This window comes from Stegostoma tigrinum, chromosome 6, assembly GCF_030684315.1.
Source record: "Stegostoma tigrinum isolate sSteTig4 chromosome 6, sSteTig4.hap1, whole genome shotgun sequence".
NCBI classification, from domain to species: domain Eukaryota; kingdom Metazoa; phylum Chordata; class Chondrichthyes; order Orectolobiformes; family Stegostomatidae; genus Stegostoma; species Stegostoma tigrinum.
In genome coordinates, this window is record NC_081359.1 from 106,837,109 (window position 1) to 106,909,197 (window position 72,089).

The following is a 72,089-nucleotide window of genomic DNA, read 5'->3' on the forward strand; positions in this document are numbered from 1 at the left end:
TTTGGACCAAAGAGTCTGCTTCTGTGCTGTATAACTTCATGACTGTATGGCTCTACCAGCCATGATCATACTGAATGATGGAGCATGCTCAAAGAGCCAAAAGGCAATCCCTGATCCTGTTTTGAATGTTTTTATGAATTCCTCTTGTGTTTAAGTCAATACACCTTTTGCCTTGGTAACCTCTTCCTACATTCACATTCACTTCTCGACAAGAGCATTTAGATCTCCTCACACATCAACGCTTTCCAAACTGTCACCTTTTAAGAAATACTCTGTACCTTGGTCCTTCTGCCAATGCCAATAACGTCACACTTACCCACAGCATATTGCATATTCTTGTCCACTCACTCAGCCTGTCCATAGACACCTCTTGGCATCATCCTCATAGCTCACATTCCTGCCAGGTTTGGTGCCATCCACATGTCGGAAGCCAGTTCTGCCCCATCTGCTCTGAACGTTACTCCAGCAGAAGAAATGATTCCTCTGTTTCAACCCTACTAACTCCTTTAATTATTTCAAAGATCTCAAGTAAATCAACCCTCAATATTCTAAATGCAAGGTTGGGGGGGATGCACACGTGGTTGGTTCTGCCAAGTTTAACCCTTTAAGCAAAGAAAACAATCAGAAATTGCTGGAAAAAAATTGGCAATTTCTGATTTTGTTAACCCTTTAAGCTCTGCTTCTAATTTGGTAAAGCAACACCACACTCCTGCTGTGAAATTTCCATCCTTTCTAGCCTCCTCTCTTTGAGGGGGCATCATTTGGTAGAGGCCTCACACTTGACTCCCTATAGCAATACACTTTGGCCATGTGAACCAGCCTATCCTATTTTCTTCAACATTGCAGAATGCACCATTTGATGCGCTATCCGTTGATGTGGACTTCTTTTCTTGTCCAAGAGATGTGGCAAGGCTGCCATTTGTTTTCCATCCCTAACTGCCCCTTGAATGGAACGGCTTGCTAGGTCACATTAGGTCCAGACACATTAGGATATAGTCATAGAAGAGTACAGCACAGGAACGGGCCCTTCAGCCCACAGTGTTGTACCAAACATGACACCAAGTTAAATTAATCCCTTCTGCCTGCCATTGGCCCATATCCCTCCATTCCTGACATATTCATGTGCTTATCTGAAAGGCCCTTAAACACCCCTATTGTATCTGCCTCCTCTTCCACCCCTGGCAGTGCGTAACAGACTCCTAGCACCCTCTGTGTAAAATAATTGCCCCTCATGTCTCCTTTGAGTATCCCCCTCTCGCCTTTAATGCATGTCCCCTTCTATTAGACATTTCAGCTCTGGGAAAAAGATTCTGACTGTCAACCCTTTCTATGCAATTCATAATTGTATAGAATTCTATCAAGTCTTCCCTCAGCCTCCACCGCTCCAGAAAAAAACAACCTGAGTTTTTCTAGACTCTTCTTATAGCTCATACCCTCTAATCCAGGCAGCACCCTGGTAAATCTCTTCTGCGCCCTGCTTTGGGTTTTCAGCCATGTGTAGACCAGGCTGGACAAGGACGGCAGCTTTCCTGCCCTTAAGGACATTACTGAGCCAGATGCAGTTTTATAACAAGCAACAACGTTTGTCATGATTACCAGTATTGAGATTAGCTTTATATTCCGCATTTTACTTGCATCTTCCTTGTGTTGCAATTAAATTCCTTCCATCATCACCCACTCAAACCCAAACTTTTCCAGGATCTGATGTATCCCGCACTACCCCTGCCGCCTCCCCAGTGTTCTAAAATCCAAGCTTGGGTGTTAACTAACCTCTGGTCTGTGACTAGTCCTTCTTACTGCATCATTCTTGGCCCCATTGGCACATTCATGCTTCTGAATAAAAAGGTCGTGACTTCAACCCCTGCTTTGGACACTAATGCCTGTGTGCAGCACTGAAGGAGTCCCACTGTGGCACAGATGCTATCTTTTAGATGAGACGTTAAAGCAAGACCGGATGGCCTCTGATAATAAAACTGGAGAAACTCAGCAAGTCTGGCAGCACCTGAGGAGAGAGAAAAACCGAGTCAATGTTTTGAGTCTGATATGACTCTTCTTCAGAACCCATCAGCTGTTGCAGTTCGATGCAACCATCTGTCTATCAAGCAGTATCAATAAAACAGATTACCTTGCCATTTATTGCTTAGCTGTTTGTGGAAGCTTCCTGCGCACAAATTGACAAACACTTCTTATTAAAATTCATTCACAGGATGAGGGTGTCACTGCTGGGAAGCATGTACTGCACATCTCTATTTTCTTATTTTTCCTACTTCGTAACAGTAACCACACTTCTAAAATGTTTGATTGGGTTGTCCTGAGATCAAGAAAGACATTAGATGAACACAACATAACTCTTTCTGCTCCTTTGCAATCTTAGAGCCTTTTATTCTCTGGATTCCATGGTCAGCCTGTTCGGCTAGACATTACAGCTGAAATAAAGATACACACAGTTCATAAAGATCTGAACTCCAGAGACTAATATAAATTCATTGTTGTGTCCAAGGCACTGATAAAACAACATTTCAATATTAACTAGGGTTCAGAGGTTACGCTTACTAAAGATTAAAGAATTTTTGTAGTTAATGCAATCCAGATGACTTCAACATCTTGACTTGCTCTGGTTTAATTTAATTTAATCTTTCAAGAGATGTGGGCACAGCTTGCATTCAAACACACATCTGAATATCTGTGCATTAAGAACATGAATAGGCCTTTTGGCCCATCACCCATGATTCACTATTCAATAAGATCACGGCTGATTTGTTTTTGTTTCAATTTTTATATCCACATTTGTCCTGTTTTACGCTTGGTTCCTTGTTAGACAAGAATCCATCTACTTCCATTTTAAAGATATTGAATTCTACTGCCTTCTGAGGAAGTAAGTTACTAAGTTTCACAATCCACTGAGTGACAGAAATTCCTCTCATCTCTGGCCTAAAGGGCAACCCCTAATTTTAAAATAGTGCCTCTCTTAGTTAAATATTTACTCACAAGAAGAAACGTTCTCTCTATCTCTGCCTTGTCGCGATCTTATAAACTTCAATCAAATCACTCCTTGCTCTTCTAAACTTCAGCAGAAACAAGCCCGGTCTGTCCAATTTTTCCCTAGAAGACATTCCACCCATTCCAGGTCTAAAGTTAGGAAACTTTGTCCGAATCATTTCCCATGCATTTTAGTCCACCTTTGGGAGACCAAATAGGGAGACCAAAACTGCGTGCAGTATTGATGTGTGGTCTCATCGATGTCTTGCATTTCATTAACCTTCTTAATCACTCACTGTACATGCAAAATGGTTTTATGTGATTAATGCACTAGAACACTTAGATCCCTCTGCACTTCAGAATTCTGCATTTGTTACCCATCCCTCCTTACCTCTGCCATGCCATTTCAGAGAGTAGTTAGGAGTCAACAAGATTGCTATAGGTCTACATATGTAGGCCAGACTAGTTGGGAACTACCATCCATTCTGAAGAAGGGTTACTAGACCTGAAATGTTAACTCTGACGACTCTCCACAGAAGCTGCCAAACCTGAGCTGTTCCAGCAATTTCCATTTTTATTTCTGATTTCCAGCATCCACAATTCAGTTCTTTCGGTTTTTATTAAGAACGGCACATTTCCTTCCCTAGCGAACCAGATGGGTTTTTACAACAATTTTATGATCATTATTCTAAAGAGAAGCTTGTAATTCCACATTTATTTTCATTGAATTTAAAACTCAACAGCTACTGGGATAAGATTTTAACCCATGTTCCCAAACATTAGCCTTTGGATTATTATTTACCAAGACTCCTTGGACTGCACCTTCCAAACCTACACCACTTCCATCTAAAAGAACAACGGCAGCAGATACATGGGAACACCAGCCCCTACACATTCCCCTCCAAGCCAGTCACCATTCTGGCTTGGAAACATTGCCATTCCTTCACTGTCACTGGGTCAGAATCCTAAAGCTCCCTCCCAAATGGAATTTTGGATGTACCCACATCGAATGGAAATGTAGCGGTTACAAAAGTGCTGGCCTTGCGGTATTATTGCTAGACCATTAATCTAGAGACACAGGAAATGTCCTGGGGGCCTGGGTTGGAATCCTACCATAACGTTGCAATTTAAATTCCGTAAAATCTTGAATTAAGGGTCTAAAAATGGCCATGAAATTATAATTAATTGTTGGAAAGAGCCATCTGGGTCCAGTAATTTTTTAAAATTTATTCATTAATGGGATGAGGGCATCACTGACCAAGCTGCATTTATTGCCCGTCCCTAATTGCCCAGAGGGCAGTTAAGAGTCAATCACATTGCTGTGGGTCTGGAGTCACATGTAGGCCAGGTAAGGATGGCAGTTTCCTTCCCTAAAGGACATTAGTGAATCAGATGGGTTTTTCCGACAATCAATAATGGATTCATGGTCACCATTAGATTCTTAATTCCAGATACTTATTGAATTCAGATTCCACCATGTGCCACAGTGGGATTTGAACCCACGTCTCCAGAATATTACCTGGGTCTCTGGATGAACAGTCCAACGATGATAAATGAAATCTATTGCATTTACAGGGTTTGGTCTACATGTGACTCTAGACCTACTGATCCACCACACTCTCTGGGCACAGAGAGATAGACAATAAATGCTCACCTAGCCAAATCAGGAACAAAAGCAGAAGTTGCCGGAAAAGCTCAACAGGTCTGGCAGCATCTGAACCCTTTCTGAGGAACCGAAAACATTAACTCTAGTTATTCTTCACAGACACTGCCAGCCCTGCTGTGTTTTTCCAGCAACTTCTGTTTCTTGTTTCTAGTTTACAGCATCTGCAGTTCTTTTGGTTTTTGTGAGAAAGGGGTTTGGCTAATAACATAAAAGATTTCACTTCCATTGATAGGAGGGCCAGCCATCAGAGATCACAGGTTAATGTTGATCGAAAAAATAAACCAGAGAAGTGAGAATAATTCTTTATACATGGCAATTGCTCAGATCTGATGAAGGGTCTAGGCCCGAAACGTCAGCTTTTGTGCTCCTAAGATGTTGCTTGGCCTGCTGTGTTCATCCAGCTCCACACTTTGTTATCTTACTCTGGAATGTATTGCCTGAAAGGACAGTGGAAGCAGATTCAATAGCAATGCTCAAGAGGAAATGAATAAACACTTGAAAAGGAAAAATTTCTAGGTTTATTTGGGAACAGAGAGACAAATTAAAGAGGAAAAAAATGTCTGCAGATGCTGAAATTTGGACCGAAAACAAGAAACACTAGAGATCACAGCTGGCCAGGCAGCATCCATGGAGAGAGAGCAAACTAATGTTTCAGGTTTTCATCAGAGTTACCATGCTTTGATGAAGAGTCACCTTGATTTGAAACATTACCTTCGAGCACCTTTTGTTTACAGACTAAGTAAAGAGCTGTTTCGGACAGCCAACACAAACATAATGGGCCAAATGGTCTCTTGCTACGCTCTGTGATTCTACATCAATGTAAAGGTGCATTAAATGTAGCAAACACTAAGAAAAGGTTGGGATTAATTGGTGAAGGTGGGGAGCTAGATGAAAGATTGAAGGTGGCCAAGCCGAAACTAAATGCAGTCAGAGAATAAGATGAAGGAAGAGGACGGAGCAGAGAAAAATAGAAGAACAGAAAGAGAGGTCAAGAAAGAGACGAAAAGGAGAAAGAGGCAGATGAAGAGAAAATGAGGAGTGGAAAGTAAAAGGACGAAACAGATATAGTTTGAAAGAAGCTTTGAAGCATATTTCAGCGAAAGGTAATTAGGGTTAGGCAGGAATACGGAGTAATGGATTAGCCAAGATTTTAATCGATGATGAGGAGGCTTGAGGGCTAACCCCTTAAACAATCTGCTCAGCAACGAATCATTTCCCTTTCCTGAAGGAGCATTTTATGTTGGTCCGTCTGAAATTTGACATTCTTGTGTGTGTCCTGATGAATGCAAGGCATAAGCTTGGATGGTATATCACCTTTTCTGAAATGGCAACTTGCTAACCATATAATTTAAGAAGATCCTACATTAATGTGATACAAATCACTTTATTCTGGCTAATATGGATGCAATTCTAATTTACATGTAATATATACAAAGCATATCTCTTCCATTTGAAGCAATTCCACAATATTTTATACCATATTTTCTGAGCTAGGAGATAAGGAGATGCCTGTGATGAGAGTAATTCAGCTGAACACGGAGTTGTCCAGCACAGGAATTGGGCCTTCGACCTTTGATGTTGTGCCAAACATGACACCAAATTAAATTAATCCCTTTTGCCTGCTGTTGGTCCATGTCCCTCCATTCCTTGAATGTTCATGTGCAAAGTCCCTGAAATGCCACTATCATATCTGCCTCTGCCACACTTGGCAGTGTGTTCCAGACACCTACCTCTATCTGGGTAAAAAACTTGCTCTGTCTATCTCCTTGGAGCTTTCTCCCTCTAAACTTAAATGCATGTCCCCGAGTATTAGACATTTCAACTCTGGGGAAAAGATTCTGACTGTCAACCCGATCTGTGCTTCCCATAATTTTATAGAATTCTTTCAAGTCTCCCACTAAGCCTGCGCTGCTTAAGGGAAAACAAACCAAGTTTTTCTAGCCTCTCCTTATAGCTGATAGAATATAAAACTTTTAAGCTGATACTCTGAGGTTTAAACACAGGAAAAAACAGTTAACGTTTTAGGTCTGGTGACCCTTCCTCAGAAAGGTCTGCTCTGAGGAAGGATCGCTGGACCCGAAACATGAACTCTATTTTTGCCTGCACAGATGCTGCCGGACCTGCTGAGCTTTTCCAGCAACTTTGTTTTTGTTCCTGGTTTACAGCATTCGCAGTTCTTTCGGTTTTTACTATAAGGTTTAAACCCTTGTTTCGGTGTTGCTTCCAACTCAGTTTTGAGGGAGGCCCTGTGGTGCAGTGGTAGTGTCTTTGGTTCTGGTCGCAGAAGGTCTGGGGCCAAGTCCTACTTCAGGATTCAATGGAAGGTGTGTTCATAATGCACTCAAGAATGTTGATCGTCAAACAATGAAAGCAGATTCAATAGCAATGCTCAAGAGGAAATGAATAAACACTTGAAAAGGAAAAATTTCTAGGTTTATTAGGAGGCAGTGTCCCTACCTCTGAGCCAGGAGACCCGTGTTCAAGTTCCACTCATTGCAGAGGTGTGTAATGGTATCTCTGAATAGGTTGATTAGGAAAATATCTGCCAATGACATATGAGAAGAGCAAGAAAAGATCTTGAAATTCAAAAAATAAACAGGAATTCAATCACACCCCAAGAGCTGGAATATCATTCAGCAATTCAGAGGTCGAGGAAGTTATTTGCCTGTTTGCTGAGGAAGGATCAAACTCAAATTTGCTGTCAGCCTCCCTTGGTCAAAGGGCATTACCTTCAGCCAGTTTGAATGGAAATCGAATCAACAGTCAGCCATTACCTCAAGTATCATTCTCATAGTTCCTTGAAAGTTCCTTGATACGCTTGTCTTTATTGGTCAGTTCATTGAATGTAGGAATTGGGAAGTCATACTGTGGTTGCACAAGACATTGGTGAGGCCACTTTTGGAATGCTGTGTTCTGTTCTGGTCTCACTGCTGTAGGACAAATGTTGTTAAGCTTGAAAAGTTCGGAAAAGATTTACAAGGATAATGCCAGGGTTGGAGGGTTTGAGTTAAAGGGGGAGGCTGGACAGGCAGGGGCTATTTTCCCCTGGAGCGTCGGAGGCTGAGGGGTTATAGAGGTTTATAAAATCATGAGGGGCAGGGATAGGCTGACTGGCCAAGGTCTTTTTCCCAGGGTAGGAGAATGCAAAACTAGAGGCGCGTAGGTTTAGGATGAGAGGGGGAAAAATTTAAAAGGGGCCTAAGGGGCAACTTTTTCACACAGAGAGTGGTGCGTGCATGGGATGAACTGCCAGAGGACATGGTGGGGGCTGATACAGTTACAACATATTAAAGGCATCTGGATTGGGTATATGAATAGGAGGGGTTCAGAGGGATATGGGCCAAATGCTGGCAAATGGTAATACGTTAATTTAGGACATTTGATTGGCATGGGCACGTTGGACTGAAGGGTCTGTTTCCACAACTCTGTGACTCATATTGACTCTAAGGAGAGAAATAAATAGAGAATGCAACAACCATTGGTGCCCAGTGATAAATATCCCCCGTTTGTGAGGTTTCTACTACCAAGTGGCTAAATCAAGCCTCCCTGTTATTGCTATGGGCTTACACTGAGACATGGAGTCAGTTCTGTCTCGAATAACAAGAAAGAAGCAATTGCATTTATATAGCACAGTTCATTATCTCAGGCTGTCCCAAAGCAGTTTACAGCTCAATAAACACCACTTTGAAATGCACTGACTGCTAGAATGTGGAAATGTAGTCACAGATTTACATACCTTCCTGCAGAGAATCAATGAAGTCTGCTTAAACTTCAGTGTTTGTTCATTCTGTTGATATTTAACAAGATGGAGATGGTTACAAATTCCTCTGACTATTGCCACATCAGAAGAGCATTTGAGATATTTTACTTGGTTCAATTTTATTTCCCCCCAGAGAGTTTACAAGTTAATGTACAGAATATTGAAATCACCAGAAACTCTTCTTCAAAACATGCCTAAGTGTGCTGTGGTTGAAGATATCAAGGCTAATGCTCACTCCCTTTTCCTAGTTACTGTGACAAGGCAGGACTGGGAAAACTCCTTGCGTTCTTGGTGTAGTCCATGACATTTCACAATACTGTTAGTAAGGATATCCAGGAACAAAACTCAAAGACAATGAGGAATGTGGTATGTTTGCCATAGATTAGATTAGATTCCCTACAGTGTGGAAATAGGCCCTTCGGCCCAAAAAGTCCACACCGCCCCTTGGAGCATCCCACCAAGACCTTATAACCTTATAACCCACAGACCCCTGAACACTACGGGATATTTGGAATAGCCAATCCATCTAGTCTGCCCATCCTTGGACTGTGGGAGGAAACCGGAGCACCCGGAGGAAATCCACTCTCTGGGCAGCATTTATTGCCTGTCCCTAGTTACCTTGGACAAGATGGTGGTGAACTGCTTTCTTGATTCACTGCTGTGTCGCAAGTAGACTCACTATGCCCTTAAGGAGAGAGTTCCAGGATTTGAACCAGTGACTGTGAAGGAACAGTGATATATTTCCAAGTCAGGATGGTGAGTGGCTCGGTGGGGTACTCGGAGGGGGTGGTGTTCCCAGTATTTGCTGCTTTTGTCTTTGTGGATCGAAGTATTTGTGGACTTGGAAGCTGCTTTCTGAGAATATTTAGTGTATTTTTGCACTGCATTTAATAGTTAGTACACTGCTGTTATTGAGCGTCAATGACAGAGGGAGTGGATGCTTGTGGATGTGATGCCAATCAAGTGGGCTGCTTTTCCCCAGATGCTGTCAATTTTTCTCATGTGTTCTTGGAGCTACACCCACGGAGTATTCCATCACACTCCTGACTTGTGCCTTGTAGAGGGTGGACAGGTTTTGGGGAGTCAGGAGGTGAATTACTGCCACAGTATTCCTAGCCTCTGTGGATGGGTTTTGGCAAGTGAGACGATGCTTCTCCTCATGGGCGAGTTTAGGGCCAGTGGGTATAGTCTCAAAATAAAGAGGTGTCAATCAGAGGGTTGTGAATCATTGGTACACTTCTTGCTACAGAGAGTTATGAGGGTACAGTCCTTGTGTATATTTAAGCTGGAGATTAGATAGATAGATATATTGGTAGATAGGCAATCAAGAGTTATGAGGAAATAGCAGTTAAGTGGACATGGGAAATGTTGGATCAGCCATGATCCTATTGAATTGTGGAGCAGGTTCGAGGGTCTGAATGGCCTACGGCTATTTCTGCTTCTTCTGGTGCTACAATCCAAATTATTGTTACTAGCATTGTTGGAGCGAAGTTATGAGCAGCGGTAGTAATCTTTCTAAATAAGATAGGAATCAGGTACTGTGTTAATAAGATTTGGGCAGCCATACCTTTAAATTCCTTGCTCCGTACAATCACCCAAAGATCTTCATGTCTTTGTATGGTATGAACTGCCTGTATTTCAGGTGAAACAAAACTTTTCACTGTACTTAGGTGCATGTAACAATAATAAACCAAATCAAATCAAATCATTCAAACCTAGTTCACTGGTGTCACCATCAAGCTCCAGGCCTGATCGAAGCTTGATCTCGGTGTATCTGACTGAGAGGCTATACTGAATGGGGAATACACTGAACAGACTAGAAAGTGAAGATTGTTGGTGATTTAATAAAACATCATTTAAAATATGACTTTGACAGGTTGGATGGAGGAAAAATGATTTGGTCCCATTTGCAAGGGATAGCAGTAGAAGTCAGTTCCTAATAAATTCCGGGGAATTCAGGAGAAACTCAGAGATTGATCGGAACGCGATACTCCCTATCACAGAGAATGGCTGAAGATGAATTTATTTAATGGGGAAAGCCATGAGAGGAACAGGAATAGAAGGCTACGCTGATAGGATGAGATGGAGAGGGTGGGAGGAGACTGGTCTGGGACATTTGCTCTGATCCAGATGTTTAAAACCTATCTCGGTGTCTTCCCCACTTGTCGTGGGAAGGGAGAGGCACCAGGACCCAGCGTCCGACCAATGACTCACCATGACTGAGCCTCCCAGATATTCCACGATTTTTTTTTCGCTGTCTTCCTAATATGGTTGCGAGCAGGAGGCATATTTTCTCAAGTCCCCCCTCTCCTTTCCCGTTCAGTCAATGGGGATGGGATGTGCGATCCCAGCAGGAGGGGAAAAAGCGCCCTCACTCGTATTAAATGGGTGCATAGCCAGCCAGCAAGACTTCAATAAAAATGTGAGACAAAGTGTAGGGGGAGAGAGATCTGAATGTTGTTTGCTCTCTCTCCATCGGATCTTCTTTCCAGACAGGTAACTGAAAACTTCGTGCTGAATGGGAGGGGGAGCATGCTTGTCTTTTTAGTTTGCATGTGTATTTCTGACCTCTCTTGATTATTATTGTCGTTTTCACGCCCCTTCTCTCTTGTTCAAACCTGCTAACCACCGATTGCAGCAGACTGCGCGTATACAGATGGATAACAAAACAAGATTTTACAGTAATCTCAGTCCCGAGACTTGATGCTCTTGTTTTTTTTTCCAGGGGCTTTAAAAAAAATATTTGTCACTTTCTGAGAAATTTCACGATTTATTTTGATGAAAAGTTATTAACTAGAGAACAATCACTTGTCAGATTTTTTTGTGCTCTGCTGTCCCTGGGTAAATGGGCCGCGGCTATCTTGTCTTGTTTAATGATTTGATTATTTTCACGGACTGAGATACAATGAAAAGTATTGTTTTGCGTGCTATCTAGGCAAATTATGTCTTACACAAGTACTTCAGGGTAATAGAACAGAATGATTAATATAGTGTTACAGCCACAAGGAAGGTGCAGAGAAAGATCAACTTTAGTGTATGAGAGGTCTGTTCAAAAGTCTGATAACAGAGGGGAAGAAGCTGTACTCCAATGCGAATATTAACCATTGTATAAAAGTTACCTTTTTCAGGTAGATTTTGCCTGTGTCTATTTTTATCTTGAGACCAAACTGTTTAACAAATATGATTTGATGGTATTCATATCAAATAGGGAACATGTCTAACACAGGGGGGCAGGTCCATTTCACAGCAGTGTTTGGACATTCAGAACACTGAGAGGAAAGCAGTTTATTTCATTTCACAACCAAGGAGGTGTTTGCTCCAAACGCTTCTCCTGACCTCCCTGCATTCCAAGGAGAGAGCTATTTGCTGATGAGAAATTAACCTGATAGCCGCAACTTTATTTAAACAGGTACTTAAAAGGGGCAGGGTCGTTTGTGCTTCTCTCCCTGTTTTGAAAGGTTCTTGCTGTAGAGTGCTGAGAGTGCAGCTGCTGGAAATAAAAATGAAACAAAAGTGCTCACAAGTCAAATATGACAGCACTTTCAGAACTGTACTGCTGGACGCGAACTCTGTATCTCTCCCCATTTGGCCACTGATGCTACCAGACCTGCTGAACATTCCCAGCATCTTTCTGCTCTTAAAGCTATCACCTGAAGACATTTGGCACTGATTTATGACAATGTGAACAGATTAATTGGGGTCCCAGAGTGAACAGGTTTGATAAAGCCACTCCATCACTGGCACTGCATTGCTGTGATAGTACAGAGCAAATACCCTTGAATATTATAAATGCTGCCACCAGGGCCCACCATCCTCCCCAGTCTGTTGGATGGAAAGTCTGGGTTCAGATTCCCATCTACTCTGGACAAAAAAAAGTCCAAACAACTTGATTGCAAAGTGTAGAGAGGAGATTCTTAAAGAAAGTTGTTTTATTTTTGCAATATTTTGTTTTTGGGAAGCAAAATAATGTTTTATTAAGAGTATGAATGAATTAGATGGACCTGTGCTGAAAATGGGACTTAATGCACTCATGAAGCACATACAGGGATTCTATTTGTGGGCATTCCTGGTATTTATTGCCTATCACTAGTTGCCCGTAAGAAGGTGGAAGTGAGCTGCCTTCTTGAACTTCTGCAGTCCGCGCACTGTGGGTTGACCCACAATGCCATTAGGGAGAGAATTCTGGGATTTTGACCCAGCAACAGTGAAGGAACAACAATCTATTTCCAAGTCAAGATGGTAAGTAGCTTGGAGGGGAAATTACAGGGGGTTGGTGCTTTCATGTATCTGCTACCCTGGTCCTTCAAGTTGGAAGTGGTTGAAGGTTTGGAAAGTGCTCCCCAAGGATCTTGAGTGAATTTCAGTAGTGCATCTTGTAGATGTCACCCACTGCTGCTGCTGAGCGTTGGTGCTCTTTCCAGAGACAGTACATACGGAGAAACTATTTGTACTTGTGAGTACTTCAAGAACCAGAGGATAAGGTTTTAAGGAATTTTGCAAAGGAAGCAACTGTGAGGTGAGAAGAAGCTTTTTTATTCACTCAGTTATGGGAATGTGAATTAGGGAGTGCACTCCCTGGAAGAGCAGTGGAGTCAGCTTTAGTTGAGGCATTCCATTACGTGGAAAAGGCAGGATATTGGCAACAAATATTCAGATACCCAGTGCTAACATGTTGTGCTAAAATGCCTACTTCTGTACCATATTGATTCTGCATTGTAGAGCATGGAGCACCACTGAGTTTCAAAACTCTGGGATCACCTGCATCCGGCTGACTGGGAGAGATAGTGGCATTGTGGCAATATCACTGTTTTTGTAATCCAAAGACCTAGCTCTGAGGATGTGGGTTGAAGCCTCCTCGAGCACTCAAATTCAATTACTAAAATTTAGAACTGAAAACCACTATGTGATATTCACAATCAAGCTAACATTGTTGTGAAAACCCTTTTGGTTCAGTAATGTCCTTCAGGAAAGGAAATCTATGATTCTTACCCAAGTCTCGCCTGCATGTGACTCCAGACTCTCAGCAATGTGGCTAATTTTTAAATACCTTCTGAAATGGTCTGGGAAGCCATTCAATTCAATGGCAATTCAGGATCAACCCCAATCCTGGGCTTTCCCATGATTAGATTAGATTCCCTACAGTGTGGTAACAGGCCCTTCAGCCCAACAAGTCCACACTGCCCCTTGGAGCATCCCACCCACACCCAACCCCATCCCCCTATAACTCACAGACCCCTGAACACTATGGGCAATTTAGCAAGGCCAATCCACCTAGCCTGCACATCTTTGGACTGTGGGAGGAAACCCGAGCACCCGGAGGAAACCCACGCAGACACGGGGAGACTGTGCAAACTCCACACAGACAGTTGCCTTAGGCTGGAATCGAACCCGGGTCCCTGGCACTATGAGACTGCAGTGCTAACCACTGAGCCACCGTGCCGCCCCAATCCCGGAAATCATTTTTATAAGTCCAAGACTTTTTTCAGACCAATATCTATCCCACAGTGGAAGCAGTTTGATTGGTCATCAATGTCATTTTCTTTGTGTGAAATTGGCAGATTACAATTGCATTTCAATTATGCCTCAACATCCTAAGCAACTATATGCAGATTGACTGTTGTGTTTGTCAAGAAAGTAATTAATTATTCACCAAAAAGGACCGTGACTTACTCTGAGGATGTGCAACTTGAGTATTGCTGAAAAAGGATACATTTTGTCAGCTTTTTGACTGACACTCATCAGGACAATTCACAAGAATACCAATTCAATTGGAAACCAGCATTGATACAGCATGAGAGGACAGTGTTGATTGGATCTGTAACTCCCCCTACACTCCGCTTTTTATACTATGCAGAGGGTATTAAAGTGTTCACTTCTCAGATGTGACTGATAGAACTTGCATTTATATAGCACCTTTTATGACCTTGCTATATCTCCCACATGCTACAATCATCTAACCACGTTTTTTGAAAAGTGTTGTTTTATTGTAGAAAACAATTTTCATGAAGGAAGTTCCCCAAAAAAATTGCCATTTGATATTAAGTTTTTTTTAGTGACTGACTGAGGGACAAATGTTGGCCAGGACACCAGGAAAAAGAGCCCTGCTCATTTTCAAAATGATACCGCCTTTCACCTAAAACGGGGGACAGGACCTGGTTTAACTTCTCATGAGATAGACAGTACCTCCAACCATACAGCTTGGCCAGAGCTTGTACTGAAATGTCAGATTGTTATGCTCAAGTCTGTGAGGACAAGATCAAAATCACAAACTACAAACTTAAAGTGATGTGCGAAAGCAACAATTTCACGAGTGTATTGTGGCCTGTAACGTTTGGCTGACATTCTGGCGCAGTTGCTAATTAGGTCTGCAACAGGTTTTGGTCTTTTATTTTCATGGGACGTGGGCCTTGTTGGCCGGACCAGCATTTATTACCTGTCCCTGGGTACCCTAGACAAGGTGCTGATGATCTGCCTTTCTGAGCTGCTGCAGTCTGCCTGTTTCAGCTGCTGATTAGAAGGAAGGCAGTTCCTGAATTTTAACCCAGTGACGGTGAAACAATGGCGACATTGTTCCAAGTTGGGCTTGGAGGGAAACTTGGGTTCTCCCATGCATGTCTGTGTTTCTACGATGTAGGGATCACGGGTTTGGAAGATGCTCTTGAAGGAGTCTCAGTGAGTTTTTGCAGTGCAACTTGTAGATGACACACACTGCTGCTACTGTTCAAACGGTAGAGGGAGTGAATACTGAATGTGGTGGGTGGAATGCTAATCAAACAGGTTGTTCTGTTGAGCTTCTTGTGTTGTTCAAGCAGACTCCATGACTTACTCCAATTGTGACTTGTGCCTTTTAGGTGGTGGATAGACCTCTGTGATGGTAATGCTGTTGAATGTCAAGGGGCGATGGCTAGATTCTTTCATGCTGGAAGTGCTCATTGTCTGGTATTTGCGTGGAGTGAATGTTACTGGCCACCTGTCAGCCTGAGCCTGGATATTGACCAGGGTCTTGGTGCATTTGAACAGGGACTGCTTCAGTATCTGTGGAGTCACAAGTCATCCAATCATTAGCGAGCACCCCCAACTCCGACCTCATGATGAGGGAAGGCCATTGAAGCAGCTGAAGATGGTTGGGCCTAGAACATTACCCTGAAGAACTCCTGCAGGGATGTCCTGGAGCTGAGATGACTGATATCCAACAACCATCTTCCTACATGCCAGGTCTAACTCCAGCCATTTGGAGAGTTTCCCCCCGATTCTCAATGATTCAATGTTTTCCCAGGCTCCTTGATGTCACATGTGGCCAAATGCTGCCTTGATGCCAGTGGGTAGTCACTCTGTGACTTGTGGGTGGTCACAATCTGTAAAAGCCATTTATTTGTTAGACAAGTGATAGCTCCATCTTTCCACCAAGTGATTCTGCCTTGGTCAGTTTTAGAAGCATTCAGACATTCCCTTCTTCCCTTGGTGAATGGTCATTCCAGTTACCCTACCAGTGGGGGAATGGGCATTGGGCCAGTCCATGTATCGATTCATATCCCCACCTAGTGTTCCAGCAGTAAATAACCAGGGTTATAATTTCAACCTCCAGAACTGCAATGTCTAATTGTGTGATGAACAGGAAGTCTGGCGGATTTTATTTCCTATCAGTAACCCAAAGCTAATGACTCGCTTTCTTAATGATAGGGATCTGTGTCTGCATCTGGTACTGCTTTGTCTGTATGAATCAGTATCCACTGTGCCCAGAGTGAGGAAAGAGCATAGTGCTTAAAGGCTGGCGAGAGGAGATGGAATATACTGAGTAGAAAGAGATGTTTTGGGTCAAATGGACTGCACATTCTATGTAGTGGCATGTTACAGCTTAGTATGGGAGACTGAAATGTGTGGTAATGTGCAGTTTTTATATGTATAATGTAGCCTGGAGCTGTGGATAGTGATGGTAGATGCTCTTTCCATTAAGTGACAGACTAGGAATCTCTCCTGCTTTTATCACCCACCAGTGATGTGAGTTCAGAAGGATTTGCAGTTTGACAATCAACTGCGTTATTAAGTCCATGCTCGGAGGCATGGACAATACCCCTGCACAATCACTTACACTGTCCTGCACAGAACAGTGTAAATAGCTCAGATCAAAAGGTAAGATTGGTGTTTAATAAAAGGATGGATTCGTGGGGCACTTGTCACTTATATTATTCACCAGAAAAGGATGTGCCAAATAAGTGAGCCACAATGTGAAACATAGTGGCTGTGTTTAGATTAATAGTGCATTGTAACAATGAGTTAAAGCTGCATGTGCAGTAATTAAACAGTGTGCTCCTTCACGCAAAAAAACTTTATGACATTTCCTGAATCTGACCTGTGTTGTTGTAGTAATAGGCTTTTGTTTGTTAATAAACTATCCTGTGCATTAAGCTATCTTTCCTTCTCTCTTGGATGTACAATTCTGACTTTAAACTTCAAACGGGCTTTCCCGCTTGTCTCCTGTGTTCCCTTACCAGCAATCTAACAGCTAACAGGAAATAAAATCACCAAAGTGTCTAGGCACAGCAGGGAGTTCTAGAAATGAGAGACCCCCCCCCCTCCCCCGACCTATTCGCCCCACCCTTCCCCTCAGCCTTGAGTGGCATTTCAGATCCTGGATGGAAGGCATTCTTGTTACTTCTCTGAACTTTACTTTCAAGAAAGAGATAGATAGAGCTCTTAAAGATAGTGGAATCAAGGGTTATGGGGACAAGGCAGGAACAGGATACTGATTGTGGATGATCAGCCATGATCATAATGAATGGTGGTGCTGGCTTGAAGGGCGAATGGCCTACTCCTGCACCTATTGTCTATGGCCTATTGAACTGGATCCCAAAGTAAAGGGTTAAAGGGCTACAGCCGCATCCTGCCTGCCATTTCAACTCCCTAAGTGTACTTCTGCAAATACAGTTTAAATGCAACTTTGTGCTGTTATGCGTTGAGTTAGTCAGAGTTCAATCGGATAGTTAGGAGGACAGGTTTGCTGAGTAGGCCATCGGCCTACATCAGTCCACATTCTCCGGGCGATAGATTAGGAGGTGAACTAAGTGATGATAGTAACTGCTAGTTACTGTCCTTCTACTGACTTTGCTTCAAGTAGAGTCAGGATGAAGAGAGCAAAAAAAGCCTTAACCCTTACTTTGAGTCATTCAGGGAAGATGTCAGAAAGCAAATGCAGACAAGAATTCCTGGAAAAATTCAACAGGTCAGACAACTTTGATGTCCTGAAGGAAGGTCACCAGACCAGAAATGTTAACTCTGCTTTTGCTCAACCGATGCTGTCAGACCAGCTGAGTTTTCCTAGCAATGTCTGTTTTTGTTTATGATTTGTAGCACCTGCTGTTCTTTATGTTCTGTTTGGAACACACTCAAAATGTGTTTGCGTCTGTTGAATGCAAACTCAGGTGAACAGATTTTTGTTGTGTGTGGCTATTGAGAACTACGGAATTAAAGCATGTAATGAGTCTGGAGCATGTTTGGAAACTCCCGACTCCCGGATGGGTGCAGCTCTAACAGCACTTAAGAATCTTGGCACCACCCAGAACAAAACAGTCCCCTTGACTGGCACCACATAAACATCCAATCCCTCCACCACCAATGCCCCACAACAGTAGTGTGTACCGTCTGCAAGATAAACTGTAAAAATTCACCAAGGCTCCTTCAGACAGCACCTCCCACAAACACTTGCATCTGGAAGGACAAAGGCAGGAGATATATGTGACCACCACCAGCTGAAAGTTTCACTCCAAGTCACTCACCGTCCTGTCTTGGAAATTTATTGCTGTTCCTTCAGGGTCACTGTAAAACCCAGTATTCCCTCTCTAAGGGCTTTGTGAGTCTATCTACAGCACATGGACTGCAGCGGGTCAAGAAGGCAGCTCACCCTCACCTTCTCCAGGGGCCAACTAAGATTCAGACAATAAATTCTGGCCCAGCCAGAGATGCCCAAGTCCCGGGAATGAGTTTAAGGGAATAGCATGAACTAAAGTCTCGGTGAACCATGATCTCATTGAATGGTAGGACGAGTTTGAAGGGCTGATAACCTGTTGGTATCACTGCATTAACAGAGGTTTCTGAGTGGACAGGTTGTTGGAGATTTGTACAGTTTGCAGGTAGGAAAGTCAGTTGTGAGGTGAGTCTTCAATCCTTTCAAGAAACTGTATCTGATTTGAGAGTGCTCACAGGGTTGTGCTGACAGGCCTGGGTTCAGAATGCAATGTGTAAATCTTGTTTAATACTCCATAATTACAGTTTGTCGGGGGTGCTGTCCTTAGTTGAAGGATCACATGGCTAGTAACTCATCAAAACAACAGACCCTTGCCTGTTTTTGGGCGCCAGAAGCCACCCCAAGTTATCTATCACTTACAAATTGACTTTGCTGTTTCGCTTCATTACGGTTACCAATAGTTAGTCATTTCTTCAGAAGCACGTTGAAAGGTCCTGGGGACATGAGTGAAGAGCTATTGGAAGGGGAATGTATATCAAAAGCCAATTATTGCTGTAACCAAACAATTCCTCCCATTGACTTTAACTGTTGGGCAAGCACCGATGCAGAACTGCTGTCCAACAGTTACAACTTTCATTTGTATAGCACCATTTTCTAATGTCCCAAGGTGCTTCACAGGAGTGTTCCTAAATTAATTCAATGCTGTATCATGTAAAATGATTTTATATGAGGAGGGATTTGTCAAGGAGGGGTGAGAGAGAGGTGGCAAGGTAGAAAACAGGCTGATAGGTTGTACCCCGACTCCAGGTTCTTCTGTGATGAAGAATTAGGACATGGATAGCAAAATAATTTGGTTGCAATTCCATCAGGATATGCCATTGTTTAAATGAGATATTAAATCACAGCCTGTGCTTTTGGTGGGCTTGAGAAATCCCAGGGCACCAAGTGGGAGAATTCTCCCTGGATAATATTTATTCCTCACCTCTCATTGCAAAAAAGTGGTTACCTGGTCATTATTACTTTGCAGTTTGTGGGAGCTTGCTGTGTGCAAATGGAGTGCTACTTTTCCACATTACCGCAGTGACTGAACTTCATAAACACTCAAGCTCTAAGAAGCTTACAATTTCCCGGCTGTAAATTTTCGTTCTTTTACTCTGTCAATGATTGGTCTGATTGCTACACCAAGATGCAGCTTGCTCCTTCAGGTATGAGGGTGGACAATGGCTTAGCTGTATTACGGCTACACCATCAATCCTTGTTCTGGGAGAACATTTCTGGGTAGAAATCCTCCCAAGAAAGATGGTGGAATTTGAATTCAAAACAAAATCTGGAATTGCGAGTCTAATAATGACCTTGAAGCTATCAATTGTTGGAAAACCCCATCTGATTCGCAGATGTCCTTTAGAGAAGGAAATTGTTATCCTTTCCTGGTCCTGCTTGTGTTTTACCCCAAACCCACAGCAATGTGATCGACTCTTAACTTCTCCCTGGGCAATTAGAGTTGAGCAATATGAGACCGGGCCAGCAATGCCCATATTTCACAAATGAGCAATTAAAAATAACGACTTAGTTTGCATCATATGCAATCTCCTGGATTGACTAAGAGGACTGTTGGTTTTGGATTTTGTTTTCTCTTTCTACTGTTTATCATGTCTCCTGTGAAACTTGATAATGCAAGGAAGCTGGATTTTCCCTGCTCCGTACTTTCCAGTTCCTGCAACTGGGAGCAAAACACAAGCTGGCTTTCTTCCTTGATTTTAGAAGGGTGTAAAATCAGTGAGCGAAGTTTCCTTTTAGCCCTCTTTCCCGCATGAACTCCTCGGCAAGGGTCTGGCGTTAACCTTGGTTTTGCTCATCACTATCCTGGTCACGTCCTCCTAGTCACTTCTGTGCTGTTGGCTACCCAAGTGGATTGAATTTCAGGTTGCAGAGGTGTGGTGAGCTTCATATTGTGATGATGCAGAGGTGCCAGTGTTGGACTGGGGTGGACAAAGTCAGAAGTCACATGACACTAAGTCATAGTCCAACAGGTGTATTTGAAAACACAAGTTTTCGGAGCCTCAGTCCTTCTTCAGGTGTTCTCCGAAGGTTTCATGTTGATAGAGTCTGTGCAGTGACGATGTTATTGACCCAACTGTCTCGGTCATAAAATTTGCCTCTCGAGCGCATTTTTCAAAAGAGGGGCACGTTGGGGGTGAAAGGCAGTGCATTTTCCCAGCAGCTGAAGGGAGATTGTTGGTGGGGCCTCCACAGGATGGTGAGTGTGTGTCATTTGGAAAAAACACGACCAAATTAAGACACGTTTTGATGAAGTGAAGTCCTGCTGTAAGGTGCGCTGCACCTATTTTACACTGACAAGGAATCAGAGTCTAGAAATCTCCAGCAGAAGATTGGATGGATCCAACGTCGATAGATTAATGGGAGTCAGTGGCCTAGCGGTTTTATCACTAGACTGTTAACTCAGAGAGCCAGGTAATATCCTGGGGACATGGGTTCAAATCCTGCCGAGGCAGATGGTGGAATTTGAATTCAATAGATGTCTGGATTTAAGAGTCTAATGATGACTGTGAATCCATTGTTGGGGAAAATCCCACCTGGTTCACTGACATCTTTTAGGGAAGGAAACTGCCACCCTTACCTGGTCTGGCCTACATGTAACTCCAGACTCATGGCAATGTGGGTGACTGCTAACTGCCCTCTGGGCAATTAGTGATGGACAATAAATGCTGCCTGGCCAGCGATGCCCTCACCCTGTGAAGGAATAAAGGGAACACAAAACAGGAAATACTGCATCAACCAATAGTTGGGATAGATTTTACATTTTTTAATGAAGTGGAAGGTATGTGGTGCAGTCCTGAGGGAGTGCAGCACTGTGTCTTTGGAATGACACTCCAAGGCAAAGCTCTCTTCACCGCTTTGATTGCATGTATGAGATCCCATAGGCAATAGTTAAAACAGTGGAAACCTCCCCAGTTCCCTAGCTGTTTATCCATATTACCCACTCATTATCACATTGCTATTTGTGGCAGATGGCCTTGTACCAGTTAGCTACTGTGTTATTTAGGGGCACCCAGCACTTTATGAAAGGCGACCTACGCAAGTTTTTTCTTTTGTTTAACAATGTTTCCGATCACGTTCTCCTGGGAGTTAATAAGGAGCTCCTAGTGTCGCTGAGGTAAGACCCCAGTAATGTTCGACCATGATCTTACTGAATGGAAGAGGAAGCTCCAAGTGCTGAGTGGTCTGCTGTATCCTTGTGCAAATATTCTAACAAGTTGATTCAAGCCTCTTAAGCTTTCAATATTCATTTGCAACACTTGCTGAACAGTCCTGAGTGTGCTAATAATTGCTGAAGGCTACGTTAAGATAAGCAGGACATAGGACTGGAGAGCCACAGTAAGTTCTATAATATCACCGCAGCCTGAATCAGTCAAGCTCATAATGTGATTCATTCACACTTTGCAAGAAGCAACATATGTTCATAAGGAGCACCGGCCCCCACTTCTGCTCAGAATAAAAGGAATACGTTCAAGCCTTGTGCGTTGTCGGAATTACAAGGAGAGGAGATGACTATTGATCCCCATTAGCAATGATGTTGTCATGGACAAATCAATCAACTTGCTAACGGAGATAATGGGAACTGCAGACGCTGGAGAATCCGAGATAACAAAGTGTGGAGCTGGATGGACACAGCAGGCCAAGCAGCATCTCAGGAGCACAAAAGCTGACGTTTCGGGCCTAGACCCTTCATCAGAAAAAAGTTTCTTCTGATGAAGGGCCTAGGTCCAAAACATCAGCTTTTGTGCTCCTAAGATTCTGCATGGCCTGCTGTGTCCATCCAGCTCCACACTTTGTTATCTCAGAAACCCACACCGACATGGGGAGAATGTGCAAACTCTCCATCTCTCATTGTTACACAATCAAGCCAATTCAAAATTGCTGAAAACTGGTCAGTTGAGTGAGGAGGGTCTAGGCCCGAAACGTCGGCCTTCCTGCTCCTCTGACGTTGCTTGGCCTGCTGTGTTTGTCCAGCTGTGCACCTTGTTATCTCAGTTGAGTGAGGAGCCGGCTGGATCCACTGGTAGTCAGTGCCTTCAGGTGGGGAATTTATTCTTATTGATACATGGTACATGAGTGTCATCGGCCAGCCCACATTTATTGCCCATTCCTATTTAAGAGTCAGCCATGTTGCTGGGGGTCTGGAGTCACTTGCAGGCCGGCTTAGGTAAGGTTGAGGCAGAATTCCTTCCCTAAAGAACATTAATAAACTAGATGGGTTCTTTTTACCATGACAACCAACAGCAAATAGAAAGGAATATCTCATGTTTTAAACAAATCACCCTATTGGCCACAGCCTCCGAGAATTAGCTGTGACTTGCATTTATGTAGCACCATTCACAGAATTTCAGAGTAGGCTTCCGAAGTGTGAACAGCTGAAACTGCGATGACGTTTTAAAAGTGATTGTGCACTGTGAGTTAGGGTGTGTTCTTGAGGGGCTTGTTCTGTGCTTTTAAGTTTAGCCAATCTGGCACATTGTTGCCTTCTTCTATCACCTACTGAACGTTAGTTCTAATCAGGTAGAAAGATATCCATGGATCACTTGTCTTTTTGATTAGATTCGATTCCCTACAGTGTGGAAACAGGTCCTTTGGCCCAACAAGTCCACACCGCCCCTTGAAACATCCCACCCAGACCCATCCCCCTATAACCCACACACCCCTGAACACTACGGGCAATTTAGCATGGCCGATCCACCTAGCCTGCACATCTTTGGCCTGTGGGAGGAAACCGGAGCACCCGGAGGAAACCCACGCAGACACGGGGAGAATGTGCAAACTCCACACAGACAATCACCTGAGGCTGGGATTGAACCTGGGTCCCTGGCGCTATGAGGCTGCAGTGCTAACCACTGAGCCACCGTGCGGCTCTCAGGTACTGATAAGATACTCCCTTTGTCTGGACTGATGAGGTCAGAGTCAATTGTCTTCAATCTGAAGCACTTTGGCTTTGATGTTTTATCTACAGTCAACAGAGGGATCAGAAACTAGTCAGTAAATGATTTAAGAACTCCATAAATCTGAAGGTTACTCCTATCTGGGTGTCAGTCTGTTAAGGAAACATCTCTGTTCAATGTTTATCTCACGCCAGTTGCATTTCTGTCAAACTCTAAGCTGACTGGGGTAAGAGTGTTTATTTCAATCTGTTGCTTTTCTTTTGTGTTTCTTCAGAATCAAATCATACAGCCCAGAAAGAGGCCTTTTGGCTTGTCACAGCTGTGCTAAACCCTCTAATGGGAGCTGGCCAATTATTTGGCACGGTGGCTCAGTGGTTAGCACTGCTACCTCATAGTGCCAGGGACCCAGGTTCAATTTCAGCCTCACGTGACTGTCTGTATGGGCTTCCTCCCACAGCCCAAAGATGTGCAAGTTAGGGTGGTTTGGCCATGCTAAATTGCTCATAATGTCCAAGGATATGCAGGCTGGCTGGGTTAGCCGCGGAAAATGCAGGGTAACAGGGACAGGGTGAGAGGCTGGGTTTGAGGAGGATGCTCTTTGGAGGGTCAATGCAGACTTGATGGGGCAAATGGCCTCTTTCCTCACTGTAGGGATTCCATGAATCTGCTCTTTCACCCTTGCCTTGCAAGCTTTCGCCCCTCCATCTGTGTGCGCGTCTCCAATTCTTTGTATCTTTTTCCACCAAACTTTTCAGTTTCATTGTAGTTTGCCACTTTATATCCGAGAGGTAACAAGTAGACACAAGGCTGTCCAAAATAAAAATACAGAAAGCATCCCACAATTCACCAAATCCCACCCCTCCCTCCCAGCCCTGAGCCCCCCTCCTCCAGTGCAGAACCTGTTTTTTACTAACAACGTGTAGAGCTGGATGAACACAGCAGGCCAGGCAGCAGCAGAGGAGCAGGAAGGCTGACGTTTCAGGCCTGCTGTGTTCATCCAGCTCTACACCTTGTTATCGCAGACTCCAGCATCGGCAGTTCCTACCCTCTCTGTTTTTTTACTAACTTGATTGGTTGACTTACGCTTATCTTTAAGATCGACTTTGAAATGACCTGAGCTGCTGAAAGTTGCTGTGTAAATGCAAGTCTTACCAACTTTGTTGTCTTTTCCTTAAAATCATGCTCTTCCTCTCCCCTCTGGATCTTTGGCTGCGTTAACAGAAAGGGAAGTTGCTGGAGAAATTCTGCAAGTCTGGTCGGAACAGAAGAAGGCTTCACTGAAACATTTGTTTCTGTTTCTCTCTCTACTCCTGCTGAGTTTCTCCAGCAATTTCTGTTTTTTGTTGCACATTTCCAGCAGCTGCAGTTCTTTGCTTTATGTAAAGCCTGGGTTCTTTGTTTAGTGATTACACTACCAATCAAATCTACTCAGTAAACACCTGTAAGAATTACAGATACAGTTCTGAAGAGGGGTCACTCAACCTGAAATGTTAACTCTGATTTCTCCCCACAGATGCTGCCAGACCTACTGCGGTTTTGCAGCAATTTCTGCTTTTTTGGTCTAACTACTCACCTCCTTACATTCTCTGTGGAAATCACTTGACAATTCATCTATCTGTTAAAGCTTTCTCCCACCCTTCAGTGGAGGACAATCCTTTCCAAATGTAAGATAACAAAGTGTGGAGCTGGATGAACACCGCAGACCAAGCAGCATCTCAGGAGCACAAAAGCTGACGCTTCAGGCCTAGACCCTTCGGTCCGCCTCCCCCTCTCTCCCTATTTATTTCAGAACCCTCTCCCCCTCCCCCATTTCTGATGAAGAGCCTAGGCCCGAAACGTCAGCTTTTGTGCTCCTGAGATGCTGCTTGGCCTGCCGTGTTCATCCAGCTCCACACTTTGTTATCTCAGATTCTCCAGCATCTGCAGTTCCTACTACCCCTTTCCAAATGTAACTCTTTTCAACTTTGGCACTCATGATCATGTGAATGCCAAGCTTCCCAGGTCAGGGGCCAGGTCACCTCTCAATCTTATTGCTCGCATTCCGAACTCTTTACACTGGAGCGGTTCTGCTAGGGAAAAGTATGGGTGTGTATTTTTGGTCTGACCTGTATAAGGAACAAAAACTGAAAGAACTGTGGATGCTGCAAATCAGAAAATGAAAACAGGAATTGCTGGAAAAGCTCAGCTTGGTGATATTAATTAGAAAGGTGGGTTGTCCCCTATACGAAATGAAAACTGAAATCGCAGGAAAAGCTCAGCAGGCCTGGCAGCATCAGTGGAGGGAAATCAGAGTTAATGTTTTGTGTTGAGAGACCTTGTGAGTTCAGAGGAAGGGTCACCTGACCCGAAACGTTAACTCTGACTTCTCTCCACTGATGCTGCCGGACTTGCTGAGCTTTTCCAGCAATTTCAGTTTTCATTTTGTGTAGGGGACCATCCACCTTTCTAGTTAATATCGCCAAACACAAGATTTCTGTTCCACTTCATTGGTTCTGTGCTTATATTAAATCACTGTTTCCAGATTTGTTTATATTACTCACTGTTTAAGTTCTGACACTGTCCAAATGAGAGGGCTGTTTATGTTACAGATTGTTCAGATCATGCTGTGTGTATTTCAGTGCTGCTTATTTATCTCAAGAAGTTATTGCATTCTCATACCATTTATATTACAACAACAACAGCTTGCTTAATATAGTCCCTTTTTAAAAATATGTGGTGAAACACCACCAAAATTGTTTTGCAGGAGTGTTCTGGAACAAAATCTGACATCAGACTACATAAGATAATGTTAGGGCATACATAGAACCCCTACAGTGTGGAAACAGGCCCTTCGGCCCAACAAGTCCACACTGACCCTTGAAGAATCCCACCCAGACCCATCCACCTATAACCCAACTAATCTACACATCCCTGAACACTACAGACAATTTGGCTTGGTCAGTCCACCTAGCCTGCACATCTTTGGACTGTGGGAGGAAACTGGAGCTCCCATTGGAAACCCCCACGCAGACACGGGGAGAATGTGCAAACTCCACGCAGTCGCCTGAGGGTGGAATTGAACCTGGGTCCCTGGTGCTGTGAGGCAGCAGTGCAAACCACTGAGCCACCACACTGCAGGCAGTCCCAACTTTATTCAGAATGAATGTGAGACTCCAGAGAGTTTAGATGGAGGGTTATGAGAGAGAGAGACTGCAAATAGTGAAGGAATGCAAGCTGGACATTCTTGAGTTGCTGGAATTTTTTATTCATTTGTGGGACATGGACATCACTGGCTGGCCAGTGTTTATTCCCCACCCTTAGCTGCCCTTGAACTGCTAGGCCATTTCAGAGGACAGTTGAGAGTCAACCACTTCGCTGTGGGTCTGGAGTCACATGTAAGCCAGACCAGGTAATGATGGCAATTTCCTTCCCTAAAGGACATTAGTGAACCCAATGGGTTTTTGTTTGGATAATTGACAATGGTTTTGGGATCATTAGCAGATTCTTAATTCTGGATCCTTTATTGATTTCACACTCTGACATGTGCCATGGCAGGATTTGAACCCAGGTCCCTAGAGCATTAGCTGAGTTTCTGGCTTAATAGTCTGACAATAATACCACTAGGCCATTGCCTAGGGATAACAAGAGTGTGGGGTCGAAAGTATTTGAGATCAGAAAGCATAAATGGATTTGAAAACAAGGACTTTATTTGTAAATTGTGGCATTGCTTCCAGGTTAAGCAATGTCTGCTATGGAGCACAAACATGGATTTGGAGTAGGTCACCCAGTTGCCCTGAATCTCTGTCACCGTTCAATAAGTTCCACGGCCGGTCTAATTAATCCAAACCCCCTCCTCTCACTTTGCTTATCAAAATCTACTCACCTCTGCCTTAAAAAAGAGCCTGAAAAATATTCAAAGGTTCTGTTTCCACCATATATTGAGGAAGAGTGTTTGAAAGATTCACAACCTTCAGAGAAAATGTTGCATCATCCCTGCCTTAATTGGGTGTCCCCTTATGTTGAAGCAGTAACCCCTTAGTTTTAGAGTTTCCCACAAGAAGAAACACCCTGTCCGCACCCACCTGGTAGAGACCCCTCAGAATCTTAAAATGCTTGAATCAAATTCTTCTGTTATTTCTCTCCTATTCCAGCTGAAATGAGCCTAGCCTGTCCAACATTTCCTCACAGGGCAGCTCCCTCCCCCAGCCCTGTCCAGGTATTAAGCCTGATAAACAAAGCAGAAGACAAAAGGCTAATAACCGACCAAAGTTTTTACAGCTAGGATGTGGCTTCCAGTGGAATTCCGCGTGGCCCATTTGTGGGTCCCTTGCTGTTTGTGGTATATATTAATGACTTACACCTAACTCTGGGAAACAACAGAGAAATTGGCAAAGTTGTTTTGACGGTTGATGGCAAGGTGACATCAATGGTTTTTTCTGAGTGGGTGGAAAAATGGCAAATGGAATTCAATCTTAAGAGGTGTGAGGTAATACATTTAGGGAGGATACAGAAGGGAATACACAGTGAATGGGAGAGTACTGAGAGAGGTAAAGGAAGTGAGAGACCTTGGAGTACATTTCCACAGGCCCCTGCTGGTAGTAAATAAGGTTTTTGAGATACTTTACATTCCTGCTCTTGTATTCAGTTCCTCACCCAATAAAGGAATGCTGGAACTATATAAGATGTTAGTTAGGTCACAGCAGAGGTTTTGTGTATGATTTTGGTCACCAGATTACCGTAAGTTTACAATTGCTCTGGAGAGTACAAAGGAGAGTTGAAAGGATGTTGATAATAAAATGTGAGGCTGGATGAACACAGCAGGCCCAGCAGCATCTCAGGAGCACAAAAGTTGACGTTTCGGGCCTTCACCCTTCATCAGAGGGTCATTGAAAGGATGTTGCCAGTGATTGCAGCTATGGTGAAAGAACGGAGAGGCCAGGATTATTTTCCTTGGAAGAGTGGAGGCTGTTGAGTCACCAGGTTCAGGTAAACTGAGGCGGAGCAGAGGCGAAAAGAGGTGGTCTTTGTGTGGGTGCGTAAATGGAAGTTGAATGTGACAGCAAGATTGCAAACATTCTGTCCAGCCTGAGACAGGGAAAGGGATGGAGTGAGGCTATGAATGGGGGTTTGTAGTGGGTGTCAATGTTAGAATGCTGTCCCATTTTATATATAAACCAGAACAGGTGTGGAGCTCATAGAATCCCTACAGTGTGGAAACAGGCCCTTCAGCCCAACAAGTCCACACCTACCCTTGGAGCAACCCACCCAGACCCATTCCCCTCTAACCCACCTAATCTACAGCCCCCTGAACACTATGGGACAATTTAGCATGGCCAATCCACTAAGCCTGCACATCATTGGATTGTGGGAGGAACCCGGAGCACCCGAAGGCAACCCACGCAGACGTGGGGAGAACGTGCAAACTCCACTCAGACAGTCGCCCGAGGGTGGAATTGAACCCGGGTCCCTGGCGCTGTGCCACCATGCCAGTCAAAATTAGGTGATGCTCATTGAGCTTTGTATTCTGTTGTGTCAGAGCCCCCACCTTGGAGTCAGACGGTTCACATCCCACCTGCTCCCGAAGTCTGTTATTGTATCTCTGAACAGATTGTCTAACAAATAATACTTTGATTAATTATATGCTGTTGCGGTGCAGTGGTAAGGTACATACCTCTGGACCAAGAGGGCTGAGTTTAATTGCTACCTGCTCGAGTGGTGTGTGATTATACCCCTGAGTGGGTTGATTGGAAAATATGTAATGCAGTTGGAAACATGGGAAATGATTGGCGGTGGCTAATAGGTAAGAAGGGGATTTAGTGACAAAGACCAGTCAGCTGTGTGAAACATCATTTCCAGAAATTAAAAGAAAGAGTTCTTGATTCCTTTTCAATTTAGTTCCATGTTTCTATACTATTTTTGGTTTGTTATTATTATACTTCCCCTGATGTTTGTAACTTATTGCTTGTTCACTAGGTGATTGGATAATTTGGTTGCAGACTTGTCAAAATTTTAAAAAAACAAGCTAGGATCTCATCCACAAGTGAGTTGGCTGCTGGATCGGGAAAGGGCCTGGAAGGGAAAAGTAGAAAGTATCGTTTGTGCTAGACTATAGGCACGGTGGCTCAGCGGTCAGCACTGCAGCCTCACAGCACCAGGAGGCACCATTCCACCCTCGGGCAACTGTCTGTGTGGAGTTTGCACATTCTCCCCGTGTCTGCGTGGGTTTCCTCCAGGTGCTCTGGTTTCCTCCCACAAAGATGTACGGGCTAGGTGGATTGGCCATGCTAAATTGCCCAGAGTGTTTCAGGGGTGTATAGATTAGGTGGGTTATAGGGGGAATGGGTCTGGGTGGGATGCCTTGAGGGTTGCTGTGGACCTGTTTCCACACTATAGGGATTTTATAATTTACAATAAAACCCTGGTGAATCTCTGAAAGTCTTTTTCTTCTTTATTCAACATTTGCATATCAGTCTGTTAAACAGTGGGCACCAAAAATATTGTATTCTGTCTTCTAGTATTTGATTCGATGAAATGAGAGTACAGGAACCCCTATTCCCAAATCCTTCGCCTCCGCCGCATCTGCTCCCAGGATGAGGCATTCCACTCCCGCACATCTCAGATGGCTGCGTTGTTCAAGGACCGCAACATCCCCCCTGCAGTCGTCGAGAACACGCTTGACCGCGTCTCCCGCATTTCCCGCAACACATCCCTCGCACCCCGCCCCCACAATAACCGCCCAAAGAGAATCCCCCTCGTCCTCACATACCACCCCACCAACCTCCGGATACAACATACCATCCTCCGACACTTCCGCCATCTACAATCCAACCCCACCACCCAGGATATTTTTCCATCCCCACCCTTGTCTGCTTTCCGGAGAGACCACTCTCTCCGTGACACCCTTGTCCGCTCCACACTCCTCTCCAACCCCACCATACCCGGCACCTTCCCCTGCAACCGCAGGAAGTGCTGCACCTGCCCCCACACCTCCTCCCTCACCCCTATCCCAGGCCCCAAGATGACTTTCCGTATTAAGCAGAGGTTCACCTGCACATCTGCCAATGTGGTATACTGTATCCACTGTACCCGGTGTGGCTTCCTCTACATCAGGAAAACCAAGCGGAGGCTTGGGGACCGCTTGGCAGAACACCTCCGCTCGGTTCGCAATAAACAACTGCACCTCCCAGTCGCGAACCATTATAACTCCCCCTCCCATTCCTCAGACGACACGTCCATCATGGGCCTCCTGCAGTGCCATAATGATGCCACCCGAAGGTTGCAGGAACAGCAACTTATATTCTGCTTGGGAACCCTGCAGCCCAATGGTATCAAGGTGGACTTCACCAGCTTCAAAATCTCCCCTTCCCCACCGCATCCCAAAACCAGCCCAGTTCATCCCCTCCCCCCACTGCACCCAAAACCAGCCCAGCTCGTCCCCGCCTCCCTAACCTGTTCTTCTTCTCACCTATCCCCCCCTCCCACCTCAAGCCGCACCTCCATTTTCAACCTACCAACCTCATCCCGCCTCCTTGACATGCCCGTCCTCCCTGGACTAACCTATCCCCTCCCTACCTCCCCACCTATACTCTCCTCTCCACCTCTCTTCTCCTCTATCCGTCTTCGGTCCGCCTCCCCTTCTCTCCCTATTTATTTCAGAACCCTCTCCCAATCGCCCTCTCTGATGAAGTGTCTAGGCCCGAAACGTCAGCTTTTGTGCTCCTGAGATGCTGCTTGGCCTGCTGTGTTCATCCAGCTTCACACTTTGTTACAATAGATGTTCTGTTGCTCCTTTTGAACTGTTAAATAGAGTGCAAAATTGTAAAATTCCTACAACATACGCATTGCTTTGCATTTCTACTCTGGTTATAGAATCATCGAGCCATACAACACAGGAACAGACCCTTCGGCCCAATTTGCCCATGACAATCAGGGATCCTAAAACTTGGGCATCGTCTCAGAGCGAGGGATCACACATTTAAGACAGAGAGCTGAAGAGGAATTTCCTCTCAGAGAATGTTGCGGTTGGGCCATTAAGTATATTCAAAGCTGAGGTGGACAGATTTTTAATCAATAAGAGAAAGTTTTGGGGAGAAGGCAAGAAAATGGAGTTGAGCATTATCAAATCAGCCATGATCTAATTGAATGGTGGAGTGATACCTGAAATTGGATGAGTTCAATGGCCTACTCTGCCCTAATGTCTTACGGTCTTAAATCTTGCTGAATTTGTCCTATTTTCATAAGCATAGTCTTATGAATAATGAATAATAATGTGTAGTGGGACATTCCACACTGTATGGGAAGAGAGGATTGATAAATAGACTCCCAATTTGTGGAGTGTTGCTACTGAGAACGCATGGTTAGATGACTGACAGTTGACTGCCAAACCTTGTTTAAATTTAAACCAAACCAGTTGAATCTGAGATAGTAGGAACTGCAGATGCTGGAGAATCTGAGATAACAAGGTGCAGAGCTGGATGAACACTGCAGGCCAAGCAGCATCAGAGGAACAGGAAGGCTGATGTTTCAGGCCTAGACCCGTCTTCAGAAATGGTTGAGGGGAAGGGGGTTCTGAAAAAAATAGGGAGAAGGGGGGAGGCAGATAGAAGATGGATAGAGGAGAAGATAGGTGGAGAGGAGACAGACAGGTCAAATAGGCAGGAATGGAACCAGTAAAGGTGAGTGTAGGTGGGGAGTTAGGGGCCAGTAAAGGTGAGTGTAGGTGGGGAGTTCGGGTCATTGCCCTGAGGAGCGTATCCGAGAATAGTCATCTCCCATTTGGGAGCCTGCCCATGGTCTTAATGTCTGCTCTGCAGCAAGTTAATGCTGACAGGAGTTCTAATGGCTTTGAGGTGACACTTCAGCTGCATTCTCTGGAAGAGTCCCACTTCAATTGCACCCAGTCCTGAGGTCTTTAGCCCAAGCAGCCACTGAGAAGCCCAGATCAGTTCCATGTAGCAGTGAGATGTGGTGGAGGGAACGAGAGGCTAAGTTCGAGAAGCTGAATGGGGAGTCAAAGGTGTTGGGGGGGGTGGGCAGTGGGGGCTGTGTGGTGGGGCAATGTTTTGGGGTGGGGGACAGGTGTGAGGCAGAGAGGGAAATGGTGCCACTGGGCCAAAAGAGACCTCAGAGGAGATCACATCGCCAACTTCCGTGTCCACATACCCCAGATCACACCGTGGGTGAAATATTGGTGGAGGTTGGGGATGAGGTCTTTCAGTCATTAACTGGCTCTTCAAAGACAATGATGGGCCCTGGTCTAGTGGACCATACAATGCCTTTGCCCACCTATTTTTCCATCCTCCGCACTCTGGCAAGCTATGGTCATGGTGGCTGGTCTGGGGGGTAGTCAGTTAGAAAGCCACCTGTTCAATTTTGAGTTTTCCCAGCTTCAATACTAATGTGGAGTATAAGATCAGCTTCTATCAGGTTAACGTTCAACCTCTGTCCCTCCAGCCTTGCTACTCTGTCATAATTCAATACCATCTATTAATGATAGTCATTGATATGGTACCTTTAATTATATGTTGTGTCTATTTCTTACAATCTGTTTGACATTTAAGCATTTCAGTTTTCTTTGCATTTGTAGTTTGTGCTGTTTAAATTACAGTTGAGTTTGTATGGCAGTGTGTCTGATTTTGCTGCATTTTGTCACTAGTTCCTGTTACAAAATGTTGTTTATTTTCACTTTCCATCTTTTATTTCTTGTAGAAACTATGGAACGTTTCTTCCTCCTCCTGATAGCTGTTCGCACTGTGACAACAACTTCCCGACCAATGGACTTCCATCCTTGCCAGACGGTGAGTATTAAAAGATTTCAGGGTGAGCTTTGCTGCCCCATGTATACAGATGCAATCACAGCTGTATTTGTTTGGAAAGAGAAGAGGAGAGCTTTTTTTTCCTTTATTCATTCATGGCATAATGGCATCGCTGGTTGGCCCAAAATTTATTGCTTATCCCTAATTGTCCAGATGGCAGCTTAAAAGTCAACCACATTTCTGTGGGTCTGGAGTCACATGTAGGCCAGACCAGGTAAGGATGGCAGGTTCCTTCCCTAAAGGGCATTAGTGAACCAGATGGGTTTTTCCTGACAATTGATTCCAGATTTTTTAAAACTTGAATTCAAATTCCACCATCTGCCGTAGTGGGATTCAAACCCAAGCCCCCAGAACGTTACACATAACACAGTGTGGAGCTGGAGGAACACAGCAGGCCAGGCAGCATCAGAAGAGCAGGAAGGTTGATGTTTGGGTCGGGACCATTCTTCAGAAATGGCTTAGAAGGCTTGCGACCGGAAACGTCAGCTTTCCTACTCCTCTGATGCTGCCTGGCCTGTTATGTTCCTCCAGCTCCACACTGTGTTATCTCTGACTCCAGCATCAGCAGTTCTTTCTAAGCTCCAGAACATTAGATGACTGGTCTTTAGATGAACGGTCCAGTGATTCTACCACTAGGCCATCACCTCCCTGGTATGTAGCATGTTTCTCCACTTCAGGACATCCCAAAGCACATTTTGCCAATGAAGTGCAATCACCACTGTAATATAGGGAGCAATTCAGCTCGACTGTGCATTGTAAGGTCCCATAACTACTGGATAATGCAGGTTTCTTTGTTGGTTGAGGGCTAAATATTGGCCAGACGCTGGGGAGAACTCCACTGACTTTATTCTTACTAATGCTGTAGAATCACTTTTACGTCTGCAGAGAAAGGCAGGGGGGATCTTAGTTTAAAATCTCACCAAAAGCACTCATCCCTAGCTGTGTGGTATTACACAAGGACTGTCAGCTTCAAACACCGTACCCTCTCATGTTGGAGCTTGTAAATTGCCAACAGTTCTCTCAGCCACCATTTGTATAAAAGGATTGGTGGAGTGAAATTGCTAAAGGCTTACAGTGCAGTGGAGGCCATTCAGCCCACTGTGCATGTACTGGCTCTTCAAAGGCACATCATTACCTCGTGCCATTCTCCCACTTTATTCTTCATATTGTTTCATATTAAACAGGAAGTATTTCTGAACAGGAAGGCTTCTCTCTGCATTAACTATTCTCAGCTGTGAGTTGACACCTTAATCATGAAACCTCTTCATAACTGGTTTAATTTGCAAAAACTGAATTTAATGCATATTGAATGTGTAGGATTCAAACTAGTATAATGGTACGGGGAGCTGATTTCAAATAACAATAATGTTAGTCCAGTGACTGCCCAAACTTTGTGTATTATTAAAAACGTACTTTAAAAATATTGAGACCTAGTTTGAAGAGTTCGGTTTGAGCAGTGGTGTAGCAGTCATATTATGACTGGGCTATAACCTAGGGATCTGGTTTGAATAGAGAGTTGACTGCCCTGAATAGTCTGCTCCAGTCTTGGAGCCGCATTTACAGGGCTACGTTTTCAAGGTAGGAGGGTAATCTCATGGGGATGGGCGCTCGCACATTCATGGTAATGTTCCTGTCCTAGATGTCCTGCTGTGCGCTAGTGGATCCCAGTGTAGGCTGCAGAAATGTATTCATTCATGGGATGAAGGCAGCTGACTAGGCCAGCAGTTAGCGCCCATCCTTAATTGCCCAAGGGGAAATTAAGAATTGACCATGTTACCATGGGTCTGCAGTGAAATGTAAGCCAGACTGGGTAAGGACAGCAAACTTTTTTCTCCTGACAAAAAAATGGATTTTTAAGATCGTCAGTATAAGTTACATGGACACCAAGAGACTAGCATTTTTAATTCCAGTTTTTTATTGAATTCAAATTCTAGCAGCTTTCATGGTAGATTTGAACCTATGCCTCTAAAATGTTAGTGAACCAGCCCAGCCAAGTTACCACTGCTATTACTGCCTTCCCAGATAGCATAGTGCCTTATATATGATGCTTCAACATATTACAGTCTTCAGGACACAACACTGAGTTCAACAAGTTCAGAGAATGAACACTGTCCTCTATTTTGAGGCTCACCTAACCTCCTGTCTGAAAGCTTTTCGAAAATCCAAATATAGCACATCCACTGGTTCTCTCATTCCACTCTGCTAGTAATGTCCTTAAAATGAACTTTCTAATGAAGTGATTTCCCTTCTTTAAATCCATATCAACTCTGCCCTAGCCTACCATATTTTCAAAATATCCAGTTATGCCATCCTTTATAATAGGTTGTAGTATTTCCCTTAGTACAGACACCGACAACTAATGGTTCTGTACTGCCCAATTTCTTTCTCCCTTCTTTCTTAAATGCTGGAGTTATATTTTTAACCTTGCAACCTGCAGGAACGATTCCAGAATCTATAGCATATTGAAAGATGATCATCACTGCACCCATTAGCTTGATAGCCAACTGTTTCAACACCCTAGGGTGGAGAATGCCTGGTTCTAGGGAGTTGTCAACTTTCAGTCCCATTAATTCCTCCAGCTCACATTTTTAAATAACTGGCTTTTTCATTTCCTTATTCTCATCAGTCCCTTGGACCTCACAATTCTCTGGAAGATTTTATACATCATCTTCCGTAAAGGTAGAGACGGTAATTATTTAGCTTCTGCTTCTCTGCTAATTCACATCCTGTCTGCCTGGTATAGATCCACAGTTGTTCTTGCTAATCTTTTCCTTTTTACATAACAATAGGAGCATTTATGTCTCTTCTGTTTCTTGCTTGTTTACATTCTACTCGCCCTATCTTTATCAATTTCTTGGCCTTCCTTTGTCAAATTCTAAAATGCTCCCAATCTTCAGATTTTACTTTGTCCTTGTCAACTTTATAAACCTGTCCTTTGACTTAATGCAACCTTTAACTTCCTTTAAAAACCAGAAGAACTGCAGATGCTGTAAATCAGAAACAAAAAACAGAAGTTGCTGGAAAAGTTCAGCAGGTCTGACAGCATCTCTGGGGTCACCGGACCGGAAATGTTAACTCTGATGTCTCTTCACAGATGCTGCCAGACCTGCTGAGCTTTCCCAGCAACTTCTGTTTTTGTTTCTTTAACTTTCTCTGTTGGCCAGGGTTGACTGTCTTTGTCTGTTGGGGTGTTATGCCTTACATGAATGTATGTTGCAAACTGTCTATTATTCTTCAAGTGCTTTGAATGTAATTTCCCAACCCATGACAGCCAACCTACCCATCAACCCATCAAAATTTTCTTGCTTTAGATTTTAGACACTCATTTGGATCAAACTAGACTATGATATTATGTTTGAAGACATTCTGCCATATTATGGTCACTCTTCCCTAAAGATTCGTTTAGAACAAGATTGATTAGCCCTTCCTCATTGCATGCTATGAGTCCTAACATAGCCAGTTCTCCTATTGATTCCTGCCATAGAACCATACAGCATAGAGGCAGACCCTTTGATCCAAGCAGTCCACACTGAACATAATCCTGATTAAACTAGTCCTATCTCATACACATTTCAGGAATTTGTCCTCCCCAGAGTTGGAGCTCATTAGATTGACCCTGTCAACGTGTAGATTCAAGACACCCCATGAACACTACATTCCCCTTGTCGCCATCACCTCCCAGTTTTTATTTTGATTTGTACAATACCCCACATTACCAAATACAGTTGATACCGTTTTGATACATGTTACCATTCATTAGCTCCAGTGAAGGAGACCAGTTATCTGAAGCAAGGACCTCTCTTCCATGGAGAGTGTACCTTGGAGGTTTAACAGGTTACTTCCTGGGATGGAGCAACTATCCCATGGGGGGGAGATTGGGGTATCTGAACTTGTGTTTTCTGAAGTTTAGCAAAATAAAAGGTGATCCCACTGAAGCTTACAAAATTCTTTAAAAGGCTAGAGAGAGTGGGTAAAGAAAAGATTTTTTCCCCTAGGGTTGTTAGGGCTGACTAGAATTATGGGAGACAGTCTCAGGATTAGGCCATTTTGGATCGTGTTGAGGAAAGGTTTTCTTTTACTGGGAAGTTGGAATATCTTCAGAATTTAGAGGCCTACAGCAGCTCAGTCATGAAGTTCAAGATAGTTACAAATAACATCAGAGAATGTGGGGCTGGGTGGAAAGTGGCATTGAAATATATGATCAGCCAATGTCTAGAATAGTGGAGAAAACTCCAAGGGCTGAATGGCCTACTTCTGCTCCCGTTTCTTATGTTCGCTAGTTGGTGTCCCTTTATGGTTAGCCTACAGCAGAAGGCAATAATGTCAACAGCACCCTCATATGTAAGAACTAAGAGATTACAACTATCAGAGTGGAGCTCCTTTCTCCAGAAAGAGAAAGATTAGAAGTAACTTACTTCTGGTGATCTCAATAGTGAGCATCAATATAAGCTCCAGCCCAGTGGGGAATTGGGAAGGGAACAGTACCAGAGGTTTATGGAGCCAGGTAGGTGTAAGGAGTTGGGTTGTGGGTGAGTCATGCGATGAGTGAATGAAAAAACATATTTGGGGGCTGCCTCCTGTTTGTAATGAAAGGTTAAGATTTGCAACACACTACCACAAGGAGTGCTGATGGCATCGATACATTTCAGGGGAAGCTGGATAAATACATGAGGGAGAGAGAAAGAAGTTGATGGTTATGTTTATGAGGTTAGGTAGGAGAAGGCTGATGGACTGTGCACGTCCTGGCCTGGACCATTTGGGCTGAATGTAGAGTCAGAAACTCATAGTCATACAGCATGGGAACAGGCTGTTCGGTCCAAATTATTCACCCTGACCAAGTTTTCCAAGCTGAACTAGTCCCATTTTCCTCTGTTTGGCTCACTTCCCTTTAAACCTTTCCAATTCATGTTCTTTTCAATGTTGTAACTATACCTGCATCTACCACTACCTCTGGCAATTCATTCCACATATGAACCACCCTCTGTTTGAAAAAGTTGCCCCTTAGGTCCCTTTTAAACTTTTCTCCTCCCATCTTAAAATTATGCCGTCTAGTTTTAAGCACCTCTACCCTGGGGATAAAGACCTTTGCTATCCACCCTATCCATGCCTCTTATGGTTTTATAAACCTTTACAAGGTCACCCCTCAACTTCCTATGTTCCAGTGATAAAATTCCCAGTCTTTCCAGTCTATTTTTATATATCAAGCACTCCATCCCTGGCAACATCCTGGTAAATCTTTTCTGGACCCTGTCCAATTTAATAATTTCCTTCCTACAGCACCGTGACCAGAAATGTACACAGCCCTCCAAAAATGGGCTTACTATACAACTGCATGAAGACATCCCAATTGCTGAAGTGAAGGGCTTTAGTGACTAAAGTAAGGAAACAGTCTGAGGGCTGTGTCTTGTGCTACAAATTGACAGCATTACTCAGAGCATTGTGTTCATGGACTGATACTGGTTGCTTTTGTGCCACATGAAATCCAATACAAGGATGACACAGCTTAATACAAAATAATATGGTTCATGTAATCAAGATTTAGGTGAGGAAGCAACGCACAAAACAGTGTTGAGTAACAGTTGGGGAATACCAGAGAGTGTATACAATGCCGTTTCATTGCAGTGAACCTGCTAACAATTGAAACGGGATGTTGATTATGTTAAATTGGGTCATTTGACTCCTGGATAGGTTTCACTTGGGGAAAAAAAGGCTTGCATTTAGACAGTGTCTTTTGTCACCATGGGATGTACTGAAATATTTTACAGCCCACAGAGGTGTGCTATTGAAGGAGTGATTATTGTAATACCAGAAACACAGCAGCTAATTTGCATGCAGCAATGCCCCCTGCATAGTGGTATGATAGCAAGTAGTGGGTTCAGCAATAAAGACAAAGCAGCATACTGCTTGCAGGCTGTTCTTTGTGGTGTCAATGTTCAGGTGAATCCAGAGCACATTGTGGGGAGAGGTGGGTAGAACTGAGATGTGAGATGTGGGATTGCGGAGGCACTTCTGTTTTGTATCTTTGGCCAATATTTAGCCCCTAACCAAAATTTTTGCGATAGCCTCAGCCAGAGATGGTGTCGTGAAACTACCTTTCAAATCCAGAACTATTAAGTGCCTGGACAGTGGGATTTGACCTTATGTTTCCAGGGCAATCTGGATCTCCGGATTACTGGACGCATGATTTTGTAACTTTGTCACCGTCTCTGTTCTGAACCCTGCCGCCTCCAACCCCCTTCAATGCATGTGCAGTAGACATTCTCCGGATGGGTCTTGATGTCAAATTCTGTTCCATAATACTCTGGTAAAGGACTGTGGGATGTTTCATCGCATAAAAGGTGTTGCATCACTGGAAGTTCTCATAAAGCGCACTGGAACTTCCCAACCAATGGTTTCTCGAACATGAATTTTGTGAAAAGAAGAGATGCCTTGGAGTTAATGCTGTGCACTTTGGTTGCACTCAAAAAACAATTAGAAGGAGCATTGGTTTCAAGGTAAAAACCAAAAGAACTGCAGATGCTGTAAATCAGGAACAAAAACAAAGTTGCTGGAAAAGCTCATGAGGTCTTGCAGCATCTGTGAAGGAGCAAACAGAGTTAACATTTCGGGTCAGTTCTGAGGAAGGGTCTCCAGACCCGAAATGTTAACTCTGTTTTCTCCTTCACAGATGCTGCCAGACCTGCTGAGCTTCGCTAGCAACTTTGATTTTAGTTTTGAGGTGATGGCTATAAAAATATGGGCCTTTCTTTTCACACTTCTATTTGGCAGTAGAATTTTCTACTTTAAATGGCAGAAGCAGATGTTTTGTTATTTTGTTCCAATTGTGTGAATAGCTCAGAGATGCTAAAACGTGAAGTCGAGACAATCTCAGCTGACAGGCAGTAGGTGTAACAGAATTGAGGAGTTGCAGTTAATAGTGGGACATCTTCAGAGAAACGTATAGGCACGTTTATCTCTCTTGCACTCTCTCTCTGTCTTTCTAAAGCCAAATAATTGCAGTACTGAGTAACACCAAATTTGGGTCTTAAAAGCCTGCAACAGGAAAGGACAGTGGGATGGGGCGGGTGAGAGGGCAGGGTGAAGCCATCTAATGTGTACCTGGCACAGTCTGGATTCACAAATTGTGTAGAGTACAAATTTGTCTTGCTTTTTTATTCCACCCCCCCTACCCTTTCCCCTTCTTTAGATAGAGGCAGAAGCATTATGCCAGAACAGAGACCTTAACATAATCCCCACGGGTCTCCCTTTCGACATATGGAAACTGGATTTATCTGTTAATCGCATTAAGAGGTTGACAGTGGAGAATCTGACTCTGTACAACTCCATTCAGTACCTGGATTTACAATCTAACCACCTGGAGTTTATCCAACCAGGGACCTTTGCCAGTCTGTCTCACCTGGAGGTGCTTAACCTTGCAAACAATCTCTTGGATCTCAGCAAATATGGGCTTGGCAGGCTACCATATGTGAAAAGGTTGGAGCTGTCTGGTAACAGTTTGTATACTGACGCCGTTGAGGATTTTCTGAAAGAGGCGCCCTTTCTCGAAGAGCTGTCCTTGGCGAGGAACAGCATCACCAAGCTCTCGGACCACACCTTCCGAGGGTCCCCGTCTTTGACCCATGTAAACCTACAGCACAACATCATCATTGAGATTGAGTCGGGGGCGTTTCAATCGCTGGCCAACCTGTCTGTGCTCGATCTGGCCATGAACTCCATACCCTGCATCTCTGACTTCGACCTCAAGCAACTTCAGGTCTTGAACTTGAGTAAGAACAGCATTGAACACTTCCTCATGGCTGAATCGGAGGAGGAGTACTCCCTGCAGTGGTTGGATCTCAGTGATAACAATTTGCTCTATTTTCCGGCTTTTCCCAGGAGAAACCGCCTCCAGCACCTTGACCTGTCACGGAATTCAGTTCAAGGGCTTTCCTTACCACCCTCCCATCTGGAAGGAACCCTGAATCGGAAACTGCAAACAAATGTGACCAAGTCCTCCCTGTCTCTCCACTTGACTGAATTGGTCTATTTGGATCTAAGCTACAATGAGATAACCTCCATCCCATGGGAATTCTTCCGAAGCATGAACTCATTGAGGTTCCTGAACCTCAGCAGGAACTGCTTGCATAGTTTCGTCATCGGTGAAGCCAATGTGCTGAACTCGCTGGTCAACCTCGACTTGGGTTCCAACGCTTTGCTGAACCTGTCACTGGCCAGGGGCAGCCTCAACCACCTGGACCATCTGCACCTTCAAGACAACCAACTGCAGAATCTACCTTCCAATATCTTCAGGGGCCTGAACAGGATTCGGATCATTAGCCTTTGTAACAACAATGTGAACATTTGTTGGGGCACCCATTGGCCCATGGACCATGAGCATGGGTGCATAATTTTCTCCCAAATCAATACACTTAGGTATTTATATCTGCATAACAACAACATTAAGTACTTGCCTCCTCATGCCTTTCATCAAACTCCACTTGTAGAGCTGGACCTTTCTATGAATCCTGGAATGCAGGTTCATCCTGAGGCTCTGTCCGATCTGGAGGCTTCATTGACCAACCTGTCTTTGAAAGGCAATAGGCTTCTTTCATTGGCTGTGAACCTTTCACGTCTTTCCAGTCTCCGGACACTGGACGTGTCGGAGAACCAGTTGACTGAGCTTACCATCTCCAGCAGGAGCTTGTCGCTAGAAACTGTGGATCTGCGCAACAACCAGTTCAGCACTTTGCAGCAGACCTCCATGGAGCTGCTGAATGGGACCCTCTGCAACCTGCTGCTCTCTGGCAACCCATTTGACTGTTGCCGGTCCACCGGAATCCGGTGGCTGACGTGGGTCAACGTGCCAGACAAGTGGTCCGTGCTGTGCCATTACCAGACCAAAGATGGATACTTGCAAGCACAATTGTTTAGCCCACGGCCCAGTCTCTGCCAAGAGGACACACGAGATTGGGCGACGTGGAGTCTTTTATTGATGATATTAATGATCGTAGTATTTCTCACCATTGTCGTAGCTCTGGGATGCTGCCTGGCACGAAGGCAGAAGGTCAAAAGGATGTTCCTTCATCATGTAAAAGCCTAGGCAATGGGCTTTATCTTTTCTTTGTCAGTGTTTAAATGAAGTGAAGCGGGGAGAGTAAATGTTGTATGTAATCCATATATCTGGTCAGCACAACCCAAGGTTTTTGTAAAGAAGGCCAAGCATTTTGCATTGGCTTCTCTCATCTTTTATAAATTGGCCTTCTCCTCAAAATAAAGAGGCTCGCGGTACCCAGCAATTCATGGAATTGCTCAGCAAATTGATTTCAGACTAGACTGCTGTTCCTACATCATAGTGATAATAAGAACTGTGGCCTTAAAAGGCAGTGGCCAGGCTAAACCATGGATCCACGTTGCTACTTTAAGTTCAGCAGTCTACCCCAACTGCTCACGATAAATGGCACAGTTGACCAGGTAGCATAATATGGTGGAAGCAAATTCGACAGTAATTTTAGAACGGTCATAGCAAACAAAGGAAAAGTGTTTACAGAGCTCCAGGGAAAGGGTAGGACTGTATCACTTGCATCAAACTTTCAGGTGGCTGTCACAGGCCCAGTGGCCCAAATGGCCTCTTTTGGTAGTTTCTCATTTTGCATAAAACTGGTTCACCCATCCTCATTGTTTTTAAAATCTGTTAGACAGAGCTGTTTTAGAGTTGGTGATGGGATTGTAGACTGGGTGATTTAATACCATGACATAAAGACTAGGGGGTCTGAACTTCAGTCTGTGACAAATTCTCAATCGAAATGTCCAATTCAATTGCTGCCAAGGCTTTGTGGGGGTGGAAAAAAATACATTTTTTACCATTATTCAACAAGCAGGAGAGAATGGGATTTGTGGATTGGGTTAGGCGAATAGGGACTGTGAAAGTTTTGGATGTTGTGTAATATACTAATTGGGCCGAATGGACTTTTTCTCTGCTGTGTATTCTCTCCCATTCTGACTCTTTTTGGAAGTGTCACTGTTGATAACAGCCAGCTGTGATACCACCCCATTATCAAATTGCCAACTCATTCCTGACACCTAGGATCCTTTGGTAGTGCCCAGATTCCCAATTTTCAGCCAATTCGATTCACTCCATGTGATAGCATGAAACAGCTGAAGCCACTGCAAAGTAAATGGGAATGAAGAGAATTCCAGCAATAGTACTGAAGACTTGTTTTCCAGAACATGCTGCACCCCTAGCCAAGCTGGCACATATCCAACAATGTGGAAAATTGTCTAGGTGTGTCCTGTCCACAAAAAGCAGGATGAATCCAAGTCGTTTACTAAAGCATCGCCATTACCAGTTACTCTCAATCATTAGTAAAATGATGGAAGGTGTCATTTACAGTGCTATAAAGTGACCAGAATTCCTAATGATAGTGCCCTTGGCCAAGCGTCTTCAGCTGTTTCATCAATGACCTTCTCTCTCCATCATAAGGTCAGAAATGGGATATTTGCTGATGGCCTAATGCTCAGCACCATTTGCAACTGCTTAGATATTGAAGCAGTCCGTGTTCAATTGCAGCAAGATCTGGACAATACCCAGGCTTGGGCTGACAAGTGGCAATCACACCGTACACATGCCAGGCAGTGACTGTCTGCGATAAGAGACAATCTAACCATTGTATCTTGACGTTAATGGCATTACCATCACTGAATGTCCACTATCAACATATTGGGGATTACAATGAACCAGAAACTGAACTGGACAAGTCATATAAATACAACCAACTTGGTTCCTGACCCCCCAAAGCCAGCCCACCAAGTACCAGGAGCAAGTCAGAGTGTGATGGAACACTCCCCACTTGTCTGGATGGGCACAGCCCCAAAAAACACTTAAAAAACTTGACACCAACCAGGGCAAAGCAGCCCACTTGATTGGCCCACCACCTCCAGTGTTCACTTCCTTCACCACCATCTTTACACACTTTCAGCAGTATGTACCACATACAAGATGCACTGCGGTGACTCACTGAGGCTCCTTTGACAGGACCTTCTAAACCTATGACCTCACACAACGGGAGCAGATACATGGGAGCAGTACCAGCAAGTTCCCTCCCAAAAACGGAAAGCAAGTGCAGTGAGTGAGGAACCAGAAGAACACACACAGATTGTGAAACTGAGAAATCCTCTGGACATTTGTGGAGTGATACTTGGGGAATACGCTGGATTATCATTAGAATAAATTCATAAACAAATATCCTCCAGGTAAGGGATCCAGTCAGTGTTTGCACAAAACTACTGAAAGAGAGGTGGGAGAGCCAGGGAGGAAGGACAGGCATTGTATAGATCTGTAACTCAGTCTTTCGATCCCTGTGAAAGACTAAGAACAGTGCAGAAGTAAAATTGTGGAAATCTGAAATGAAAACAAAAAATGCTTAGTCAGAGTTGTACAGCACAAAACAATCCCTTTGGTCCCAGTTGTCCATGCTGACCAGATATCCCAAATTAATCTAATCCCATTTGCAAGCATTTGACCTATATTCCTCTAAACCCTTCCTATTCACATACCCATCCAGATGCCTCTTAAATGTCATAATTGTTCCAGCTTCCACCAGTTCCTCTAGCAGGTCATTCTACACAGGCACCACCCACTTTCCCTTTATAACAAAACGTTCCCTCTCAGCTTAAACTGGCTACTCACCCTATGCCCACCATAATTTTATTAATTGCTATAAGGTCACCTCTCAGCCTTCAGTGCTCCAGGGAAAACAGCCCCAGCGTATTCAGCCTCTCCCTACAGCTCAAAACTTCCACCTCTTGCAACATCCTTGTAAATCTTTTCTGCACCCTGCCAAGTTTAACAGCATCATTCCTATAGCAGGGAGACCAGAACTGAACAGTATTCCAAAAGCAGCATAATCAATGCCTTGTTCAGCCTGTAACATGACCTCCCGACTCCTACACTCAATGCACTGACCAATAAATGCAAGCATAGCAAATATCATCTTCACTACCTTCTGTACCTGCAGTCCACCTTCAAGGAACTGTGCACCTGCACCCCAAGGAGTCCCTGTTGCGTAACAGTCCCCAGGGCCTCATCATTAAGTGTTTAAGCCCTGCCCTGATTTTCATTACCATAATGCAATAGCTCCCATTTATCCAAACTAAACTGATTTCTGGCACCCCTCGGCCCATCGACCCATCTGATTAAATTCCCACTGTACTTGGAGGCAAACATCTTTGCTGTTTACTACACCAACAATTTGCGTCATCTGCAAACTTACTAACCATTCCTCCAATATTCATTCCACATGATTTGTATCAATGACAAAAAGCAGTGGAACCAGCACCGATCCTTGCAGCACACTGCTGTTCATTGTCCTCTAGACTGAAAAAATAGACACACCCCCCCCATCCATGATCTTGTCTCCTACTTTCAAGCCAATTTTGTTTCAAATAGCTAACTCTCCCTGGATTCCATTTGATCTAATCTTGCGAACCAGTCTGTCATGTGGAGCTTTGGTGAATGCCTTGCTGAAGTCCATATAGACAATGTCCACTGCTTTGCCTTCTTCATCACTTCTTCAAAAAACTCAGTCAAGTTCGTGAGACAAGATTTCCCACTCACAAAGCCATGTCTACCATCCCTAATCAGTCTTTGCTTCTCCAAACATATGCAAATCCTGTCCCTCAGAATCCCCTCCAATAATATACCCACCAATGACTTCAGACTCAATGGTCAATAGTCCTCCGGCTTTTCCTACTCAGAGAGTAGTAAGGGAATGGAACGCTTTGCCTGCAACGGTAGTAGATTCAACAACTTTAGGTACATTTAAGTTGTCATTGGATAAGCATATGGACGTACATGGAATAGTGTAGGTTAGATGGGCTTGAGATCGGTATGACAGGTCGGCACAACATCGAGGGCCGAAGGGCCTGTACTGTGCTGTAATGTTCTATGTTCTAAGTCACTCACCATCTGAGAACTATATCGCTGCTCCTTCAGTGTCACTGGGTCAAAATCCTGGACCTCCCTTCTTAAACATCAGTGTGGGCGTACCTATACCCCAAATCCACAGCCATTAAAGAAGGCAGTTCACCTCAACATTCTGCACAAGTGCAACTGGAGATGGGTAATAAATATTAAAACACAAAACATTTTTTGGGGAATCCTGTTGTTTCCTGTGTGGGAGTGTCTATGACCAAAGGGGACAATCTTGGAATAAGGAGTCGCATGTTTAAGACAGGGATGAGAAGGAATTTCTTCACTCCAAGGGTAGTGAAGCTGTAGAATTTTTTTTACCACAGAGGGCTGTTGAGTTTGGGTCATTAAGTATATTCTGTTCTGTTGTTCAGTTTGAACGTACCTGTTCCATCCGCTCACCTCTGTTCTGTGACTCTTAATAGCCCTGGCTAACAAAAATAAATCAATCCCCTTTCCACACCCACAATGCAATGTGATCTGGATTTAGTCAATTGTGTGAACTGATGATGTGAATGTGCTCCTGTCACACCATGTACAAGAAAATTGGTAGTATTCAGGATGTTCGTAAAATGAGAATTATATTTGTTTACCAGACTGGTGTTTTGTGTAACTGATTGTTTTAATGTGATTGTTTCAAATGAAGAGTATTATATATATATTTAAGCAAGCGTCAATGTTTCTTTTAAGACAATTTTACCAATTCATCTTTTAAGACCACCCTTGACAGGACAACATTGGTGTGTATCTTCATCACATTTGACCAACAGAAGGCCGAGGCTTCAGAGGTCAGACAGCAGTCAATATAGAGACAGAAATCGGAGAGGGGGACTAGCTGGGATGCCCTTGCTTGTGTAAGTCTGATAGGCCAAACAGCCTCTTTCGGCGCTGTACTAATTCTACAATTCTATATTACCTGTAACATCCATGGGACATTCTCAAAGTGCTTCAGAAATGCAGTGGAGCACTTCTCAAGGTGGAAGGAGTTTTATGAAAACGTCATCTGTACAGTGACAGCTGCCTGAGTCACAGAGAGCTGCTCTCCCATTGAAGGGGAATGACTGTTGATGAGTGTAATCTGAGGGTCACAGTGTCAGGGGTGAGGGTGAGAATGGAGGCTCTCTATGGAGTGACCTCAGCCAGTAAGGGAATAGCAACTACACTATTGGCAATGCAGTGCATCAGGAACCGAACGTCCAGCCAACTGAGCTGACCAACAGCCCCCACAACCCCCTTCACCCCCAAAGCCATTTTGCACATAGCGAGCAACAATAGCAATGTGACAAATAACTGGCTCCTCCAATTGTCTTTTAGAGGTATTAAATGAGGATTTTGCAATGAAACTCGCCTGGAGAACTTTGGGATCTTTCCAACCCATTTGCGAAGACACTGGCAGCCTCAATTAATATGCCATCCAAGAGGTCACACCTCTGACAGTGTACTACTTAGGGGGAGGCGATGCCCTAGTGGTACAATCGCTGGACTGTAAACCAAGAGATCTGGATGACATCCTGGGGACCGGGTTCAAATCCCGTCACAGCAGATGGTGGAATTTGAATTCAATAAAATATCAGGAATTAAGGATCTAATGATGACCATTATTGATTGTGGGGAAAAACCCGCCTGGCTCACTAATGTCCTTTAGGGAAGAAAACTGCCATCCTTACTTGGTCCGGCCTACATGTGACTCCAGACCCACAGCAAAGTCGTTGATTCTCAACTGCCCTCAGGGCAATTAAGGATAGACAATAAATGCTCCCTTGCCAACGATCCCATTAATGAGTTAAAAAAAACCCTCTCAATCCTCTTCTGAGTGTGTTGGGCTTGCTTATTGCGGTTGAATCTCCAATCTTAATCTCTCAATCTTCTGAATCCAAGGAAGCCACCACTCCAACTCCAAACCCCGGTATTGAAGTGTTTTGGGATTCTCGGATGCAAAGCCAAGTTATTTCTCCTGTCGAAGCTTCTGACTCAGAGATAAGGGTGCTGCCACTGAGTGACAGTGAAAGCACAGAATATTGCTCACGGTTATGATGGCCATTTAGCAGAGCAATACTAAGAAATTCCACTTGGGGTAACCAAATGAAATTTGGCTGCTAAAACTCTCCACCACGGTGGGGAGTAGGATTAGGGTGGGGTGTGTGGTGAATAGAGCCTCTTCATTACAAATGCCTGGGCCTAACAAAGTGTGGAGATGGATGAACACAGCAGGCCAAGCAGCATCTTAGGAGCACAAACGCTTACATTATCTCTGATCACAAATGCCTGGGCCTGTTGTAGACTAACCAATAGAAATCACCACCAATTCTGCTATCCCTATGGCAATGCCCTGACCAATCTGTCTGGTTTGAGTTAGCAGTTCTTGTTGCATCTCCATGGCCCAACTAATCAGCACCCTCCTTATGCTGGATATATCAATGTTCCCTGTCTTAGAACAGTTCTTTCCATCTCAGGCACAATGAGTGAATGACAGAAAGTTTTGACTTTGTGTCCCTTTCAACAAATCTTCAGTTCTGTTCCATCAAGCAATTGCATGATTCCGCTAGTGTTATGGATATTTTCAATCAACCTGTTTGGGGATATCACCTCTGGAGCAGGTGGGACTTGAACCTGGGTCCCCTGACGCAGAGGCTGGGGCACAGCCACTGTTTCACAAGAGCTGTATCTGCTGGGGTTGTATCATTGACTGTCAGGGTACTAGAATTAGAACTGGATGAATATTAGGTCTTTGTGACCCTAACAGTTCCTCACTTTCAACGATCTGTAGAATTTGGTTGAATATTTGCTGCCTTGGGGGTTTCCATCCAGTTTCAAATTCAGCAGGAATTCACTATGATGCTTTTTACATGATAACCAGGGGAGAAGTGTGTGAGAGCTGCAGGATAATTAGTTCACACATTCTGTTTGAACCCAATTGTTCTCCATTATTTTAATTGACGGGAAGTGGCTTATCTCTTGCAAACGGGTGAGCATTTTCACCAAACTGTCTGAGAGAGCAATTTGCCACTGTGTTGAGACATTCACATGATGGCGTTGACTGTAATCTCTTTACCCTTCTGTGAAGTTCCTGTGACTTTAGCAGTGTAAAGGTTAATGCCTTTTTTGAAACTGTGATTAATAAGAAATAAAAGTCAAGTATTGTTTTCTGTTATTTGTCATTTGAGTTGAACAGGGGTTTGGGAGTGGGCAGGCCTGTGCTTTGAAAGGAAGGTTCAAATGTTGGGTTTCCATTCCGAATGAGGTCACTAGTTCATGGATTGGCCATTAATGAAGGAGGTATCCTCAGCTGAGAGTGAGTACAGTACTGATGCTATCTGTTTTGAACTGTCCCCAGGAAGACAGCGGTAGCTTAGTGAGTAAAATTGCCTGATTCAGTGACTGTTGGTTCAATTCTCATTCTGAAGACTCGAGAACAAGGTCTCAGCCTATGCCCCAGTATGGAACTGAGGGAGTGCTCTGATGCTGAAGATGGCCCCTTTTCAGATGAGATATTAAACTGAGCACTCATCTGAGAATCACAGGTGAATGTGAAAGATCACGGCTAGTTTTGAAGAAGAATGTGGAAATTCTACTGGGAGTCCTGGTCAATGTTTATGCTTCAGCTAACATAATTAAGAATAGTGAATATGCAGCCATTAATCTATTACTATTGTTCGACACAAACTGGCTACAGACAGTCCCCAGGTTGCAGTTGGGCTCTTTTCTGGAATTTGTTTTCAAGTGGATTTGCACACGTTGGACGCAATGCAGGACAACGTAAAGTAGCCATTTAGAATCGTATGGTACGGAAGAGGCCCTTCAGCCCATTGAATCTGCACCAACACATGAGAAACACCTGGCCTTCTAACCACGAGATAGCAAGAACTGTCGATGTTGGACTCAGAGATAACACAGCGTGGAGCTGGAGGAACACAGCAAATCAGGCAGCATCAGAGGAGCAGGAAAGTCGATGTTTCGGGTTGGGACCCTTCTTCAGAAATGCCTTCTAACTAACCCCATTCCCAGCACTTGGCCCACAACCAATGAAGTACAGGAGCTGTTGTAATTTATTGTCACTTGCATTTTTATGAAAAAGGAATACAGTAAAAAGCGTTTAAGTAGCCATAATCCAGTGACATTTTAATAACAGAAATTATATATAAAAATAATTAAGACAAAGTCCATCAACTCATGGCTCCAGGGCCCTTGAGGTAGAGGAAGCCCAAAACCAAAACCATCGCAAGGAATCCCAGACTACCACCGAAAAAGCCAATGAAATCGGGACATTGGAATCCAGGGCTAGAACCACCATGACACCATGGAAACCGCTGAATCTGTTGCAAAGAATCCCGTCTGGGCTGGATCCACCAAGGAATCCTGCTGGGCCATTGGAATTCAAGGCCCCAGCCCATCTTACTGTCAAAGGAGCCCACCATGTTGTAGGACCCGCCAATGGCCATGAGGAACAGTTGAATCTACACTGCAGCGGCCTCTCAAAACCTCCTTCCTGCCCCGAAGCCGCTGAATGAAGATGAATTCTGATGTTGGAAAGTAGTAACAAAGAAAGAAGGATGCAGCAGCTCTGGAGTTCAGAGGCAGGTGGGCCAGGAGCCCAAACACTTCCTACTCTGCACTCGCCATCTTGAGGAGAGAGAAGAATCCTGTAAATGCAACTTTACAATTGCAATCTATACTGGGGTATAAGAATGAGCATCCTGAATTGGACCTTCATAAACTGGGGACCCACTATACTGTGCTTCCCACATTCCAACAGTGACTATGCCTCTACTTCATTGCCTGCAAAAGGGCTTTGAGAAACCATGAGCTGGTAAAAGATTTAATAGAAATGTAATAGAAATGTCCTCCTAAGATGCTGCTTGGCCTGCTGTGTTCATCCAGCCCCACACTTTGTTATCTCTAATAGCCTTGTTTCTGAATCACTCATCGTTGACTGTAGCTTCCCTCTCCACGTGTTTGAATGAGTTGACAGAGCAGATACTAGATTCAGTGCTAATTCACTCATGCTATAGGCACAAACTACTTGTCATCATGATTGGCATTTCATAATCATTTGCGATGACACAAAGTTTCCTTTGTAAACTCTTGACTCCCGCTCTTGTCAGTATTTTGCTGGAGCTGATTGTTCCAGGATGTTTTTGTTCACAGTCTAGCACTTACGCTTTGGTCACAAAGTGGGGCAGCTTCCTGTTTACCAGTGTTCCGTTGCTTAGAAGATTTTTGTTTAGAATTCCAAATTAATCTCCAGGAAGATGGACCGGTGCTGTTTATCCTTGGAATCAGTGCATCAAGACCCTGCCGTTCCAGGACAATCGCGCAGCTAGCAGTGGGAGAATTTGCTGGGCTTCCATTTGCTGAGATAATTAAGCCTCAAGGCCAACGAAGTACTTTTGGAACTGCAGTTACTCGTATTCAAATGATCTCCCACTCTTCTTAGCATTGTGACCTCCTTCAGCTTTATAACCCTCCAAGTCCTTACTAAATTGGAGCTTTTTAAGCATTCCTGATATTAATTTCTTCATCATTTGGGATCCGTGTCTTCAGATGCGAAAATTTTAAGCTCTGGAATTCACATCTCCCCTTCACCCTCATAAACCTCTCTTTCCCCCATTCCCCCTTTTAAAGTGCTCCTTAAACTCTGCCCCTTTGATTAATTTTGGTTACCAGCCCTACCATTACCTTGTGTGCCTGTTATTCTCTCGTGGGACATGGGTGTCAGTTCCTGGGCCCAGCATTTATTGTCTGCCCCTAGTTGCCCCCTTGAGAAGGTGGCGCTGAGCTGCCTTTTTGAACCACAGCAGTCCGTGTGCTTGACCCACAAGTAGGTTGACCCACAATGCTCTTACGGAAGGAATTCCAGAATTTTGACCCAGCAACAGTGAAGGAATATTTCCAAGTCAGGATGGTGGTGTCAACCTTTGCTTTAGAACTCTCTTTTGAAGAATCTTGAAATGCTTTACTATTTATAATTACAAGTTATTGTAAGCTCCCACAAACAGCAATGTGATTATGACTATTGAGTTGATTGAGCAACAAATATCAGCTAGGACACCGAACATACAACCTGATGTAGGCCATTCAGCCCCTTGAATTATTCTGTCATTTTACAAGATCACGACTGACTTATTGTGGCTTCTATTTTCATTTCTACCCGCATATCTGTCATACTTCTTAGGGCTAAAGGGCGTCAAAGGGCAAGGGGAGAACATCGGAATAGGGCACTCAGTTTGATGATCAAATTGATCTACAAGGATATTCCCGAAACTGAAGAGTTTACATTAGAAAGAGAGGCTGGATGGGCTGGGACTATTTTCCCTCGAGCGTACAAGGATGAGGGGGTGACCTCATCAGGGTTTACAAAATCATGAGGAGCATGATGAGGTGAATAGCCAATGCGTTTTCCCCAGAGCAGGGGAGCTCAAAACTAGATGAGGTGAATAGCCAATGCGTTTTCCCCAGAGCAGGGGAGCTCAAAACTAGAGGGCATAGGTTTAAGGTGAGAGGGTTAAAATTTAAAAAAGGGACCTGTGGGGCACCTTTTACACACGGAGTGTGTGTATGGAATGAGTTGCCAGTGGAAGTGAGGGAGGCTGATACAATTACAACATTTAAAAGAGTTCTGGCTGGGTACATGAATAGGAAGGGTTCAGAGGGATATGGGCCAAATGCTGGCAACTGGGACGAGTTCAGTTTAGGATACCTGCTGACCATGGATGAGTTGGGACAAAAGGCTTGTTTCTATGAGGTATGACTGCATGACTCATTCACAACTTCTCAGATACTAGAACAGCCCAGATTCAAAGCTAACAAGACCTAGGTAATATCCAGGCTTGGACTGACAAACGGCAAGCAACATTTGCACCGCACAAATGACCATCTCTAATAAGAGACAATCTAATCACTGCCCCAGGATGTTCAATGGTGTTACCATCACTGAATCCCTATCTATCACCATCCTTGTAATTATGGATTCACTACACTGTCAAAACAGGCCATTCAGCCCCCTAGTCTGTTCTTGGAAACCTCAATATATCAAGGCCAATCCACCTAGCCTGCACATCTTTGGACTGTGGGAGGAAACCAGAGCACCCAGAGGAAACTCACACAGACACAGGGAGAATGTGAAAACTCCACAGATAGCCATCTGTGGGTGGAATCGAACTCTGGCACTGTGAGGCAGCAGTGCTAACCACAGAGCCATCGTGCTGCCCCCCTTGGAGTTACCAATATCCATAAACTCAGCTGGACCTGCCTCATAAACACAATGGCTACAGAAGCGGGCCAGAGACTAGGAAAATAGGAACGGCAGATGCTGGAGAATTCCAAGATAATAAAGTGTGAGGCTGGATGAACACAGCAGGCCAAGCAGCATCTCAGGAGCACAAAAGCTGATGCTTTGGGCCTAGACCCTTCATCAGAAATGGGGGATGGGGTGAGGGTTCCGGAATAAATAGGGAGAGAGGGGGAGGCGGACCGAAGATGGATAAAGGAGAGGATAGCCTCCACTTGGTTTCCCCGATGTAGAGGAGGCCACAACAGGTACAGCAGATGCAGTATTACACATTAGCAGATGTGCAGGTGAACATCTGCTTTATGTGGAATGTCTTCTTCGGGCCTGGGACGGGGGTGAGGGAGGAGGTGTGGGGGCAAGTGTAGCACTTCCTGCGGTTGCAGGGAAAAGTGCTGGTGTGATGGGGCTGGAGGGGAATGTGGAACGGACAAGGGAGTCACGGAGAGAGTGGCCCCTCTGAAAAGCAAGCAAGGGTGGGGATGGAAAATTGTCTGTAGTGAAGGGGTTGGATTGCAGATGGCAGAAGTGTTGGAGGAGGATGCGTTGGATCCGAAGGTTGGTGGGGTGGTATGTGAGGACGAGGCGATTCTATTTTGGCGGTTACTGCGGGGATGGGGTGTGAGGGATGAAGTGCGGCAAATGTGGGAGACACGGTCGAGGGCGTTCTTGACCCCTGTGGGGGGCATGTTGCGGTCTTTGAAAAACGAGGACATCTGGGATGTACGTGAGTGAAATGCCTCATTCTGGGAGCAGATGCGGTGGAGGCGAAGGAATTGGGAGTACAGAGTGGCATTTTTGCAGGAAGGTGAGTGGGAGGAGATATATTTGAGATAGCTGTGGGAATCGGTGGGCTTGAAATGGTTATCAGTTTCCATGTGGTTGACCGAGATGGAGACAGAGAGGTCCAGGAAGGTGAGAGAGGTGTTAGAGATAGTCCAGGTGAACTTGAGGTTGGGGTGGAAGCTGTTAGTGAAGTGGATGAACTGTTTGAGCTCCTCGTGGGAGCACGAGGTGGCGCCGATTACAGCCATCGATGTAACGGAGGAAGAGGTGGGGTTTAGGGCTAGTGTAGGTACGGAAAGGGATTGTTCCACGTAACCTACAAAGAGGCAGGCATAGCTTGGGCCCATGCGGGTGCCCATGGCCCCCCACTTTATCTGGACCGAATGTGTATTGTCAGGGGAAAAGCCCCATCTGGTTCACTAAATGTCCCTTAAGGAAGGAACCTGCCACCCTTACCTGGCCTACATGTGACTCCAGACCCACAGCAATGTAGTTGACGGTTAACTGCCCTCTGGGCAATTAGGAACAGGCAGTAAATGTTGCCTGGCCAGCGACGCCCTCATCCCGTGAATGAATATTAAAAAAAAGTCCTCAGACAGCATCATCCAAACTGTCGATCACTCCCATCTAAAAGGACAAGGGAAGCAGATACACGGTAACACTACCCCCTGCAAGTTCCCCTCCAAGCCACTCTCCATCCTGACTTGGAAATATATCACTGTTCTTTCACTGTTACTGAGTCAAAACGCTGGAATTCTCCCTCTAGCCCGAGCCGGCTGGAAGCTCTGAAAGACCCACTCCTGTTCCTATTATCTGTTATGAATCGATCTACTTGAGCCTTAAAATTATTCACTAAGCCTGCTCTGTGAAGAAGTGAAAACATTTCTCATCTTTGCCTTGAAAGGGGAGCCTCTTAGTTTTAAAATATGTTTCCCAGTTCTAGATCCTTTCCTGGGGAAAAACATGTTTTTATTAGTGATCCTGTCACATCCCCTCATGATCTTCACATGTTCCGAGGAGACCTCTCCAGCTCTTCTTTGAAATAATGACTGAGGGATTTTCTTTTACCCCCATCCAATAGGACAGTTCAGGGGTCTTGATTTAAGATTGCTTTCACAGTTTAAACACAAGAAACCAACTTTGTTAACATGTATTGATAGCTGATTTTTGTTCCACAGGACGGTGGGAGACTAGGAAGATGGCCAACAGTCAAAGGAGATACCGAATCTCATCCAGACGCAGCAGGAACAAGTGATGATCGTGTTTCTATATTTGCAGCAGAAAATATTTTGGGCAAAAGCATTGGTTAAAGCCAAACAGCTCCAGACGGTCGGAAAAATATGGAAGGAAAAACAGACCAAATGAATACTGCACTCAACAAATAATCTATTGAGTTAATTATTATACACTTAATTATTTTTCCGAATGGGAGTTCATTAAAAAATACACCACTCAGCTGACGTAAATATTGAAACAAAGTCCCTGTGGATTGAAACAGGCTCATTGTGGTGAATCAGATTCAAAGGACAAGCAATTCTATGGAAAGGAGCAGCACTGCGCTGATATAATGGATTTTTTTCCGCTGGCAGATCCAGGAAAGCTATTTCTAGTGTGTTTTAAAGATAGCCGAGTCTGAGGTCACACGACAACAGGTTATGATCCAACAGGTTTATTTGAAATCACAAGCTTTCGGAGCACTTGTGATTTCAAATAAACCTGTTGAACTATAATCTGGTGTCATGTGACTTCTGACCTTGTCCACCCCACTCCAACGCCAGCACCTCCACATCCAAATGAGAGGCAGTAGGCACAGGGTGATGATAGAGGGATGTTTCCATAACTAGAAGTCTATGGGGTTCCATAGGGCTTAGGGCTGGGGCCCTTGCTGTTTGTGGCATAATTAATATTAAGATGTGACAGTATAATCAAAGTGTTTGTGGATCACATGAATACTGGTAGGATGGTAGATCATGAGAAGGATAGCTGTAGACTGAAGGATGGTATTAACGGACTGGTCAGGTGGACAGAGCAGCAGCAAATGGAATTCAGCCAGGAAAATGAGAAGTAACGTAATTGCAAAGGGCTAATGCAGCAATGAATGGTAGGGCCTTGGAAAGTAATGGCATTCAGAGACAAAATGGTCTAAGTATCCAGAAATCCCAGAAGGTAGCAGGGCAGGTAGATAAGGTGGATAAGAAGGCATATGGGATATTAGATTCCTTACAATGTGGAAACAGGCCCTTCGGCCCAATAAGTGCAGACCGCCCCTTGAGGCATCCCATCCAGATTCATTCCCCTATCACCCACAAACCCCTGAACACTACAGGCAATTTTGCATGGCAGATCCACCTGGCCTGCACATCTTTGGACTGTGGGAGGAAACTGGAGCACCTGGAGGAAACCCACGCAGACACGGGGAGAATGTGCAAACTCTGCACAGACAGTCACCCGAGGCTGGAATCGAACCTGGGTCCCTGGCGCTGTGAGGCTGCAGTGCGAACCACTGAGCCACTGTGCCGCCCCAATATTTGTCTTTATTAGCCAAGACATAGAATACAAGAGTAGCAAGGTTATGCTGGAACTGCGTAAAACACTAGTTAGGCAACGTCTGGAGTGCTCTGTGCAATTCTGGTTAGCACATTGTGGGGAGAATGAAATTGCACGAGAGAGAGGGTGGAGAGGAGATTTACCAGTACTATGCTTGGGTTGAAGTCTCTAGGCTATGAGAGAAGATTGGATAGGCTGTGGTTGTTTTCCTCAGGATAGTGAAGGTCGAGAGGGACCTGATAGAGGTGTGTAAGATTATGAGAAGCATTGATAGGATGGATAAGAAGGCACTTTTCCATTAGTAGAAGGGTCAATAACCAGAGAGCAAAGGTTTGAGGTAAGAAGCAGAAAGTTAAGAAGATAAATCTTTTCATCCAGAGGCTAATAGGAATCTGGAACCCACTGCCAGAATCTGAAAATCCCTACGGTGTAGAAGCAGGCCATTCAGCCCATCAAGTCCACACTGACACTCTGAAGAGTATCCCACCCAGACCCACCCTATCCTGTAACCCTGCATTTCCCAATGCTAACACATCTAGCCTGCTCACTATGGCAATTTTGCATGACCATCTCTTTGGATGATGGGAGAAATCCAGGCAGATACAGGGAGAATGTGTAAACTCCACACAGGCAGCCACCCAAGGCTGGGATTGAATCCAGGTCCCTGGCACTGTGAAAGAATATGTGAGCTAGAAACTCACATAACATTGAAGCAGTATTTAGAAATTCACTTGCATCTCTTTAGCCCCCAGGGCTCTGAGCCAAGAGTTGATAAATGGAATTAGAGTGGTGAGATTTTTGTTGGCTGGTATGAACATAATGGGCTGAATGACATCCTTTTGTGTTGTAAATGTCTGTGCCAGCAGAAATTTGCTGAAAGGAAACCGATTGCAATCATGCCAGCTTTAGCCTGGAGATTAGGGTGAGGGTTGAGCATGTGTGAGGTTATTGCTGAGACAATAGGGATGATTCTTTCTTTCTGATAGTTGGAATAGAGCAATTTGAATAGTTATTGTATAAAACACTAGGAACATAGGAGCAAGAATAGGCCATTCGGCCCCATGGATCCTGTTATGCTATTCAATGACATCATGGCTGATCGGTGCTTACTTTTGGCCCATATCCCTTAATATATCAGTGTTAATATATCAGCTGGATAAAAATACGTCTGTCTCAGACTTAAAATGAACAACTGATCCAGCATTCACTACCATTTATGGAAGGGAGTTCCAAACATCTAAAACCCTTTGTGATTCAAAGTGCTTCCTAACATCTCTCCTGAATGGCGTGGCCCTAATTTTCCGAACTCTCCCCCTAGTTGTAGAATCCTCAACCACTTAATGAAATACTTTATCTATATCTGTCTTTTCCTGTAAATATCTTGAAGACTTCAATCAAATCACCTTCTCTCAAAACAAGCCGAACTTGTATAATCTCTCTCCCTTTCCTTTTGCCAAATACACCTTTATGTTCTTTTGTTAAAAGTACATTGATGGGTCCCCTCGAATATGTACAGCAGCTGTCTGCCATGGTAAATGAAAAGAAAAATAAAACTAACAATAAACCAAGTCAAATTTAACTCTGGGGTCTGTTTCATTATTACCTTCAGCCTGGATCACAACACTGGCCAACATGGGGAGGTGATGGCCTAGAGGTATTATCACTGGACTGTTAATCCAGAGACCCAGGGACCTGGGTTCAAATCCTGCTATGGCAGATGGTAGAATTTGAATTCAACAAATATCTGTAATTAAGGGTATAATGACGACCGCTGTTGGGAAAATCCTACCTGGTTCACTAATGTCCTTTAGGAAAGGAAACTGCCATCCTTAGCTGGTCTGGCCTATATGTGACTCCAGACCCACAGCAATATGGTTGAGTCTGAACTGCCCTCTCGGCTATTAGAGATAGGTAATAAATGCTGCCTAGCCAGCGATGCCCTCATTCTGTGAATGAATCCAAAAACATTTCCTCCAACAACGGAACAAGGTAACAGTTTTCATTGTTGGCTGGCAAGTCAGTGCATTATTGAAATTATAATGACTTTGGTGACAAGGGCTGCTTGCTTGGAGCAAATTAAGATGGGAAGGTAAGGAACTGAGTTCATGAATCTCCAACCTCCGGGTTACTCCTGACACAGTTTAGAAAATAATGCTTCATATTTCTGAGCAATTTTTTAAATTAAATTTCACCTTAATCTTCAACGCTCTGAGGACAAACAATACCAGCTTCTGTACAACACTGATGTACAGGTGAGAGGTGCTGGTGTATTAGTAATGCTTTAGCCCATGATTAGGGGAAATGATTTGAGGATAGAAGTTCAAATCCCACCTGTAGGAATTCAAATTCTAATAAATTTGGAATTGAAAGCTAATCTGATTAATTATAACTATGCTAGAGCCATTCACACTGTACAGCATTGAAACAGACCCATTTGTGCTACATGTCTATGCCAACCAGATATCCTAAATTAGCCTAGTTGCATTTAGCCCATATTCCTCTAAACATTTCCAATTCATGAACCCACCCAGATGCCTTTTAGATGTTGTGATCAGAGATAATGGGAACTGCAGATGCAGGAGAATCCGAGGTAACAAAGTGTGGAGCTGGATGAACACAGCAGGCCCAGCAGCATCTTAGGAGCACAAAAGCTGTGTTCATCCAGCTCCACACTTTGTTACCTTTTAAATGCTGTAACTGTACCAGCCTCCTCCACTTCCTCTGGTGGCTCATTCCGTACACACACCATCTTCGGTCTCAATAAATTGCCCCTTGGGTCCCTTTTAGATCTTTCTCCTCCCACCTTAAACCTATGCCGTCTAGTTTTGGACTCCCCTACCCTGGGGAAAAGACTTTGACTGTTCACACTATCCATTCATTTCATGATTTTATAAATGTCTATAAGGTCACCGCTCAGCCTCCGACACTCCGGGGAAAATAGCCCCAGCCTATTCAGCATCTGTCTGTGGCTCAAGCCCTCCAACCCTGACAACATCCTTGTGAATCTTTCTTGCAGCCTTTCAGGTTTAACAACATCTTCCCATAGCAGAATTACAAACAGCATTCCAAAGGTGGCCTAAGAAATGCCCTGTACACCTGCAACACGACGTCTCACTGTGAGTGCTGTAAAAGTCCATCTGGTTCATTAATATCCTTTGGGGAAGGAGACCTGTCAGCCTTACCTGGTCTGGCCTACATGTGACTCCAGTCCCACAGCATTGCACGTGACGGCCCTCTGAAATGGCCAAGCAAACCACTCAGTTCAAGGTCTATGAGGGGCAAACAACAAATGCTGGCCCTGCCAGTGTTGCCCACATCCTGTGAAAGAAGGAATCAATGAAAAATCATCTCCGTCTCAAGAGGGGCTGTGCAAAAGTCAGGCAGGACTCAGAAGCAGCGATGATGTTAATTAAAAACAACTTGAGATCAAGCTGTTGTTGGACATTAGTGACGAGATCGAGTCAGTATTGTTGCATTCAAATTGAAAACATGACTGTGCAGAGGAAAAGGTCCATTTAATCAGAAAGCAAAGACTTCTATTTACTTTGCACCTTTCAGGCCAACCCAAAGGGTTTTACAGCTGATGAAATATTTAATGTTGCAATTTATTTGGGAGGGAGCAGGTAAGCAACGTAAAAGTTGGATTATTCTGAGCTGATCAGTTTGGTTCACACAAGATGAATGTGTCACTTAGAATGAAGCCAGACGCAATTTCACTCCCCCTTACAATAAAAGGGGAGGTGGATTTCAGCATATCCTGTGGGAGAACGTCCTGTTCATCGATCAATCTAAAACTGTGCATCAATTGGCTAGTAGTTTCATTCAGATAAGTGCGAAAATTATTTGACCGATACCCATCAGCCTAAAGACACTAGGCTTTGCTAAAGCAAGCATTGTCAACAATTCCTTCCACAGTTGGTATTTAAAAATCATTGCAGAGGTGCCTAAGGGGCACTTCTGGATAATATGATGAATTCTGTGCCTACTCATCTATAGACAGTGACAAGTCTTTGACTCAACAAATTCTTGTGAATCTGAGCTGCTGAAGTTCTTATCGAAAGTTTGTTCGCGTCATAAGGAAATGCTTGCACTGTCTGTGTCTGGGAAGGGTTACAAGTTTGTCATAACAGCGCAGATTAATGGGTCTGCAGACTTGAACTCTGACTTGATACCACTTAAGACTTTCCTTGCGCAGATTTGTGAGACAGTTTTACCGAGAGGAGGAAATGCAATGGTGTGATGTGAGTCTGGAACAGTAGACACAGTGACACCTGTCAATGAGGAAACTGAACTATTTTAGTTCTTTTCTAACTTGGTAGGTGCTCTTCAAAATTGTGGCTCAGCCTCACCTCTGATCAATGATGGATTGAGGAAAGATAAGAGAAAGCTCAAGTGGCATTTAGCATGAACTAGTTAGGTTGAATGGCCTGTTTCTGTTCTCTGTTCCTCCAGAAGATTTTTCATTCCAAGAGACCCAAACACATAAATTAAGCAGAAACTCAACAGTGCAGCACTGCAGGAGCACTGCACTGTCAGGGGTGCTGTCTTTCAGATGAAACATTCCCTTAGTAGGATGTTAATGATTCCATGCCAACTATTTCAAAGCATTGGAGCATAGGCGAGGTGACCTTATATGGGTTTACAAAATCATGAGGGTTATAAATAGGATTAATGCTTGTTGTCTTTTCCCTAGGGTGGTGGATTTCAAAACTAGAATTTATATTCTCAAGGTGAGAAGAGAGAGATTTATTAAAAAGACGTGGGGACAAATGTTTTACACAGAGGGTGGTTCACTTGTGGAATGAACTTCCCGAGGAAGTGGTGGATGTGGGCAGTTACAACATTAAAAAGACATTTAGATAAGTTCATGAATAGGAAAGGTATAGACCATAAGATTCAGGAGCATAAATTAGGCCATTCAGCCCACCAAGTCTGCTCCACCATTTGATCTTGGCAACCTAGAACCTATCTATCTCAGTCTTAAATATACTCAACGACCTGGCCTCCACAGCCTTCTGTGGCAATGAATTCCACAGATTCACCACTCTCTAGCTGAAGAAGTTTCTCCTCATCTCCATTCTAAAGGATCATCCCTTTTACTCTAAGACTGTGCCCTCGGGTCCTAATCTCTCCTACCAATGGAAGCCTCTTCCCAATGCCCACTCTGCCCAGGCCTTTCAGAATTCTGTAAGTTTTGATTAGACCCACCTCCCCCATTCTTCTAAACTCCTTCAATTATAGACCCAGGGGCCTCAAACATTCCTTATGTGTTAAGATCTTCATTCCTGGGGTCATTTTTGTGAATCTCCTCTGGATCCGCTCTAGGGTCAATACAACCTTCCTGAGATATGGGGCCCAAAATTGCTCACCATTTTCTAAAAGTGGTCTGACCAGAGGCATATGGGAAGGAGCAGGCAGGTGGAACTAATTTAGTTTGAGACTTTGCTTGGCATGGACAGGTTGGACCAAAGGGCCTGTTTCTGTGCTGTATGATTCTATGATTCTTTGGCTTTATAAGAGTAAGGGAATGTTCTCTGTTATCCTGGTGAATATTTACCCTCGTTTAACATTGCTAAAACAGATACTCTGGTGATATATCTACTTTATCCTTCTGAGAACTTGCTGTGTACAATTTGCCACTTTTGTTTTCATTTGCTCATAGGATGTGGGCATCGCTGGAGAAGTTCATCCCTAGTTGCCCAGAGAATGGTTAAGTGTCATTCAAATGTCCTGATCTCCTTCCCTAGATGATGTTAGTGAGCAATGATGGTTTTTACAAGTATCAATATTGGTTACGTTTAGCCCCATTAGCCTGGTTTTTAATTACTAGTAAATTCAGATTTCACCAGTTGCCTTGGTGGTATTTGAGCCTACATCCTCAGAATATTAACATGATGTTCTGGGTGACTACAATAAATGCAAAATACTGCGGATGCTGGAAATCAGAAACAGACACAGCGAATGCTGGAAAAACTCAGCAGGTCTGGCAGCATGTATGGAGAGAGTGTTTTGAAGAAGAATCATACAGGACTTGAAACCTTAACTGCTTCTCTTTCCACCTGAATTTCTCCAGTGTTGTCTGTATCTGGTTCTGCGTAATTAGTCTAGTGGAATTACCATCATTCCACTACACGCCTGTCCCAGAACTTGCTGCATTTCAACAGTCACTATTGTTTAATTATAAGATTATTTAATCGACTGGAAAACACTTGGGATATCAATGAGGTTGTGAAAAGCACCCCATATAAACCTAGTCATGGTCTAATATTGTGGTGCTTTTGGCTGCTTTAAAGAGATCCCCACAGCCTCCAATGTCATGGTAAAACAGGTTATTATTAATCTTTGATATGTCTACTCCTGATATGGGTGTATGTTTCAGATCATGGGAGACTTTGCTCAATAACAATTTGCATGTACATAGAAACCCATACAATTCTAAAAGGAATAGATAGGGTATGTGCAGAAAAGGTGGTCTTGGTAGCCAGTGAATCTAGAGGGTTAAACTTTAAGGGTATGGGGTAGATCATTTACGACAAAGACAAGGAGACATTTCTTCACCCAGAGTGCCGTGAGCCTGTGGAATTCTCTGCCACAGAAAGGGGTTGAGGCCAAAACATCTAAGTGAGTTCAAGGAGGTGTTAGGTGCAGTTCTTACAGTTAAAGGAATCAAAGGGTTGTGAAGCAAAAGTCGGAGCAGGGGACTGAGTTGGATGATCAGTCATGATCATATTGAATGGTGGAACAGGCTCGAAGGGCTGAATGGTCTAGTCCTGCTCCTCATTTCTATATTTCTATGTCACATGATGCCTTTAATGCAATTAACTGCTCCAAGATATTACAAAGAGTCTCGAGGCAAAAAGAAAATCTGTGGCACCATGTACTATGAAGGAGGATGGAAACCTCAGAACATTTAAAGAGTATTTAGATGCGCACTTGTGATGCCAAGTGTCAGAAAATGGGATTAGATTTACATTTAGGTTTTATTGCAATGTATACTGAAGTATGGGGTACAAGAGTACAGTGAAAAGCGTACAACGTTGCCCCATGCAGTACCATCTTTAGTATCCAGATACAAATAACAGTTACAGAAATCAAAAAATATAGAAATGAGTTAAGAAGTTCAGAACTGCAGACTTAACATAAAAGTGGAAAAATAAAGAAACAAAGTTAAGGTTAGAATAGATGGGAAGTTTTTATGACTGGTGCAGGCTCAATATGACTTAATCCCTCTGCCTCTGTGACCAAAAGACACTAAAAGAGGAAGACCATGGAGCCCAGAAGTAACATCGAGAGATGGAGAGGTGTAGGGGATGAATTCCAGAGCTTGGAACCTAGGCAGCTGAAGACAAAACGGTGAAGAAATTAAAATCCAGTACGCTTAAGAGGACAGAATTCATGTCTGTAGAAAAGTGATTTATTTTGTAACAGGGGAGACAGAAGCAAGGGGTCTGGAAGAAAGCAGAAATATAACCAAGTGCTCCTCAATTTTGCAACCTTCAGTGTAAGATAGAAATCAGATGCTGGAATTTAGCCACTGCAACATTCACGGCTGATCTTACAGAGACATCAAGCCAGAGTTCCTGCCTATCCCGATAACCTTTCACCCCTTTGCTTAACAAGGATAAATCTAACTCAGTTTAAAAATATTCAAGGACACTGCTTCAACTATCTTCTCAGGAAAAACACTCCAAGGATTCCTGACCCTCTGAGAGAAAGAATTCACACAATCTCCCGCCTTAAATGGGATTTTACAACAGTTACCCCTTGTTCTGGATCTCCCCATTATGTGGAGTTTGGATAGAAGTTTGACACGGTATTTTATGCCAAAACATCTGAGGAAGATTAGTGGGCACAGCTTTAAGAATTTGATCTGAAATTTCCACTGAAATTACCACAGCTGGTTGAGTGAACTTCACAAGCTTTAAGGATTTTAATATGATATTTTCACTTTTTGGGAATTCCTGTGCAATATAAATGATGTGAGAAATTCCTGTGTTTAGCACATTCTTAGAGGGCTTGAATTCACCATAGGTGGGAGGAAGTACCCTCTAATGGCTCAACAGCCCTCTCAACACTTCACCATTCAATAGTTCACAGATTGGATGGGCCAAAGGGTCTCTTCTGTACCCGTATAATTCCATGACTCGGAATTAGGAGCTGTCTGCATTCCACTTCCTCAAGCATGAGCTGAAGTGTGACCCTTGCAATCCCTTTGGATGATGTTCTGAAGAAGGGTCATACCAGACTCGAAACAGATAACTCTGTTTCTCTCTCCACAGACACTGCCAGGCCTGCTGACTTCTCCAGCGATATCTGCTTGTAGCCCAGACCTCCAGGATTCGCTGTATTTTAATTTGATAGCTTTGGATCAGTTTAACTGAGATAGCTGTTGAGAAACTAAGTCAGGACTTTTATTGTACAACTGTTCCTAATGTTCATAAGAACTAGGAGCAGGAGGAGGCCATTCAGCCCCTCGAGTCTGATCTGCCATTTAGTATGATCATGGCTGATCAACTCTACTTTCTTGCCTGCCCTCCATAACCCCTCAACTACAGTATTAATTATAAATCCATCTCCCCCTTAAATTTACTCAGTATCCCAGCATCCACTGTTCTCTGGGGTTCAGAATTGTGCAGATTCATGACCCTTTGAGAAAAGTAATCTTATCCTCATCTCTGTTTTAAAGCTGCTACATCTTGTGCTAAAACTACGACCTCTCACTCTAGATTGCCCCATATGAGGAAACATCCTCTCTATGTCTACTTTGTCAATCCTCTTTAGTGTTTTATACAGCTATATTTGATCTCCTCTCATCCTCCTAAACCTGAGCAAAAATAGACCAAAACTGCTTTATCGCTCCTCTTAAGACAAAAGTTTCATCTCTGGAATCCCCAGATGCGGAATTGAAAATTAAAAAAAAGTCAACTGGCATCCTGCGCTTCACTAAAGAAAATTGAAAGAACATAGAACATATAGAACATAGAACATTACAGCACAGTACAGGCCCTTCGGCCCTCGATGTTGTGCCGACCTGTCATACCGATCTCAAGCCCATCTAACCTACACTATTCCATGTACGTCCATATGCTTGTCCAATGACGACTTAAATGTACCTAAAGTTGGCGAATCTACTACCGTTGCAGGCAAAGCGTTCCATTCCCTTACTACTCTCTGAGTAAAGAAACTACCTCTGACATCTGTCCTATATCTTTCACCCCTCAATTTAAAGCTGTGCCCCCTTCGTGCTCGCCGTCACCATCCTAGGAAAAAGGCTCTCCCTATCCACCCTATCTAACCCTCGGATTATTTTGTATGTTTCAATTAAGCCACCTCTCAACCTTCTTCTCTCTAATGAAAACAACCTCAAGTCCCTCAGCCTTTCCTCGTAAGACCTTCCCTCCATACCAGGCAACATCCTAGTAAATCTCCTCTGCACCCTTTCCAAAGCTTCCACATCCTTCTTATAATGTGGTGATCAGAACTGCACGCAATACTCCAAGTGCGGCCGCACCAGAGTTTTGTACAGCTTCACCGTAACCTCTTGGTTCCGGAACTCGATCCCTCTATTAATAAAAGCTAAAACACTGTATGCCTTCTTAACAGCCCTGTCAACCTGGGTGGCAACTTTCAAGGATCCGTGTGCATGGACACAGATCTCTCTGCTCATCTACACTACTAAGAATCTTACCATTAGCCCAGTACTTTGCCTCCTGGTTACTCCTACCAAAGTACATCACCTCACACTTGTCTGCATTAAACTCCATTTGCCACCTCTCAGCCCAGCTCTGCAGCTTATCTATGTTTCTCTGTAACCTACCACATCCTTCGTCACTATCCATAACTCCACCAACCTTAATGTCGTCTGCAAATTTACTAACCCATCCTTCTACGCCGTCATCCAGGTCATTTATAAAAATGACAAACAGCAGTGGACCCAACACCGACCCTTGTGGTACACCACTAGTAACTGGTCTCCAGGATGAACATTTCCCATCAACTACCACCCTCTGTCTTCTTTCAGCAAGCTAATTTCTGATCCAAACTACTATACCTCCCACAATTCCATTCCTCCGCATTTTGCACAATAGCCTACTGTGGGGAACCTTATTGAATGCCTTGCTGAAATCCATATACACCACATCAACCAGTTTACTCTCATCTACCTGTTTGGTCACCTTCTCAAAGAACTCAATAAGGTTTGTGAGGCACGAACTTCCCTTCACAAAACCGTGCTGACTATCCCTAATCAATTTATTCTTTTCTAGATGATTATAAATCCTATCCCTTATAATCTTTTCCAACACTTTACCAACAACTGAGGTAAGGCTCACTGGTCTATAATTACCAGGGTTGTCTCTACTCCCCTTCTTGAACAGGGGAACCATATTTGCTATCCTCCAGTCATCTGGCACTATTCCTGTAGACAATGACGAGTTAAAGATCAATCCCAAAGGCTCGGCAATCTCCTCCCTAGCTTCCCAGAAGATCCTAGGATAAATCCCATCAGCCCAGGGGACTTATCTATCTTCAGCTTCTGTAGGATTTCTAATTCCTCTTCCTTGTGAACCTCAATCCCACCTAGTCTAGTAGCCTGTATCTCACTATTCTCCTCGATAGCATTGTCATTTTCTAGAGTGAATACTGTTGAAAAATATTCATTTAGTGCCTCCCTTACTCCCCCGGACTCCACACACAACTTACAACTACTATCCTTGATTGGGCCTAATCTTACTTTCGTCACTCTTTTATTCCTTAAATACCTATAGGAAGCCTTAGGGTTTACCCTGATCCTATCTGCCAACAACTTCTCATGTCTCCTCCTGGCTCTTCTGAGCTCTCTCTTTAGGTCTTTCCTGGCTACCTCGTAGCCCTCAAGTGTTCTAACTGAGCCTTCACATCTCATCCTAACAATAACCTTCTTCTTCCTCTTGACCAGAGATTCCACCTCCTTCGTAAACCATGGCTCCCACACTCTACAGCTTCCTCCCTGCCTGACAGGTACATACTTATCTAGGACACACAGGAGCTTTTCCTTGAATAAGCTCCACATTTCTAATGTGCCCATCCCCTGCAGTTTCCTTCCCCATCCTATGCTCCCTAAATCTTGCCTAATCTCATTGTAATTGCCTTTCCGCCAGCTATAACTCTTGCCCAGTGGTATACACCTATCCCTTTCCATCACTAAAGTAAACATAACAGAATTGTGATCGCTATCACCAAAGTGCTCACCTACTTCCAAATCTAACATCTGGCCGGGCTCATTACCCAGTACCAAATCTAATGTGGCTTCACCCCTTGTTGTCCTGTCTACATACTGTGTCAGGAAGCCCTCCTGTACTCACTGGACAAAAACTGACCCATCTATAGTACTCGAACTATAGTGTTCCCAGTCAATATTTGGAAAGTGGAAGTTCCCCATGACAACTACCCCGTCTCTCTCACTCCTATCGAGAATCATCTTTGCTATCCTTTCCTCTACATCTCTGGAACTATTCGGAGGCCTATAGAAAACTCCCAACAGGGTGGCCTCTCCTTTCCTGTTTCTAACCTCAGCCCATACTACGGCAGTTGACGAGTCCTCAAACATCCTTTCTGCAACTGTAATATTGTCCTTGACCAACAATGCAACACCTCCCCCTCTTTTCCCATCTTCTCTGTTCTTACTGAAACATCTAAATCCCGGAACCTGCAACAACCATTCCTGTCCCTGCTCTATCCATGTCTCCGAAATGGCTACAACATCGAAGTCCCAGGTACTAACCCATGCTGCAAGTTCACCCACCTTATTCCGGACGCTCCTGACATTGAAGTAGACACACTTCAAACCAACTGCTTGCTTGCCAGTGCCATCTTGCGTCCCTGAAACTTTATTTCGGACCACCCTACTCTCAACCTTTTCTATACTCAAACTACAATTTTGGTTGCCATCCCAGTGGATGATGTAAATCAGCAGCAAAAACAGAAATTGCCGGAAAAGCTCAGCAGATCTGGCTGCATTTGTGTTGACTCTGCTGACCTCTGCCAGACCCGCTGAGTTTTTTCAGCAATTTCTGTTTTTTTTTCCCTACATTTCACTAATTTTGCTGGAAGTGTGTTGAGAGAGGGGGAGAGAGAAACTGAGAGATAGAGAGAGTGGTGGGGGCGGGGGACAGAGAAAGAAAGAGAGACACAGAGAGAAGAGAGAGAGAGAGCAGGTGAGCAAAATGGAGAGAAAGAGAAAGGTGAGAGAGAGGGAAAGAAATGAGAAGGAATATTAAAGATCGAGAGAGCTGAAGAAATACAATTGCATTGGGCTTCCACTGGGCACGATGACGTTCAGAGGGAGTTCTGACAGTATTGTATGTTTTGTTTGGAGAAAGTTTGAGCCTTGGTAAGTTGGGCGCAGGGCAATTGAGATCTGGTGGAGCCCACAGAATTGTGCTGAAGCCTGGGTCGGGTGACTTGCCATGTAACCTACACTCTAAAGTCTAAGGATATAAATAGTCCGTGCCCTTCTGACCCATTCAGGAAAAAAAGACGGCGGTTCATTTCTGATTAGGAATAAAAGCATCAGAACCCACAGCAAAAGATGTGGCAGTATTTGGGGACCTGCCAAATCTGTAATAGCTGTTGGTTCAATTCATTAGCTGCACAGCAGCAAGTTTCAGTTTCTCACACTCCAGTGCCAAATATCAGAGCTCTAGGCTTGGTCATGGGCATCAGTCCAGGTGGGATAACAGATTTCAGAGATGCATTGATTGCCTGTTCAGTGAGGAAAATAAGGAAAGTGTTGCAGTAATACAGTACCACCCATGGCCATCAGATGTCAATTAAAGGTGTTTGGGATATGATGTACAAGGTGACATTGCCACACAGCGAGTGGTTAGAATCCGGAATGCACTGCCTGAGGGTGTGCTAGAGACATATATCTGACAAGTCAGCCTGCAACACCTACATCCCGTAAGTGTATTAAAAAAAGTTGATGGAGACTGGTTGCTACAATCAACAACTCCATTCGTGCTGTATTGTATGACTGCTGGGATCATTGAAGGAAACTGCATGTACCTTGACATCTTTTGTTTAGAAAGTTGCCTGTTCCTATTGGTGAATCCAAGTGGATAACTTTACAAATATTTGTTATTGAATTAAGAAAGTAAGAAGTTCTTAATGAGAGTATTCCCATGATGTGTTAAAAAGTTGATGAGTAAATCTTGCCATTTCAGATTTGCCCTAATCACAAGATCCTAAACCACAGTAATTTCAGCATCAGCGTTTGAGGGGTTTGTAGCAAAATCTGTAAGTGCGAGTTCAAGCCTCACCTCAGGATGGGGCGGCCACTGAGCTGAAGATATTTTCAATCAACTTTTTCCATTTGTTTTTCATGAACACAGCTCTGATTCATTAAGAGAAACTTGAACCCAGGCCTCCTGGCTGAAAGGCATGGATAATACCACTGTGCCCTACAGACAATACTGAAGTTTGCCATAATATGTTCAAAGAGGCTGATTATTGATTTTTTTCGGTTATCAGTTGATTGATTAGATTAGTTGATTGACTGATTGAGCAGATTTGTTGCATTTTCTGGTGGTCTTCAATCATACTCATCATATCTGTTTCCTTTCGCTAGAGTTTCAGTCTGGTTAAGACCTGGTTTAATGACCATCCTCAGCTGGTGCCCCATGAAAGTACCAGATCCCATTGTGAAGAGACAGAACAGACCAAAGCTGTGTCATTCCAGGAGACATTCCTGTCGAACGGAACACATCTGGCTGTGGTCACTGGGGCATCATCCCAATAAGTTTTACACAAGTACTTCATTCTGGACTAAATATTTATTTCTCTTTTGAGTTAGCTCTGTGATTGTCATTCACATCTGTAAATGTGTAAACCCTACACTTTGTGGTCAACTTAATTACCAACACCGACCTTCCACTGAAATTATCTATGGCCAGCTTCCCTCAGCACCAGTACCTCAGGTGCATTGAGTTTACATGAAAACCTTAGCTTAAAAGGTGTGCATGTAAACAGCCCAATGGCCTAAACGTGGAATTTAGGAGCCGACAGCCCAATGGCCTAAACATGGAATTCACCAGTTTTAAAATCTCCCCACACCCGGTCTCATCCCATGTCCAACCTTCCCTCTTATCCCAGCCTCCTTGACCTGACACAATCTGTCCATCGGGCCCCCCACCTTTTTTGTTCTTTATTCATTCACGGGATGAGCGTGTTGCTGGCCAGGCAGCATTTATTGCCCATCCCTAATTGCCCAGAGGGCAGTTAAGAGCCAACCACATTGCTGTGGGTCTGGAGTCACATGTAGGCCAGACCAGGTGAGGATGGCAGTTTCCTTCCCTAAAGGGCATTACTGAACCAGATGGGTTTTACCGTCAATTGGCATTGGTTCATGGTCGTCATTAGATTCTTAACTCCAGATATTTGTTGAATTCAAATTCTACCATCTGTTATGGCGGGATTCGAACCCAGGTCCCCAGAATATTATTTGGGTCTGTGGATTAATAGTCCAGTGATAATACTACTAGGCCATTGCCTCCCCTATCCACCTCATCCACCTCACTGAGCAATCCCCACCACTCCCTACCTGCAATACCTATCACCATCCTATCTACCTTCCCCATCCCCCCAGCCCTCCTCACTCTATTTATTTCAGAACTCCTTCCCCCCACCCCTCCATTTCTGAAGAAGGGTCCCGACCCGAAACGTCAGCTTTCCTGCTCCTCTGATGCTGCCTGGCCTGCTTGTTCCTCCAGCTCCACACTGTGTTATCATTGCTTAAAAGAGGTTTCTTTTCCCTAGATAAAAGAAAGTGATGCTGCAGAAGTGAGGGACAACCTGATAGAAGCCTTTGAATTATAAAGGGGCTTGTTAGAGTAGATGTACAGAAGGTTTTCTTTCCACTCTGGAGGAATAGAGGAATTTGAGCTATGAGTATAAGATACTTACTAATAAATTCCGTCAGGAAATAAAGAGAAACCTCTTTATTATGAGACCTACTTAGAAAGCCAAATTCAAAAGAGCAGGTATAGGCCATTCAGCCCCTTGATCTATGCCCTCATTCAATTAAATCATGCTTGATCTGTATCTTAGTTCCATTCATTTGTCTTTGCTCCATATCCTTTGTATTAATTGTTACTTTAAGATTAATGTTTTTGATCATTCTAAACATAGAAAATAGGATCAGGGGTAGGCAATCTGACCTTTCTCCACTCAACATGATAGTGCAAATTAGTCCCCTGTTCCTGCTTTGTCCCCATACTCTTTGATCCCTTTCGTCCTAAGATCTAAGACACATTTAACTAGTTTGGAGATGACACCAGGATCGGTGGTATAGTGGACAGTGAAGAAGGTTATCTATGATTGCAAAGAGATCTTGATCAATTGGGTGAATGGACTGAAGAGTAGCAAATGGAGTT

The 72,089-nt window shown here is 44.0% G+C and overlaps 1 protein-coding gene across 2 annotated transcripts; it reads left to right on the forward strand.

Moving 5' to 3' along the window:
- Positions 1 to 10,583: 10,583 nt before the first annotated feature.
- On the forward strand, positions 10,584 to 58,258 carry lrrc32 (leucine rich repeat containing 32). Of its 2 annotated transcripts, none has more exons than XM_059646836.1 (5): positions 10,584 to 10,901; positions 33,009 to 33,097; positions 40,302 to 44,344; positions 46,752 to 46,915; positions 55,311 to 58,258. In XM_059646836.1, the coding sequence occupies exons 2-3, from the start codon at positions 33,014 to 33,016 to the stop codon at positions 42,192 to 42,194; spliced, it is 1,977 nt and encodes a 658-aa protein (XP_059502819.1). In that variant the 5' UTR covers positions 10,584 to 10,901; positions 33,009 to 33,013; the 3' UTR covers positions 42,195 to 44,344; positions 46,752 to 46,915; positions 55,311 to 58,258. The 2 variants fall into 2 exon arrangements, with proteins under 2 accessions (XP_059502819.1, XP_059502818.1); XM_059646835.1 differs by having other exon boundaries at positions 46,778 to 46,915.
- The last annotated feature ends 13,831 nt before the right edge of the window (positions 58,259 to 72,089 follow it).

What these genes read in the sequence shown, in the direction of transcription:
- lrrc32 (XM_059646836.1), top strand. Translation starts at nt 33,014, where the DNA reads ATGGAACGTTTCTTCCTCCTCCTGATAGCTGTTCGCACTGTGACAACA. An exon ending in ACTTCCATCCTTGCCAGACG is followed by an intron (nt 33,098 to 40,301) that starts GTGAGTATTAAA and finishes CCCCTTCTTTAG; the next exon opens with ATAGAGGCAGAAGCATTATG.